This window comes from Silene latifolia, chromosome 1 (assembly GCF_048544455.1).
Source record: "Silene latifolia isolate original U9 population chromosome 1, ASM4854445v1, whole genome shotgun sequence".
Classification (NCBI taxonomy): Eukaryota; Viridiplantae; Streptophyta; class Magnoliopsida; order Caryophyllales; family Caryophyllaceae; genus Silene; species Silene latifolia.
In genome coordinates this window covers 51,123,175-51,195,263 of record NC_133526.1, presented here as the reverse complement: position 1 = coordinate 51,195,263, position 72,089 = coordinate 51,123,175, and the positions used below count along the sequence as shown (strand labels likewise).

The following is a 72,089-nucleotide window of genomic DNA, read 5'->3' as shown; positions in this document are numbered from 1 at the left end:
ATTAGCTTTGGCAGAGGGAGCCTTATTACATGATCCTGTTGGGTTCCTTAGGTTGATGATAACATGCCCATTTGATTTGTGTCATCTTAGTTTACCTTTTCAGGATTAATGATGTAATCAAGCATGGATTAAGAAGTGTTGAAGTTGTTAATCATCCCTTTGTAATGAGTCAAGTGTCATCTAATGTACAAGTGAGAAAGTAGAGTATCTTAGAGTAATAGAAACAGTCCAGACGACTGTTGCTTTCACGAGTAAACAGCTGCTTGGATTATTGCCACAACTCGTAAAACTTGAAGTCCCTTTTTATCTTTCAAAAGCCTTTCACGTGACTCTTATTTTTCAAAGATAAAATTCAGATTTTTATTAAGGAGATGGTCTTCAATAAAGAGTGGTTTGAATTATTATTATTTTCAAAATGTTTCCTCTTTATGCAAATTCAACCCTTTGGTTCTTTAAGAAAACAAAGAATGCTTTTTGCCATTTTGGTGTTAACTTGTCATCATGTGACTTGTCTTTTCTCTCTTTGTTTTCTGAATTTGCATGACCTTTTAAGGATATCTTTCAAACCATCTTTCCCTAATCTTGCCTTTGCAAAAGAGCCCTTTTTGGTGCAAGTTTTGGGTGGTTGCAAATACCCTTCACATGTGTGGTCTTTGACCCTTCAAAACCCTAGCAACCCCTTCACTCACCTCCTCTATATAAGGCGTGCCATCTTCCTCATAAAACCTAAGACTTTTTTCTGAAATTATTTTCAAGTTTGCAAATTTGTTTTTCAAAACTTTAAACCGTGTGTCATTTGCAAAACCTTTAAAGAGTCTTCAAGTTGTTACAGTCGTGGCTACTGTTACTTTATAATACTAAACTCTCTTGCTTAAGAATTGTTGATCTTGTAAAAGTTGTCCATCTCTATTCTTTGCTAAGAATATGTTAGTGGAAACTTAATCCTATAACGTTCTAAGTGTGTTAGTAGAGTTTAGGACGGAGTAGTCTTTAACTCTTGGCAACCGGAGTAGGTTGCGAGTTAGCTTGTCATAAGAACGGAGTAGTTCTTGTACTAGCTTTACAACCGGAGTAGGTTGGTGTCTTTTATTGTAAGGGTCTTTTAGTTGTCGGAGTAGATCACTAAAAGAAAGCAATAAAAAGGTAGATTAGACGTAGGCACTTGAGTATTTGCCGAACCAATTCAAAAATCTCGTGTTCAATTGTTTTACTTTATTTCCGCTGCAATTTACTTTGTTTGTTTGTTTTGCTTTGCTTAACCTTAGAAGTAATAGTTCATCATCTTTGTCACATTTGGTCTGTCGTATTCCACAAACCGAGACAAATAGCTACGATAACGATTGTTACTTTCATACTTCAGCAAACATTCATCGTGATACTTGTTTAATCTTTCAATATTATTCAAAGTATCTTCTCATCTCTTTTGTCCTCGTAACTCACTTTAATTCAATAAAGTTGAAGTTATAATTTTTTAAATAGTACCTAATTCACCCCCTCCCCCTTCTAGGTACTTGAATCCATAAACTCAACAATTGGTATCAGAGCCTCGTGCTCTTGATCAAGGCTAATCGCCTTAGAGTTTGATTCGTGGGTAATGGATTCCGAGAAACACTCCAAGATCCCGGTCTTTACCGGTTCGAATTTTGGATGGTGGAAACTCAAAATGGAACATTACATCAAAAGTATCGATTATCAATGTTGGAACATCATCCAAAATGGACCTCTTGCCATTGAGGAAACCGATATTCTAAACGGTTTCACCAAGACAAAAGAGGAAAGAAATTACAATGAGAACGACTTCAAACTTGCAGAAAAGAATTCCAAAGCAATGTCGATTCTTCAACGTTGTGTTGGTGAGGGGGAAGTTAGTCGTATTTCCGGATGTCCTACGGCAAAATCTATTTGGGATTCCCTTGTACTTGCCTATGAAGGGACGTCCCAAGTAAGAAAACACCGTATTGACCTTCTCATGCAACAATATGAGATGTTTAGAATGTCAAAAGACGAGTCCTTAAATAGTTTCTCTTCACGTTTTTCTTGTATTATTAATGAGCTTAAAAGTCTAGGAAGGAATTTCGAGTCCGAGGACATCATTCGAAAAATCCTTCGTAGTCTAACCCCTAAATGGCAACCTAAAGTCACCGCCATAGAGGAAGCTAAAGACTTGTCAACCCTTACTCTTCATGAACTAATGGGATCACTAATGGCTCACGAGTTTAATCTCGATAAGCATTCTAGTGAGTCATCAAAGGGAAAGAGTCTCGCCCTCACATCCTCTCCAAGTGATGGAGAAGATGAGGAGGAAGACGAGTTTGCTATGTTCACAAGGAATCTAGCCGGGTTGGTCAATGGTCAAGGAAACAAAAGATTCACTAATAATTACTCGAAAAAACGCTATCCTAAGAAACGACCTAACTCCACCGTGGGATGCTTTAAGTGTGGTGATAAAACTCACCAAGTTAAAGAATGTCCCAAGTGGGATGAAATCGAATCAAAGGAAAAACGAGATAAAGTTAAAAGGGACTACAAACATAGAGTCATGACCGTAATTTGGGGAATGTCCGACTCCGAGGAAGATGAGGAACTCATCGAGGAGCAACTAGAGTCTAAAATATGTCTTACAAGTCATCTCAAGGACAAAGTCTCAAAAACTTCCAAAATTGAACATCTTAGATGTCTCATGGCTCACCCCGATGATTCCGACTCGGACTCCGACAATGAGGTAAAACATCTAAAAGCCAAGGTTAGATCTTACTCCAAAGAAAAGGTATGTAAGCTTCTTGACAAACTCTTTGATAAGTGTCGTTCACAAAATGATAAGCTTGATGTCATGCAAGACGAAATTGAAGAAATTGCTCAAGAAAATTTTAACCTTAAAAATGAACTGAAAGCAACAGACAGTGTCACTGTCACCTCTGAGGCTTATGATGAAGTAAAAAGAGTCAACAAATTGAACAAACAATTGACTAAAGAACTTGAGTGTCTTAAAATGATCCCCACGGATGTCTCTGACCTTGAAAATGTCAACACCACTTTGGTGATGCAAGTTTCCTTGCTAACCAAGGAACGTGATGACCTTTTGAAGGACAAAGATGCTCTCAAAGATGAATTAGATGACCTTGTGGTTGAGATTGTAGACCTAAAAGAAACAGTGTCTAAGACTGTTGCTTCTGACAAACATTTAGACAAGTCCAATGAGAAAATTGAATGTTTGGTCAATGAAAACAAGTGTCTAAAAGGTGAGGTAGTTAGTCTAAAGAAAGAAATAGAGGTTCTTCATGAGAGGCTTACCTTTCTTCAAAAGGGTATGCCCGAGTGTAGCACTTCTAGATCTACTCCTCATCATAGATCCGATGAATTCGTTGATCTAAACAAACGTCTTGATGAGATGACATCTAAGTATGAGGATTCTAAAGAAAGAATTGGATATCTTGTGTCGAAACTCAATGCTCACACTCATGACTTCATAGTGGAAAAAAGGTTGTCTATAGAAGTTGAAAAGAATGATGAATTTTTAAAAGGAAAATCTCTTTTCAAAGGCGTCATTAATGACCTAGTTGATGAGGTAGAAGAACCTAAAAAAGTGAGTGTCTCAGACTGTCACCTCTGACAGTAGCAATGAAGTTTCGAATGAACTTGTCACTAACTTATCCAAGGAGAATGAATGTCTTAAGGTTAACATAGATGCCTACACGAGGGAGATTAGAATGCTTCACGAAAAATTTGTCAAATTTCAACATGAATCTCCCGAATGTAGTTCATCTAGATCTAAAATCGTTCACCTAAATAAATGCATCTCGAGTCTTAAGCTTAATGTTCAAAAAAAATCTGAAACTTTCATGGAGCTTAAATCCGAGTATGACATAATGAAAAGGGAGCTTGAAAGCTCTAAAGAAAGAAACAAGTATCTCACCTTCAAAGTCGAGGAACTAAACAAGGAACTTGTTAGTGCTAAAAACATCACTGAAAAATGGGAAGGAAGTCAAACCGTGTTAAACTTCCTCACGAATCAAACCGAGAGATGTAACAAAGCTGGCTGGTTTGGGGTTCAAATGGACAGTCAGACATTGATTACATCCAGAAGCCTAGAACCGACTTTAGAAGGAGAAAGTATGTTGGTCTTCCCGAATACATTATTTGCAATTATTGTGGTAAGAATGTTCATGTCCTCAACACTTGTAAAAAAAGATTTCATGACATTAACAAGAACATCAAAATAATTAAGCAAGTATGGATTAGGAAAGATACCATTAGATATGTTGATCACAAAAGGGGACCCAAGTTTGTTTGGGTTCCTAAACTCAAAATCTAATCTTGTGTAGGGCTTGGTGAGAGGCGGCCGCAATTGGTACTTGGATAGTGGATGCTCTCGTCACATGACGGGTGATAGAAGCCAATTCCTCTCACTTAAAGCATACAATGGTGGCACGGTAAGGTTTGGTGACAACAAGAAAGGTGAAGTAATTGGCATTGGAAAAGTTGGTAAGTCACCATTACTTTGTGTCGACAACGTGCGGCTTGTCAAAGGTTTGAAGCATAATCTCCTTAATATCTCTCAACTTTGTGATAAGGGTAATATTGTAGAATTTAGTGCTAATATGTGTCGAATATTTGATGCCACTACTAATGAACTAATACTCGAAGGAAGACGTGTCAAAGACGTATACTTAACTAATTTGAACACTCTATCCGGTCACACTATGTCTTGCATGAGTGTAATGAACAATGATCCTTGGTTATGGCATAAAAGGTTTGGTCATGTTAGTACAAAAACTCTTAATACCCTTAAAAAACTTGACTTAGTTGAAGGCATTCCTAACATGAAGTTTGATTTTGATAAAGTATGTGATGAATGTGCTAGAGGCAAACATGTTAGAAGTTCCTTTAAATCCAAAAGAATTATGAGTACATCTCAACCTTTGCAACTTTTACATATCGACTTGTGTGGACCAATGAGAACTAGAAGTAGAGGTGGTAGTCGTTATGTGTGTGTCATTGTTGATGATTACTCTAGGTTCTTTTGGGCACTCTTTCTAAGCTCTAAGGATGAGACATTTGATGAGTTTCTAATTTGGTTAAGAAAGATTCAAAATAAACTTGGCTTAAAACTTGTTTCAATGAGAACCGATTACGGAACCAAATTCGAAAACTCATCATTTGGTGCTTATTGTGATGACAATGGTGTAGACCATAACTTCTCGACTCCTAGAACCCCACAACAAAATGGTGTGGTTAAAAGGATGAATAGAACCCTTGAAGGAATGGCTAGAACAATGTTATTATCTAGTAAGTTGCCTAAGAACTTTTGGGCCGAAGCGGTAAATACCGCTTGCTACATTCATAATCATGTCATGATAAGGAGTATATTGAATAAAACTCCCTATGAATCGCTACGTGGAAGAAAACCCAATATTTCATATTTTAGATGTTTTGGAAGCAAATGTTTTGTTCGTAACAATGGTAAAAACAATTTGGGTAAGTTCGATCCACGTAGTGATGAAGGAGTATTTATTGGGTACTCTGATCATAGCAAGGCCAATAAAGTTTACAATAAACGAACCTTATTAATTGAAGAAAGCATCCATGTCATTTTTGATGAATCTAGTGTGCTTGGACAGGTACAAAACATGGATGATGATGATGAGGATGAGGATGATGAGTTTGAGATTGGTCTTGTTCGAAAGGACTTCATGTTCGCGGATGAAGAAGCTCCCAGCACTGAATTGCAATAGACACAGAGACTGTCACCTTCAAAGGAGATCATCAACTCAGGGGGAACACGTAGCACCTCTGCTACTGCTTCTTCTCTGGAAGCAACAGGCCCAACGACTGTTGCCTCCACCTCGAATCAAGTAACCCAAAAAGTGAGGATGAAGATCCTTCCAGGTTAAAAAAAAAAACATCGTGGATCGATGATCTTTGTTGAGGGGGAACAAGAAACCATTGTTCCAAAGAAGTGGAAACATCAAAGCTCTCATCCACTCACTAATCTCACAAGTGATCTCAACTCGGGAATTCGAACAAGATCATCCCTCAACAATCTCGCTCATCTCAATGAGTATTGTGCCCATAATGCCTTCCTTTCTCAAATTGAACCTTCAAATGTAACAGTCGCCTTGACTGATGCAGACTGGTTGCTTTCTATGCAAGAAGAACTCAATCAATTCAAAAGAAACGAGGTATGGCACTTAGTCCCTAGACCGCCTAATCGTACCGTCATTGGTACTAGGTGGGTCTTTCGCAATAAGCTTGATAACTCGGGAGAAATTGTAAGGAACAAGGCTAGACTAGTGGTGCAAGGTTATAACCAACAAGAGGGTATTGATTACGATGAAACCTATGCACCGGTAGCTAGACTTGCCTAACCATGTTTTCAAATTAGACAAAGCTCTTTACGGTTTAAAACAAGCACCAAGGTGTTGGTATGATAGATTGTCTAAATTTCTTATTGAAAATGGTTTTAAAAGAGGCTCCGTTGACAAAACATTGTTCTTGAAGCAACAGTCCAGTGAACTATTGGTTGTACAAGTATATGTTGATGACATTATATTTGGTGCAACAAATGAACTCCTTTACCTATATTTTTCGGAACTAATGAAATCGGAGTTTGAAATAAGCATGATGGGTGAGCTAGGATTTTTCCTTGGGCTCCAAATTAAGCAATCAAAGGATGGAATCATGATCCATCAACAAAAGTATATTAAGGAAATGCTTAAGAAATTTAGGATGACTAATGGTAAGCCTCATGATACACCTATGGTAGCCGGGTCCAAATTGGACAAAGATGAACTCGGTAAGAATGTTAGCGATAAGGTGTATAGAGGTATGATAGGCTCACTTCTCTACTTGACCGCAAGTCGTCCCGACATTCTCTTTAGCGTTTGCTTATGTGCTAGGTTCCAAGCAAATCCGAAAGAATCACATTTTAAAGCCGTTAAACGAATTCTTCGGTATTTGATTGGAACACAAAATCTTTACTTGTGGTATCCCTTACATTGTCCTTTTGATCTCATAGGCTTTTCGGATGCGGACTATGCGGGATGTAAGGTTGATAGAAAGAGCACCTCCGGAATTGCAACATTCTTGGGTCCTTGTTTGATCTCTTGGGGCTCAAAGAAACAAAATACGGTAGCTCTTTCAACGGCCGAAAGTGAGTACGTTAGTGCCGCACATTGTTGTTCTCAATTACTTTGGGTAAGACAACAACTCTTAGATTTTGGTATTATTTTTGACTCCGTTCCCATAATGTGTGATAATACGAGTGCAATAAATATTTCCAAAAATCCTATTCAACACTCTAAAACCAAACATATTGATATTCGTCACCATTTTATTCGTGATCATGTGGAGAAAGGACATGTTAAACTTATCTTTTGCAAAACCGAAAATCAAATTGTCGATATTTTCACTAAGCCACTTGCAAGAGAACATTTTGAGAAATTTAGACTAGAAATTGGGTTAATTAATTGCTTGTGATTTTTAGTGTGAGTTTTACAAATTTCCTTAATTGATTAAATTAAAATTGGATATATGTTATTAAGTATTCTACGTGCATTGACATCATTTTTTAGACCAAAAATTGACACCGTATTCGTGAGTCGGTAATCACTCAACCTCATATCTAAATTTACGTTTATTATATGCTACCTTGCGTTTTTATTTCGAGTGATTAAATATGTTTAGTTGGGCCAACTACCTCACTTACCACATTTAATATTTGGGCCACCCTTCATCCATAACCAACCGTCCAAACTCCCTCAACCCACCGAAATCCCACAACCCAATTATCCCTTCATCTCCCAAATTCCTCCTTTTTCACCTACCCTTTAACTCACCATGGTAAAGACGTCATTCAATACACCTATACCCATCAAACTCACGAAAATGACATCTACACCTATCACATCTGACCCACCAACATCATCTCAAACCATGCCTTCACAAAAAATCTCCCATGCCTTTCCTCCACAAACCTCAACCACGACTCCAACCCCATCACCGAACCCAGAACTACCAAACCCTCATCCAACACCTCTCTCCACAGTTTCCACCAACCTCGGTCCCATCTGACGACATCCCCATCTCCACCATTGATGAAAATGAAGAAACTCCGTGTGATATAAGTGTGGATCTGACTAAGTCTGCCGATTCCGTTCCGATTCTGGCAAAGAAAGCTAACAAAAGAAAGGAGAAAGCTACTTCATCGTCGCAAAGGTCTATGTGAAACAAAGAACCAAACAACTACATGTTCTACATTTGCATCAAGAGATGATCGGGAAGTTGGTTAGAAAAACGGAGATAGATGAAATTGGAAAATTGGAGAACAAAAAAAAAAAAAAAATATGGGAAGGCAATATGCGAAATGTTAAAGTGATTGTAATTATTGGAAAACATATAGAAGCACTGAGGATGACTTTCTTGAAGAAAGTAGTAAGGCGAAAATTGGGGGAAGTAGAAAGGAAAGCAACAGTGTATGCAATTGTTGCTATGCTCAAAGGTCAAAGTAGAAAGGAAAGCAACAGTGTATGCAATTGTTGCTATGCTCAGAGGTCACGATCAAATTTGTCAGAAATTTCTTGATATGAAAGCAAAAAAAAAAAAAAAAAAAAAAAAAAAAAAAAAAAAAAAAAAAACAGGAAGTTGATGTTTCTTCATCACATGTTGAGAAACTTATTTGGTGCATACCATGGTGGTTTCAATATACAAAGTCCAATGCAACAGTAGAGATGACTGTGACTCCGACCTTCATTGTCAAACCTCAACCTTTTTCAATCCTCTTCATTATCCTCAAGAATAATGACCAAACTTCCGCACCCTAACTTTGCCCATAATCAAACTGTCTCTTTTGCCCTACATCTTTTGTCCCACCTTGGTTGTGCCCTTCTAAGACATTATTTTCTTTGCTTGTTATTTTGACATTTGGTGGTGTATGCTAAACTTTATTTAGCCATGGTGAACTTTGATTAACTTATGTTTAATCCTTGTTTATGTTGACTTTGTTACCTTGTCACGATTACATGTGTCTTTTTGTGTTTTCTTGTGACTTATCTGCACTCTAATGCTTTTGACATCCCTATCCGTTTGATGATGTCAAGAGGGGGAAAAGGTAAACTCATGCTCTTAATCTCTTTGCATTTTGATTAACTAATGCCTTGTCTAACCTACTTAGTTTTGAATCTTGTTTTGGGGCAATGTAAAATTGTCATGGTAGTTTGATTCTAGCTCTTGCCTTAGGTAAGGTAATATTGTCCCTTCTCTCATTTGATCTTGCTTGCTTAAAATCTTGAATCAAGGTGTTTACATTGCTTATACATTCGTTTGGGGCTTGTCATCATCAAAGGGGGAATTTGTTGGGTTCCTTAGGTTGATGATAACATGCCCATTTGATTTGTGTCATCTTAGTTTACCTTTTCAGGATTAATGATGTGATCAAGCATGGATTAAGAAGTGTTGAAGTTGTTAATCATCCCTTTGTAATGAGTCAAGTGTCATCTAATGTACAAGTGAGAAAGTAGAGTATCTTAGAGTAATAGAAACTTGATCCAGACATCGTTGTTGCTTTCACGAGTAAAAAATTTGCTTGGATTATTGCCACAACTCGTAAAACTTGAAGTCCCTTTTTATCTTTCAAAAGCCTTTCACGTGACTCTTATTTTTCAAAGATAAAATTCAGATTTTTATTAAGGAGATGGTCTTCAATAAAGAGTGGTTTGAATTATTATTATTTTCAAAATGTTTCCTCTTTATGCAAATTCAACCCTTTGGTTCTTTAAGAAATAAAAGAATGCTTTTTGCCATTTTGGTGTTAACTTGTCATCATGTGACTTGTCTTTTCTCTCTTTGTTTTCTGAATTTGCATGACCTTTTAAGGATATCTTTCAAACCATCTTTCCCTATTCTTGCCTTTGCAAAAGAGCCCTTTTTGGTGCAAGTTTTGGGTGGTTGCAAATACCCTTCACATGTGTGGTCTTTGACCCTTCAAAACCCTAGCAACCCCTTCACTCACCTCCTCTATATAAGGCGTGCCATCTTCCTCATAAAACCTAAGACTTCTTTCTGAAATTATTTTCAAGTTTGCAAATTTGTTTTTCAAAGCTTTAAACCGTGTGTCATTTGCAAAACCTTTAAAGAGTCTTCAAGTTGTTCTGATCGTAGCTCTTTGTTACTTTATAATACTAAACTCTCTTGCTTAAGAATTGTTGATCTTGTAAAAGTTGTCCATCTCTATTCTTTGCTAAGAATATGTTAGTGGAAACTTGATCCTATAACGTTCTAAGTGTGTTAGTAGAGTTTAGGACGGAGTAGTCTTTAACTCTTGGCAACCGGAGTAGGTTGCGAGTTAGCTTGTCATAAGAACGGAGTAGTTCTTGTACTAGCTTTACAACCGGAGTAAGTTGTGTCTTTTATTGTAAGGGTCTTTTAGTCGTCGGAGTAGATCACTAAAAGAAAGCAATAAAAAGGTAGATTGGACGTAGGCACTTGAGTATTTGCCGAACCAATTCAAAAATCTCGTGTTCAATTGTTTTACTTTATTTCCGCTGCAATTTACTTTGTTTGTTTGTTTTGCTTTGCTTAACCTTAGAAGTGATTCATCATCTTGTCACATTTGGTCTGTGATCGTATTCCACAAACTGAGACAAATAGCTACAGTCAGAACGATTGTTACTTTCATACTTCAGCAAACATTCATCGTGATACTTGTTTAATCTTTCAATATTATTCAAAGTATCTTCTCATCTATTTTGTCCTCGTAACTCACTTTAATTCAATAAAGTTGAAGTTATAATTTTTTAAATAGTACCTAATTCACCCCCTCCCCCTTCTAGGTACTTGAATCCATAAACTCAACAATTGGTATCAGAGCCTCGTGCTCTTGATCGAGGCTAATCACCTTAGAGTTTGCTTCGTGGGTAATGGATTCCGAGAAACACTCCAAGATCCCGGTCTTTACCGGTTCGAATTTTGGATGGTGGAAACTCAAAATGGAACATTACATCAAAAGTATCGATTATCAATGTTGGAATATCATCCAAAATGGACCTCTTGCCATTGAGGAAACCGATATTCTAAACGGTTTCACCAAGACAAAAGAGGAAAGAAATTACAATGAGAACGACTTCAAACTTGCAGAAAAGAATTCCAAAGCAATGTCGATTCTTCAACGTTGTGTTGGTGAGGGGGAAGTTAGTCGTATTTCCGGATGTCCTACGGCAAAATCTATTTGGGATTCCCTTGTACTTGCCTATGAAGGGACGTCCCAAGTAAGAAAACACCGTATTGACCTTCTCATGCAACAATATGAGATGTTTAGAATGTCAAAAGACGAGTCCTTAAATAGTTTCTCTTCACGTTTTTCTTGTATTATTAATGAGCTTAAAAGTCTAGGAAGGAATTTCGAGTCCGAGGACATCATTCGAAAAATCCTTCGTAGTCTAACCCCTAAATGGCAACCTAAAGTCACCGCCATAGAGGAAGCTAAAGACTTGTCAACCCTTACTCTTCATGAACTAATGGGATCACTAATGGCTCACGAGTTTAATCTCGATAAGCATTCTAGTGAGTCATCAAAGGGAAAGAGTCTCGCCCTCACATCCTCTCCAAGTGATGGAGAAGATGAGGAGGAAGACGAGTTTGCTATGTTCACAAGGAATCTAGCCGGGTTGGTCAATGGTCAAGGAAACAAAAGATTCACTAATAATTACTCGAAAAAACGCTATCCTAAGAAACGACGACCTAACTCCACCGTGGGATGCTTTAAGTGTGGTGATAAAACTCACCAAGTTAAAGAATGTCCCAAGTGGGATGAAATCGAATCAAAGGAAAAACGAGATAAAGTTAAAAGGGACTACAAACATAGAGTCATGACCGTAATTTGGGGAATGTCCGACTCCGAGGAAGATGAGGAACTCATCGAGGAGCAACTAGAGTCTAAAATATGTCTTACAAGTCATCTCAAGGACAAAGTTTCAAAAACTTCCAAAATTGAACATCTTAGATGTCTCATGGCTCACCCCGATGATTCCGACTCGGACTCCGACAATGAGGTAAAACATCTAAAAGCCAAGGTTAGATCTTACTCCAAAGAAAAGGTATGTAAGCTTCTTGACAAACTCTTTGATAAGTGTCGTTCACAAAATGATAAGCTTGATGTCATGCAAGACGAAATTGAAGAAATTGCTCAAGAAAATTTTAACCTTAAAAATGAACTGAAAGCAACAGACAGTGTCACTGTCACCTCTGAGGCTTATGATGAAGTAAAAAGAGTCAACAAATTGAACAAACAATTGACTAAAGAACTTGAGTGTCTTAAAATGATCCCCACGGATGTCTCTGACCTTGAAAATGTCAACACCACTTTGGTGATGCAAGTTTCCTTGCTAACCAAGGAACGTGATGACCTTTTGAAGGACAAAGATGCTCTCAAAGATGAATTAGATGACCTTGTGGTTGAGATTGTAGACCTAAAAGAAACAGTGTCTGAGACTGTTGCTTCTGACAAACATTTAGACAAGTCCAATGAGAAAATTGAATGTTTGGTCAATGAAAACAAGTGTCTAAAAGGTGAGGTAGTTAGTCTAAAGAAAGAAATAGAGGTTCTTCATGAGAGGCTTACCTTTCTTCAAAAGGGTATGCCCGAGTGTAGCACTTCTAGATCTACTCCTCATCATAGATCCGATGAATTCGTTGATCTAAACAAACGTCTTGATGAGATGACATCTAAGTATGAGGATTCTAAAGAAAGAATTGGATATCTTGTGTCAAAACTCAATGCTCACACTCATGACTTCATAGTGGAAAAAAGGTTGTCTATAGAAGTTGAAAAGAATGATGAATTTTTAAAAGGAAAATCTCTTTTCAAAGGCGTCATTAATGACCTAGTTGATGAGGTAGAAGAACCTAAAGTAACAGTGTCTCAGACTGTCACCTCTGACAGTAGCAATGAAGTTTCGAATGAACTTGTCACTAACTTATCCAAGGAGAATGAATGTCTTAAGGTTAACATAGATGCCTACACGAGGGAGATTAGAATGCTTCACGAAAAATTTGTCAAATTTCAACATGAATCTCCCGAATGTAGTTCATCTAGATCTAAAATCGTTCACCTAGATAAATGCATCTCGAGTCTTAAGCTTAATGTTCAACAAAAATCTGAAACTTTCATGGAGCTTAAATCCGAGTATGACATAATGAAAAGGGAGCTTGAAAGCTCTAAAGAAAGAAACAAGTATCTCACCTTCAAAGTCGAGGAACTAAACAAGGAACTTGTTAGTGCTAAAAACATCACTGAAAAATGGGAAGGAAGTCAAACCGTGTTAAACTTCCTCACGAATCAAACCGAGAGATGTAACAAAACTGCTGGTTTGGGGTTCAAATGGAACAGTCAGACAGACTGTTACATCCAGAAGCCTAGAACCGACTTTAGAAGGAGAAAGTATGTTGGTCTTCCCGAATACATTATTTGCAATTATTGTGGTAAGAATGTTCATGTCCTCAACACTTGTAAAAAAAGATTTCATGACATTAACAAGAACATCAAAATAATTAAGCATGTATGGATTAGGAAAGATACCATTAGATATGTTGATCACAAAAGGGGACCCAAGTTTGTTTGGGTTCCTAAACTCAAAATCTAATCTTGTGTAGGGCTTGGTGAGAGGCGGCCGCAATTGGTACTTGGATAGTGGATGCTCTCGTCACATGACGGGTGATAGAAGCCAATTCCTCTCACTTAAAGCATACAATGGTGGCACGGTAAGGTTTGGTGACAACAAGAAAGGTGAAGTAATTGGCATTGGAAAAGTTGGTAAGTCACCATTACTTTGTGTCGACAACGTGCGGCTTGTCAAAGGTTTGAAGCATAATCTCCTTAGTATCTCTCAACTTTGTGATAAGGGTAATATTGTAGAATTTAGTGCTAATATGTGTCGAATATTTGATGCCACTACTAATGAACTAATACTCGAAGGAAGACGTGTCAAAGACGTATACTTAACTAATTTGAACACTCTATCCGGTCACACTATGTCTTGCATGAGTGTAATGAACAATGATCCTTGGTTATGGCATAAAAGGTTTGGTCATGTTAGTACAAAAACTCTTAATACCCTTAAAAAACTTGACTTAGTTGAAGGCATTCCTAACATGAAGTTTGATTTTGATAAAGTATGTGATGAATGTGCTAGAGGCAAACATGTTAGAAGTTCCTTTAAATCCAAAAGAATTATGAGTACATCTCAACCTTTGCAACTTTTACATATCGACTTGTGTGGACCAATGAGAACTAGAAGTAGAGGTGGTAGTCGTTATGTGTGTGTCATTGTTGATGATTACTCTAGGTTCGTTTGGGCACTCTTCCTAAGCTCTAAGGATGAGACATTTGATGAGTTTCTAATTTGGTTAAGAAAGATTCAAAATAAACTTGGCTTAAAACTTGTTTCAATGAGAACCGATTACGGAACCGAATTCGAAAACTCATCATTTGGTGCTTATTGTGATGACAATGGTGTAGACCATAACTTCTCGGCTCCTAGAACCCCACAACAAAATGGTGTGGTTGAAAGGATGAATAGAACCCTTGAAGGAATGGCTAGAACAATGTTATTATCTAGTAAGTTGCCTAAGAACTTTTGGGCCGAAGCGGTAAATACCGCTTGCTACATTCATAATCGTGTCATGATAAGGAGTATATTAAATAAAACTCCCTATGAATCGCTACGTGAAAGAAAACCCAATATTTCATATTTTAGATGTTTTGGAAGCAAATGTTTTGTTCATAACAATGGTAAAAACAATTTGGGTAAGTTCGATCCACGTAGTGATGAAGGAGTATTTATTGGGTACTCCGATCATAGCAAGGCCAATAAAGTTTACAATAAACGAACCTTATTAATTGAAGAAAGCATCCATGTCATTTTTGATGAATCTAGTGTGCTTGGACAGGTACAAAACATGGATGATGATGATGAGGATGAGGATGATGAGTTTGAGATTGGTCTTGTTCGAAAGGACTTCGTGTTTGCGGATGAAGAAGCTCCCAGCACTGAATTGCAACAGACACAGAGACTGTCACCTTCAAAGGAGATCATCAACTCAGGGGGAACACGTAGCACCTCTGCTACTGCTTCTTCTCTGGAAGCAACAGGCCCAACGACTGTTGCCTCCACCTCCAGAACTGAAGTAACCCAAAACAGTGAGGATGAAGATCCTTCCAGGCCAAAAGAAACAGATCCTTGTGGATCGATCTTTGTTGAGGGGAACAAGAAACCATTGTTCCAAAGAAGTGGAAACATCAAAGCTCTCATCCACTCACTAATCTCACAAGTGATCTCAACTCGGGAATTCGAACAAGATCATCCCTCAACAATCTCGCTCATCTCAATGAGTATTGTGCCCATAATGCCTTCCTTTCTCAAATTGAACCTTCAAATGTGATCGCCTTGGTGATGCAGACTGGTTGCTTGCTATGCAAGAAGAACTCAATCAATTCAAAAGAAACGAGGTATGGCACTTAGTCCCTAGACCGCCTAATCGTACCGTTATTGGTACTAGGTGGGTCTTTCGCAATAAGCTTGATGACTCGGGAGAAATTGTAAGGAACAAGGCTAGACTAGTGGTGCAAGGTTATAACCAACAAGAGGGTATTGATTACGATGAAACCTATGCACCGGTAGCTAGACTTGAGGCCATACGATTACTTATAGCTTTTGCGGCTCACAAAGGCATTAAACTCTTCCAAATGGATGTCAAAACCGCTTTCTTAAATGGATATTTGGAAGAAGATGTCTTTGTAGAGAAACCACCGGGTTTTGAGAACAATGACTTGCCTAACCATGTTTTCAAATTAGACAAAGCTCTTTATGGTTTAAAACAAGCACCAAGGTGTTGGTATGATAGATTGTCTAAATTTCCTATTGAAAATGGTTTTAAAAGAGGCTCCGTTGACAAAACATTGTTCTTGAAGCAACAGTCCAGTGAACTATTGGTTGTACAAGTATATGTTGATGACATTATATTTGGTGCAACAAATGAACTCCTTTACCTATATTTTTCGGAACTAATGAAATCGGAGTTTGAAATGAGCATGATGGGTGAGCTAGGATTTTTCCTTGGGCTCCAAATTAAGCAATCAAAGGATGGAATCATGATCCATCAACAAAAGTATATTAAGGAAATGCTTAAGAAATTTAGGATGACTAATGGTAAGCCTCATGATACACCTATGGTAGCCGGGTCCAAATTAGACAAAGATGAACTCGGTAAGAATGTTAGCGATAAGGTGTATAGAGGTATGATAGGCTCACTTCTCTACTTGACCGCAAGTCGTCCCGACATTCTCTTTAGCGTTTGCTTATGTGCTAGGTTCCAAGCAAATCCGAAAGAATCACATTTTAAAGCCGTTAAACGAATTCTTCGGTATTTGATTGGAACACAAAATCTTTACTTGTGGTATCCCTTACATTGTCCTTTTGATCTCATAGGCTTTTCGGATGCGGACTATGCGGGATGTAAGGTTGATAGAAAGAGCACCTCCGGAATTGCAACATTCTTGGGTCCTTGTTTGATCTCTTGGGGCTCAAATAAACAAAATACGGTAGCTCTTTCAACGGCCGAAAGTGAGTACGTTAGTGCCGCACATTGTTGTTCTCAATTACTTTGGGTAAGACAACAACTCTTAGATTTTGGTATTATTTTTGACTCCGTTCCCATAATGTGTGATAATACGAGTGCAATAAATATTTCCAAAAATCCTATTCAACACTCTAAAACCAAACATATTGATATTCGTCACCATTTTATTCGTGATCATGTGGAGAAAGGACATGTTAAACTTATCTTTTGCAAAACCGAAAATCAAATTGTCGATATTTTCACTAAGCCACTTGCAAGAGAACATTTTGAGAAATTTAGACTAGAAATTGGGTTAATTAATTGCTTGTGATTTTTAGTGTGAGTTTTACAAATTTCCTTAATTGATTAAATTAAAATTGGATATATGTTATTAAGTATTCTACGTGCATTGACATCATTTTTTAGACCAAAAATTGACACCGTATTCGTGTGTCGGTAATCACTCAACCTCATATCTAAATTTACGTTTATTATATGCTACCTTGCGTTTTTATTTCGAGTGATTAAATATGTTTAGTTGGTCCAACTACCTCACTTACCACATTTAATATTTGGGCCACCCTTCATCCATAACCAACCGTCCAAACTCCCTCAACCCACCGAAATCCCACAACCCAATTATCCCTTCATCTCCCAAATCCCTCCTTTTTCACCTACCCTTTAACTCACCATGGTAAAGACGTCATTCAATACACCTATACCCATCAAACTCACGAAAATGACATCTACACCTATCACATCTGACCCACCAACATCATCTCAAACCATGCCTTCACAAAAAATCTCCCATGCCTTTCCTCCACAAACCTCAACCACGACTCCAACCCCATCACCGAACCCAAAACCACCAAACCCTCATCCAACACCTCTCTCCATTGTTTCCACCAACCTCGGTCCCATCTGACGACATCCCCATCTCCACCATTGATGAAAATGAAGAAACTCCGTGTGATATAAGTGTGGATCCGACTAAGTCTGCCGATTCCGTTCCGATTCTGGCAAAGAAAGCTAACAAAAGAAAGGAGAAAGCTACTTCATCGTCGCAAAGGTCTATGTGAAACAAAGAACCAAACAACTACATGTTCTACATTTGCATCAAGAGATGATCGGGAAGTTGGTTAGAAAAACGGAGATAGATGAAATTGGAAAATTGGAGAACAAAAAAAAAAAAATATGGGAAGGCAATATGAGAAATGTTAAAGTGATTGTAATTATTGGAAAACATATAGAAGCACTGAGGATGACTTTCTTGAAGAAAGTAGTAAGGCGAAAATTGGGGGAAGTAGAAAGGAAAGCAACAGTGTATGCAATTGTTGCTATGCTCAAAGGTCAAAGTAGAAAGGAAAGCAACAGTGTATGCAATTATTGCTATGCTCAGAGGTCAAGATCAAATTTGTCAGAAATTTCTTGATATGAAAGCAAAAAAAAAAAAAAAAAAAAAAAAAAAAAAAAAAACAAGAAGTTGATGTTCCTTCATCACATGTTGAGAAACTTATTTGGTGCATACCTTGGTGGTTTCAATATACAAAGTCCAATGCAACAGTAGAGATGACTGTGACTCCGACCTTCATTGTCAAACCTCAACCTTTTTCAATCCTCTTCATTATCCTCAAGAATAATGACCAAACTTCCGCACCCTAACTTTGCCCATAATCAAACCTGTCTTTTGCCCTACATCTTTTGTCCCACCTTGGTTGTGCCCTTCTAAGACATTATTTTCTTTGCTTGTTATTTTGACATTTGGTGGTGTATGCTAAACTTTATTTAGCCATGGTGAACTTTGATTAACTTATGTTTAATCCTTGTTTATGTTGACTTTGTTACCTTGTCACGATTACATGTGTCTTTTTGTGTTTTCTTGTGACTTATCTGCACTCTAATGCTTTTGACATCCCTATCCGTTTGATGATGTCAAGAGGGGGAAAAGGTAAACTCATGCTCTTAATCTCTTTGCATTTTGATTAACTAATGCCTTGTCTAACCTTCTTAGTTTTGAATCTTGTTTTGGGGCAATGTAAAATTGTCATGGTAGTTTGATTCTAGCTCTTGCCTTAGGTAAGGTAATATTGTCCCTTCTCTCATTTGATCTTGCTTGCTTAAAATCTTGAATCAAGGTGTTTACATTGCTTATACATTCGTTTGGGCTTGTCATCATCAAAGGGGGAATTTGTTGGGTTCCTTAGGTTGATGATAACATGCCCATTTGATTTGTGTCATCTTAGTTTACCTTTTCAGGATTAATGATGTAATCAAGCATGGATTAAGAAGTGTTGAAGTTGTTAATCATCCCTTTGTAATGAGTCAAGTGTCATCTAATGTACAAGTGAGAAAGTAGAGTATCTTAGAGTAATAGAAACAGTCCAGACGACTGTTGCTTTCACGAGTAAACAGCTGCTTGGATTATTGCCACAACTCGTAAAACTTGAAGTCCCTTTTTATCTTTCAAAAGCCTTTCACGTGACTCTTATTTTTCAAAGATAAAATTCAGATTTTTATTAAGGAGATGGTCTTCAATAAAGAGTGGTTTGAATTATTATTATTTTCAAAATGTTTCCTCTTTATGCAAATTCAACCCTTTGATTCTTTAAGAAAACAAAGAATGCTTTTTGCCATTTTGGTGTTAACTTGTCATCATGTGACTTGTCTTTTCTCTCTTTGTTTTCTGAATTTGCATGACCTTTTAAGGATATCTTTCAAACCATCTTTCCCTATTCTTGCCTTTGCAAAAGAGCCCTTTTTGGTGCAAGTTTTGGGTGGTTGCAAATACCCTTCACATGTGTGGTCTTTGACCCTTCAAAACCCTAGCAACCCCTTCACTCACCTCCTCTATATAAGGCGTGCCATCTTCCTCATAAAACCTAAGACTTCTTTCTGAAATTTTTTTCAAGTTTGCAAATTTGTTTTTCAAAGCTTTAAACCGTGTGTCATTTGCAAAACCTTTAAAGAGTCTTCAAGTTGTTCTGATCGTGGCTCTTTGTTACTTTATAATACTAAACTCTCTTGCTTAAGAATTGTTGATCTTGTAAAAGTTGTCCATCTCTATTCTTTGCTAAAAATATGTCAGTGGAAACTTGATCCTATAACATTCTAAGTGTGTTAGTAGAGTTTAGGACGGAGTAGTCTTTAACTCTTGGCAACCGGAGTAGGTTGCGAGTTAGCTTGTCATAAGAACGGAGTAGTTCTTGTACTAGCTTTACAACCGGAGTAGGTTGGTGTCTTTTATTGTAAGGGTCTTTTAGTTGTCGGAGTAGATCACTAAAAGAAAGCAATAAAAAGGTAGATTGGACGTAGGCACTTGAGTATTTGCCGAACCAATTCAAAAATCTCGTGTTCAATTGTTTTACTTTATTTCATTTGCAATTTACTTTGTTTGTTTGTTTTGCTTTGCTTAACCTTAGAAGTAATGTGATTCATCATCTTGTCACATTTGGTCTGTGATCGTATTCCACAAACTGAGACAAATAGCTACAGTCAGAACGATTGTTACTTTCATACTTCAACAAACATTCATCGTGATACTTGTTTAATCTTTCAATATTATTCAAAGTATCTTCTCATCTCTTTTGTCCTCGTAACTCACTTTAATTCAATAAAGTTGAAATTATAATTTTTTAAATAGTACCTAATTCACCCCCTCCCCCTCTTAGGTACTTGAATCCATAAACTCAACAGATCCAATGAAATATCGACGCCTTATTGGTGGACTATACGGTATATTAAAGGAAGCCCGGGTAAGGAAATTGTGATCGGACGTAATAATGATTTATTGTTACGTGGTTACTCGGACACAGATTATGCAAGGTGCCCGCTAACAAGGAGGTCATTGACCGGATACTTTGTCACCTTAGGACACTCGCCAATTTCGTGGAAGGCTAGGAAGCAAACGACTGTGGCCAAGTCGAGTGCAGAGGCGGAGTATCGTGCGCTAGGTGCGGTGACTAGTGAAGTAATTTGGCTCAAATCTTTTCTCAAGTCACTTGGACTTAACCATAGCACACCCATTGATCGAAGTGTTTTGTGACAACACAGCCGCCCTAAATATTGCTAAGAATCCGGTATTCCACAATCGCACCAAGCATAGAGGTAGATTGTCATTTTATACGACATCACATTATGAATAAAACTATTTCGACTTCTTATATACGGAGTAAAGATCAAGTGGCATACATCTTTACAAAGGCGTTAGGCGAGGAGAAGCTTTTCGTTTTCTTCAATCCAAGTTGGGAATTAGCTTACCAAGCGCTCCAACTTGGGGGGAGTATTGAAGGATATGACGGAATATTATTAGCATATTGAAATATTATTGTGCAAATATTGAGTCAAATATATCTTAGCTATTTTAGTTAATTGTATATTTATTACCACGATTTATAGGCTCATCTTTAACAAGTGTATATTGTGTTATAGATGTATATAAACAATACTTCCTCCATTCAACTCCACTCTACCACTTTCTTTTTTCACGTTTGCCAACGCGTGTTTTACGCGTTAAATATCGTTAGCTACGTATTTACAAAAAATATAAAAGTTAGATATTTTTAATATACTCGTAAAGACGAATCAAACAAGATCCCACATGAATATATTTCCACTTACGTATCGAGAGAAAATCGAAATTGAACACACAATTGTGAATAGTGTACGAAAGGGAAATAGGTAGAGTGGAGTTGAATGGAGGAAGTATATTTTATATCTCCTCACTATCAATAAAATTACAATCACATCATTCTTCTCGTGTTCCTTGTCATTTAGTTTTTCAATAATCAACTCTCAACAATGTGGAAAAACAAAACACGATACTTTACCTTTACCGATCAAACCCTTAAAAGTAAGAAAAGATGAACAAGACGATAGTAATGTGGCAACACAACGTTGAAGACAACAGTATCACTGAAACCTGTTTCTCATGCAAAGCTCATGGAAACCACGTGTACTATCACGTGGCACACTCCTCTCTTCCTTTAAAACCCACACCTTTCCTTCCATCTCATCCTAACCCACCTCACTTGCACCAACCAAAACGAACCTACATTCTCTTCTATACATATCACAATCTTTGAAAATAATAAAAATAAGAAAAAGAAAAATGGACCGCGATCGCGATACAAGGGACCCACGTATCCAAGTGCACACACCGACCCACATGACGACCACCCATGGGTATACGGGTGGGTCAACCGGCCCAACAGCTTCTCAAATGATCGCCTTAGTCACCCTTGTCCCATTAAGCGGGATACTCTTTGTTTTAGCCGGGATCACCTTGTTGGGATCCCTCATTGGTCTTGCAATTGCGACTCCGGTTTTTATTTTGTTTAGCCCGGTTATTGTCCCGGCTGCGCTTTTAATTGGCTTAGCTGTGACGGGATTCCTTTCGTCTGGGGCATTTGGGTTAACGGGACTTTCGGCGTTGTCAAGGGTTGTGGGGTATATAAGGTTGGTGGGCCAGAGGATGCCTGAGGAATTGGACTATGCTAAGAGGCGCATGGCGGATGCGGTGGCGTTTACAGGGCAGAAGACTAAGGATGTGGGTCAGACTATTGAGAGTAAGGCTCGTGAAAGTGGAACTACTACCGCTAGTGCTAGGACTTAGTACGGTTCGGGCGGTTCGGGGTTCTTGTGTTTGTTAAGTTTGGGAGTTATAGAGCCTTGTAGATGTTGGTCTAATCGTCTTTGCTTTTGTTTTAGGTCCAGCTACTTTATTTTGGTTGTAATAATGTGTACCGTCTTTGTTGTATGCCTTGAAACTGTGTAGCTTCGTCTTAATCATCTTAAATATACTCCGTATCAAATTGCAATTTCAACCTTTTTTCGCGCTTGCTCAAATTTGAGTGAATTTTAATGAAAATAAGTATCCTAATCGTTAAAGAACAATTGATAAAAACGAAGGCTATTTTCCCATGTTAGAATGGGAAGGGAAAGGACTTGAAAGAGAGATTAAGAGCTAAATTGATGGCACTAATGACCAAGTATGAGGAGGAGACAAGAAACCAAACCAAAGACTCGCGCCCGGGGCATGGTGCAGCATTCAAAGAATTGGACACTAATAACATCAACCCAGGCGAGCTATCCCATACCATAACCCGGGCTGGCTGATGACCAACCTGGGTAAACACAATCCTTAACCCGGACGAGTTCCCAATCGTCAACCCGGGCGAGATCTTAGACAGCTCGGGCGGGCACTACTTTTCCACCCGAACTTCAAGTGTATTGACCATTTTGCCCTTAATCTTGAATCAAATATATATACTCTACTAGTAATAATTTTAGGGTTATGCCTCGGAGAGGATTACGCCTCCTTAGATTAGATTAGCAAACTCTCGTAGATTAAATTAGATTGATCTGATCTCTCAGATTAACTTTTAATCTTTCCACGCAAATTACATTAATCTTTCAATAATCAATCCAATATTGTTCTTGCAATTTACACTTTGAATAGTTTACATTTGGATCTTTTGGGTTTTATATTGAAGGCTAGGTAGTATCCTACGCTTCGCGCGGCCTGTTCTTAAATTTAATTATTATAATTGAAGAAAAATAACATAATTTATATATGACCCTTAATATTTTTACTTATAAATAAAAATAAATTAATTTCTTTTAGATTTAACTTCAATGTTTTAAAATAAAATATATACAATTTTAATTAAAACTAATAAGTGATAACTAATTATGCATGATCAACGTTTTATAAATTATTTTGTGACTGATCAAATATCATATTAATTAAAATAAAATTTATTCGAATAATACCACAATTAACATTAAGTTCTTAAATTATATCATTTTAAGATACGTTATGTTCCAAATCAATTAATATTTGTTTAAAATGACGTGAATATAATTTTATGTAATTTTTAATTTTTTTATGTATAACATGTGATATTTATGTATCAAACATATAGAGTTCAAACTCAAGTTATTCAAATGTTTTGATTGTGTCTTGCATGTGTTATGTGTCAAACATATCTATAAGAATTGCACCTTTTGTATTTTTCAACAACTATATATAATTGATGTTTAAGAATAAATAAAATGGTTAAACTTTCTCAAATAATATTTTTTGAGGTTTAAATTCAAAGTATTTAAAAGATAACATACAAAATGTTTAACTAAAAGTAATATTTAGGTAGTCATAATCAATATTTATATTTGAAGTATACATATTTAATTGAAGATATTAAAGAAAAATGTAACGTTTTTTCTACTTTTTCATGCCGTTTATAATACTATTATTTAATAATCATTACTTTTGTTTTGATTATTCAAATGCACTCGCGATCACTGTGTACATATATACTCGTACACATACTCGTTATCACACTATGTAAACTTATCAAAATCTCATATGTATTCAATTTCTCGCAACATAATTTTTTTCATTCGCACATAAAAACTTATCTCTTAGTAGTTTTCTTTAAGTTATGTTTTTATGAAATACAATGATTCTTCCAAATATATTTTTCTTAGGATTTAATGGTCTAAGTTTTATAACTTTCTCAAAATGTCTTTTTACGTAAACATAAAACATTATGAGACACTAACTTTACTCAACAACAACAACAATAACAACAACAACAACATCAGAGCCTTAATCCCAAAATGAGTTGGGATCAGCTGACATGAATCAACCTTTAGAACCGTTCATGGATGAACTCCCACCTCAAAATGCGAAAAAAATAGAAAAGGGAAAAATAAAAAAAAAAAACACAAAAGGGAGAGGGAAACAAAATATAAAGTCAAGGTAAATTTATAGGTTTTAAAATCGAAGTCCGGATTTCTTTTATAAAAACTTAAAATTTAAATCGAGAATAAATATTAAAACGATTTTGAAAAACGAAGAAAAATTTAAGGATCCGGAATACCTTAAAAGTAAATCAAGTAAAATATATAAGAAAGTGGTTGGTAAAAAAGGTGTAATAAAGGAGAGAAGAACAAATAAATTTTGTTTTAAAAATTAAATAAAAACACTAAATATGTCAAATAACATCAAATACTAAAAATCCTCATGTATCATTTCCCTCCATTGTGCCCTCTCCGTCACCATACTCTCCTCAAGCCGCATAAATCTTACATCGTGCTCTATCACTCTCAACCATGTCTATCTCCGCCTCCCTCTACCCCTAGGAACATTTTCTGTTCTCCAAGTCTCGAGTTAGGCCTCCTAACTGGTGACTCCATAGGTCTCCTTCTCACATGGTCAAACCATCTTAGTTGATTTTCAAAATTATACTCAATTTGAAGCAGTTTTCGCAATGAACGTAATTATTTACATTTTAGAATTTTTATCAAAATAATTTTTTAATAAACTTAGAATCAAATCACCGTAATTATTTAATGTAATTTTATAATAAATTTATTAAAATATATTAATATTTTGCTTAGATTTATATAACATTTATTATGTTTATATTTAATGTTTATCTGTAATTAATACGTGTATTAAATACTGGGTTGACACGTGTCGCATCCACAATGCTTCAACCATGTTATATATATATATATATATATATATATATATATATATATATATATATATATATATATATATATATATATAGGGTCGAGGATCCAGGTGAGAACCACCAACATAATGAGAACCGTGAGAACCCTTACTAAATCATCATCAAATCTTGTTCCCAAAGTTTTGATGGATCATTTACTCTTAGTTTAGTTTATTCAAACACATTTTTTAGCATACCTAAACAAAATTTATCGATTTTATTAACAATATTCAAACTTAATGTAAAAAAATACAATTAAGTATACTAAAATAGCTATCGATGCACTAAAACTAATATTAGGTGCATGAAAATTGTTACATGCATGAAAATGAGTACTAGGTGCATGAAAATAACGAGCGCTAGATGCACGAAATCGAGTTCTAGGTGCATGAATATTGTTAGTTAAATGAAAATGAGTAGAGGATGCACGAAAATTAATAAAATGAAAGTCGATTCGATTTAGTCAATAGTTTATACTTTTAGGACCAAGAAATATGTTATCTAGCCATAAACTTCTATCTTTGAATCCAAATATGTCGTTATTTTTTAAAGAAAAGTATCAAGTAAGGTGGAGTTCTCACGGTTCATTATTTTGGTGGTTTCACAGGATCCCAATTATATATATATATATATATATATATATATATATATATATATATATATATATATATATATATATATATATATATATATAGGGCGGGATCTGCATTTAACCGATTTACGGTACGAACTAACCAATTGAAGTCATTCTCAAGAGGGCTTTCTTATTTCTCTACTCAATTAAAACAATTCAACACTCTCCCACCACAAACCCACCACAAACACTCTGCCTCCATCACCTCTCACACTTTCACCGTCGGCGCCACTTCCACCGCCGATCGATACTTCCACCATCGGCCGCCATTTCCACCGCCGCTTCTACCACGCTCCCCAAGAACGGATTTCACTTTATACTGCTTCGACAATGGACAAAAAACAACAATAAAAATCCCAATAGCAAGCATGCTTCACAAAGTAACTTTTACTACTGGTAAGCGTATGATTGGTGTTATGATACCTTGATTTTGCTATAACAACTTGCTTAATAGAGTGTTTCTCATCTCAAAAACAATTTTAATTCTTAACCGGGTTTATCGTAATTGATTGTTAATTTGTTTTCATTTGACACTACAGGGGTGATTTGTTGTTTGAGCTGTATGTGAAAATGAAGGGCTGTAAATTGGGATTTTGATTGTTGTTTCTTGTCCATTTGGATGTGATAAAGGCAGAGGTCTACATAGTGATACTTGAGGGGGAGCTTGTGGTAAGCTACCGAGGTGGGGTTAATGGTTTCGAGGCCACTGCATCCGAGTCTGACGAGAAGATTGATGTTACCAGGTGAGACTGCTTATTTTACTACTGGTAAGTGTATGCCGTAACATTGTGATGATGAGTTAACTTTAACTCTGGTGAATTAGTATAGGTTTGTTATGTTTCGCATAATGCCTGAAAAACTGAACGGGGCTGTCGAAGCTAATGGCGGGAACGAGGCTAGTTAGTTGTGGGGTTAATTCAGAGATGGTGGTGCTAGCGGTAGGTGTGGTGGTGGTGGTCAAGTGGATGGTCGTAGTTGATCTTTAGATCATGGATACACAAAATAGCAGCCCGGAAACATATGGTATTACTACTACATACACAATCGATTTGTGTATCTAGTAATAATAGCATGTGTATCTACTAGTAATATCATGTGTATTTGTTGTATCTGGCCCTTTTTAATACGACTTCAATGATTTATTTATAGCCGTTTGAATCAAGATAAGATGTATACCGATGAAAGGATTACGAAGAAGATAGTATTAATGTATATGGTACTTTATTTACAGGAACTCTTATAAATAGGGTGAATACTCCGTATATACTATCCTAGAGCTTCCTATATAGGTGCTTTCTAAGATAATTCTTAATGATACTGATGAATGGTGTGACTTTTTTGTTGCCACCATCACAATGGAAAGATTGTTTATTGATATTTGAACTGCTCTGATGTCGAAGATTCGGAGTGCTCAAAAGAGGATCCTCCTGAAGAAATCGGTGTCAAATAAGCATCTAGATCTTTTGAGGCAGTTGCGTTTCCGAGTTGGATATCATCTTTGGTCACCAGAGTATTCAAATGGTGGTGGATAGAGATTTATGATTTTGCAGGTGGGTCGAATGTTGGTGCTGTTGCGGTGGTCTGAGACACTGCCTCTGACAATGGGCTACTCGACAGTGGTCGAAGGAGTGTACGGGAGGTGCCGACTAGAGGAGTGCAGAGATGTGAGCTTGGAGATGGAGGCTATGCTGCTGCAGGTTCATTCTTGTTTTATTTGTTAATTATCTAATTTCTGATGTTACTAGCTCGGAAAATTGAAAAGAATGGTCGATATTTTGATGTAACTCAATTGTTGAACATGTACTCGTTGAATGTTTTAATGTCGCCATAGATTTCAGCTAGTATGTAAACCATTTTAGTAAGATACCGAAAATCATTTTCCTTATGATACGTGATAAATGGTTGTGAATTTCTAATCGAGATGCCTGAACTTGTTCATGTTTAACTTGTGGTCTTTGAGAAAAATACTTGGTTATGTTTTTTAAATGGTTGTGAATTCCTATTCTAGATAAATTATACCAGAGTAAATACAAATTTTTGATTCTAGTGCAGAATCTTGGAGAGTATAGTAGAGGAAGTTGAAGATGTTGCAGTGGTACCATGGCTGTTGAGATTGCATCAACTGCAAATCTAACAATCTGTGCATTAAACTGCCATAGACTAGCTGGTTCATGGATGCACAAGAAGAACTCGAAGAAGTTATGTATTATTCTCCGGACATCTCAAATTTCACGGAGTACACTATCTTAGATGTTTCACATCTTACAAAGATTGACCCTACAATTCCGCCAAATAGGGCATGTCTTCTCAGTTGAGGGAGCTACGGGAATTATACAGTTAAAGTTGAAATAAGAAAAACAAGTAGCCCTTACATTTATTTATCGTATATTCTGAAATTGAGGAAGATCACTTAGCGTCTATATTTTTTCATGCAAGCTAAGAATAGTTGATCATCTTTACAATATTAAATTTATAATTCCTAACCATGTCCTTATTTGTATGTTAATAGATCAAGCTACAAAATGTGACAAGGTTATGCCAGACAAAGAGCATCGTTACAGTTAACGGCCAGTTTCCAGGAACTCGTATTGTAGCACGAGAAGGTAACCAACTGTTAATCAAAGTTGTCAATCATGTTCAAAACAATATCAGTATCCATTGGTATTGACTGCCACGTTCAAGTCTACAGCTAAAAAACTTCATATATTTTCTATGGAGTAACATCTATATTGAGTTCGACATTTATATCATTCATAAATTAGCCAAATTAGAATCGAGAAACAGGTTAAATACTGAATTATGTAACAACATGAACATGCATGGTATCAGACAACTTCGAAGTGGGTGGGCAGATGGACCGGTATACATAACACGGTGCCCCATACAAACTGGAACAAGCCGAATCATTGTTCTAGTGACATGTAAAATGTCGTTTAGTATTAGGAGTTTATGTTGCATTTTTCTAAAGAGGATATGTATCTAGCAAGTTACGGGTATGTATCTAGTATCCTAAAGGAATGTATCTAGTATCTTACAAGAGTGTATCTTACAAATAAAAGATATCTATCTAGTAATAATTTAAAGGAGTGTATCTAACAAACAATAGGTATTTATCTGTAAGACTGTAACTTAAAGGTGTGTATCTAGCTAAATAAAGGTATGTATCTTGTATTTTAAAGGAATGTATCTAGCAAGCTAAAAGATTGTATCTAACAACATAAATGAGTGTATCTAGCTAACTAAATGTATTTTTTTAACAATTTAAAGGAGTGTGTCTAACTAAATAAAGATATGTATCTAACAATTTAAAGGAGTATATCTAGCTAGCTAAAGAGTAGTATCTAGATACTTAATGAGATAAAACGAGGGTGACGGCCAACAATTATGTTTAGGATGCTGTAAAACGTTAACCTTATGTTGTTCTTCTCCCATTTTAGAAATAAGAGCATAGCATACTTTATACTGTGGGTAAGAGGGCAAATTCAGGAAAATAAAATGAAAGTGATTAATTTCACTTTGATATCTCTTATTTTAAAAAAATAAAACAGTGACGCACGTATATGTACCACTGTAGATACCCGTATCCGTCGATATTAGAATTTATAGAGAACCCGACAAACACCCGATGATGATAGGACACATGTATTCTTTAGTTGTCATTGTCATTATTTGGAGCTCGTTTTACGAGGTAGAATGGGCGTCGTCGATGAAGTAATTTATTAATTTAAATGATGTTTAAATTAATGTTTTTTTTTAGTGGGTTCGTTTTGTTAATTTAAATGATATTTAAATTATGGCTTTTTAGGTAAATTCAATTTATTTTATTTTATTTTGAATTTATTTTCCCAAGTTTATTTTATTGAAAATAAAATAAATAATTGATTTGAAAAATCATTTTATGAGTATATTTGATTTGAAAAGTCATTTATTTTAATGGATTATTTGATTTGAAAAATCGATTTTAAAAGCGAAGAAAACTCGTTTTACCATGTGTTTTTGAGCTCGATTTTAGCTCGATTTTTGAGCCCGTTTCTTTTACGAATTGGCACGAATCTCGAGTATGCTAACCCACCTAGACCAATACCCATCCACCCTTGTTCGAACCCCCCATACCACAGCCCAAATCCTCGTCCCAAACCCCTCACAAGCAGCCCGTATAAATCGAGCCCCCCCTGTTTTGGCAGCCAATTCGTGAGCCCAAACCCGCTCCAAACACTACCAAGACCCGTACCCATTAACCCTAACCCATACCCTAGTATCCTACCCATATTATCCTAGCTTAATCACCAAGAAAACCCCTCTCAAACCCTCCCAAAACCGGCTGGACAGCAGCCATACGGGATGAAGCCCGATTGCTCCTCCCTCTCTTTTAACCTATTTTAACTCCTTATAAATACCACCCCTTCACCATACATTCATTCCTCTAAGTTCTACATACATCCTACCATCACCCATAAGCTTTAAAACTCAGAAACAAACCCTAAACATCCTCCAAAAACCCTAAACAAAACCGACACACAAACTGAAACTGTTTGTGTGTCCTCTTCGAAAACCAACTCGTTCCTCCATCAAACCTCCATTAAAATTCGAGTTTCTTGTTCCTAATTAACCACACAACATCCATCTACACATTAGACAAAGATTTACGAGCCAAATTGCCCTTGAGAGTACACGAAATCCCTCGAAAAACAGAGTGAAATAACACTCTGTTTTCGCGGTTTCTTCTTGTCTGTCAGATTCTGTTTGTGCTCGTTTTTCGTGCCCAATAACCCAAAACGAGCAGGGATTGCTTTAAGATCCTTGTTCTCCTCTCTTTCTAGTTTCCAAAACATCTTTTAAATCGAATTTTCGTCGTGAAACGAGGGAGATATCACTGTTTGAAAATCGCTGTCCAGAAAGTTTCCAAAACGCGTGTTTGCTTTATTCTTCGTCGACGACGGCCTCTCGAGATAAAATCTACCATCGATTACGACCCAAGACGGTGTCAACGATACATGTAGGTTGAGGGTGCATCAAATCCCCTTCTCTTTCCTCTTTTTATTTCGTTTTCTTATGCTCTTTTTATAGTTTGTTTTTTGTTTGTTTTCGTTTTGTTTATCGATTGTTTTAATTTAACTATGAAACTAGTTAGTCTGAGTATGAGTTAAAATACCACCATGAACACCCGCGTTGACTTGAGATGGGAAAAGAAACCGCTACTTCGCTTTGGTCGTACACCCCCGTCTCATTTACATATCCTCGTGTTCAAGGTAGGGCATAAATAAAACAAGTTTCTAACTTCGATCGTCGCTTTTGACCCCCTTATTGTTTCGGCCAATTTGACATGCCCTAGGACCCGTTGTATGTTAGTCTAACCTATGATTGTTAACCTATGATGTATTTAGATGGCTTTAAATTAATTTAATAATCTAATTAGACACGATAGGTGGCTTCGACGTAAGTTATAAAATCAATCGACGATTCTGTAAACAATTGAATGCATCTCTCTCTTTCACCTAATTTCTCGCTAGTATAAGAGTGCGTGATTAGCACCTTCTTATTGACACTCGATGAGTTAAATTAATTAGCGAATTTGACCTAATTAGACCCTTTAGGCCGTGTAGGATGCACCCTCGTGCGACAATCAATCAACATCGTCTTTACTCGTTTTCTAATCCGTTTTGCAATCATTCGATCTAACTAATGAACCTAACTTAGGAACTAGGTTGGCCTTGTCTTGGCCGTGAGGGTTGCCGTGGCTTTATGCCGTGGGGTTGGCCACGTCTTTCTTTGTCTCGCTTGTTTTATACCTTTCGTTCTTTGTCGTTTGTTAGCTTGTAATTTATCGTTTGTTTATCGAGTTGTAACTTTCGAGTTTATTTTACTTCTTTTTGAGTCAAAACCTCTTCAAAAACCTTGGTCTTGTTTGGTTAGACGGTTGTTCCCAATGCTTGTAGAAGCGTAGTAAACCGCGTGTTGTCTAAAGCAACATGGCCCGGTTTATGCTAATGCATGCTTTGGTACGTAGCCCTATGTCTAATTCGATGAGACTAAGCGCGAGCACGCATTACGAGGAGTGACCCAAGGTCGTGGGTCATGTGAGTCGTGGGCCACCCCTCATGTGCACGGTTTTCTAGGCCAAACAGCCGTGTGTGTTGTCGCGTATTGTTTTGTATGTAACACTTGTATTTAGACCGAGTTGTATCTTTAATTTGTTGTTGTGTCGGCATGAAATGCCTGGTTTGTAATAGGTAGATCCCAACGGCTCCCCCATTCCCCCTTAAGCCTTGTTTGCTTTGTTTTGTATGTTGTTAGATCAATCAACCCACATGCTAAATTACAACTTTGACAAAGTTAGTTTAGTTGCATCTAAAACTACATAGAAATTGTTGTCACATGATAGGGTTAAAACAACGTTTGCATATCATACATCGTAGTAGCTATGACCTTGTTTGAAATTTGACACTTGACTTAGTAGAGGCCGTTATTGACGGGCGGGGTTGGGTGTCCTTATGGGCTTCCCAACACGTACCCTCACCCCTTACTCAAGATCTATGGTTTGTGGATCCGTCTAAATACCATTGGATTACGAGAGTCATTCAAATCGAGTGATATAGGGTACAAGTCTTTATCTTTAATCACTCGTAGTCGATTGGCTTTATGCTTTTCGATGAAAGGTGTAAAGTTGACTTGAACGGTTCCAAGTTCCCAAAAAACTTGGTGGCGACTCTAATTTGTCTTAATTCGATTCGAAAGAACCTCGAGTCGATTATGCCTGGTGTGGATCCCGCGGACGCAGTTCCCGAGGGCCTTGTCCACGATTTTGGCGACTCACTGGGAAAAGAGGACTAGTTACACTTTGTGTTTCTAGGGTCTTTTCCTCCGAGGTGAAACTTGAAAAGAAAGTGTTGGAAAGTAAAACATTACTCATAGTGCTACGATTCATGTATAAACCCTTAAGGACTTACCCGGGCCGTCCCAGCGTTTCTTCGTGATGCGTGGGGGGCGACGTCCCACTATGCCGGAAGCGCACATTGCTCGCTTCCACTTCGCCTCGCGTGGTTCTTGGGAGTGGGGACGATCTTCTAGGTACTTTACCTTAAGACACCTTGCTCTATAAGACCGCAAAAGGATGGAGGGCATAGACCTTCTTGTAGAAGACTTGCCGAGACTTAGAGATGTCTAGGAGCATACATCCTTATAACATGAGAATGACAATGTGCAATGTGTTTTCCCGAGTCTTTATTTTCGAAAATTCCCATGTCCTTTTCAAAACCGAACTTTTGAACAACTTATTTTCAAAATAGCATGGTTTTAAAAACGCGGAACGCTGCCCAAATAGGACTAGAAATTTCGGCCCAAAATAAGCTTTTATAGCTTTAGGTGATGTCGCCCATTTCAAATCTCATTTTCAAATCAATCCTTCTTTTTTTCAAAATCAATCCAAAATGTTTCTCGAACCTCAACCAAGCATGAAATGCGTCGAGTCGTGTCCGGGTCATGGCCGTGTTAGGCCGGGTGTGTTTTGTTCTAAGAGTCTAGAACACGACCTTGTTGGGTCACCCAAGCTCACCTCTTGGGCTTTGAGTCATGTTGGTCGACCTTTTGGTCTAGGATAATCCACAAAAAACGTCCAAGCTAGGCCCTTTAGGACGTTTCACTCAAACCCATGGGCTATGTTAGCCCAATCACGGGTTTAGTCACACCAAGTCCAGTTTAGAATCGAGTTATGACAGTTTGAGTCATGTCGTTTTGTCGAGTCTAAAATGAACCGATGTCTAAATCAAACCGTGAGTCGAACCCTTGTTTAGTCAATCTCAAGTCGAGTCTTTGTTTGAGTCAAGTTGGGGTCGAGTCCTTAAGTGTGCAGGGGCTCTTACTTTAAATATTGACTCAGTACGGGGTTTTCTTGTAGAAAGGCCGCCAAAAACCCGACGTCAAGCAATGGAAGATGTGTTAACAAGCTTACCGAGGCCGTGAACCTCATGATGACCCGAATGGATGCAATCGAATCTAAGCTGGGTGAAGATTCCCCTCCACCACCGACCGATCCGGAAAAACGGTTCAAGTTCATCAAGACCGTTTGAAGCTCTCCTGGGGAAGAACATTCACTATGAGAATGCTAGGGCCTATGCCCGATTCAGATAAGTTGCCCACGAACATGGTACTCACCGACATCCCAAAGTTCAAGGGCACCAAGATCCATCCACCATGTTAAGGCCTATAAAGGGTACTTAGCATCGAAGAGAGTACCGCCGATATGCTCTCTCGAAATTTTCGCCCAATCTCTCGGGTGAACACCCAAAGGCGTGGTTCTATAATCTTGACCTCAAGAACTTCCCCACTTTCGAAGATATTACGGTGGAGTTCGTAAGCACTATCGACAATGTTGAGATTCAAACCAACATAAGGACTTTGGAAGTGATGACACAGAAGGAGAAAGAGGGCTTTACTGAATTCCTCGCAAGATGGCGCGCTGAAAGCGTGAAACTAGCCAAGAAGCCTGATGAAGTTGAAATGGTAGATAAGTTCGTAAAGAATCTACGATTGCATTTACCGTAATGCTCGAAATACAGAATTTTGGTTCTTTCAAAGAATTGATAAGAATTGGGATAAAGGTAGAAGATGACGTCCGAATGGCAGAAGTTGAGAAGCCAAAAGGATACCAAGGGGCCTCTTCGTCTAGGACCAAAGCCCCAGCAACGACCCATTTGGATGAAGCCATCAATCTCTTAGAAGGGCAATCGAAGAAGCCGCAGCGCCAAGCTCCTAGGGCATTCACCGATATCGGATGCACTTATACATACGCTCTCCAAAGGCTCATAGCCCAAGGAAAGCTGAAGCCTATTGGTCCAACTCCGGACCCTCCCGCTGATCAACAAGGTAAATGGTATAAACCAAATGCCTACTGTGCCTTTCACCAAGGGAAAGGCCATGATATTGAAAGGTGCTATCGATCAAGCACGAAATCCAAGACATGATTGAGAATGGAACACTCCCGATCCCAACTGTTAAACCCAATAACATCACCAATCCATTTGGCGATCACACTAACTTTGTTTCTGTCGAAGACAATGTCGATTATTCCCATCTTATCCGCCCATGTCACTGGAAAAGAGTGTTTATCGGGAAAATAGTTGTGGATTGCTCTGAATTCTTGCCAAACCCAAAGAATGAAATTCAAGTCGGGAGTCTTGCTCTAGAATGTACTCCTCTCATTAACGAAGTTAATAAAAGACAATTCGATTCACCGACCTCCATCACTAGCGTAGATCCTCAGAGGACTACCTCGGGATGGAGGCAAACCATCACAGGGATCAAGGACAAGAGACGAGCATCTAAGTTGACAACTGAACAAGAGAAAGCTCATGACCAGATTTGAAATTATGAGTCGGGATCTGTTTTCTTATCTTAGTCGAGTCGAGTCTAGGACTTTCTTTTCTTGAAGTTGAGTCGTTTGTTCCGCGATGACCTAGGGTGTGTCCTAGGAATCGTTCCTTTGAGTCTGTTAAGCATTTCTCATTCCAATAAAAAAAAGTTGCAGTTTCGTTTCCAAATATGTCTTGTTTCCAATCCTCAATCATTCCGAAACATGATAAAACACACAACACACTCCCTGGGGTAGAAATATGTCCTGTTTCAAAATGTAAGGTACACTAGGATGCCGTGTTTGATTCCTTTACCTATTCCATGTCTGGTGGTAGAAAACCTCCATCTGAACCAATGTTTGTGACAAGCTTTTAGATGATTCTATGACAAACCCGGACTAGCTCCTTGTTTCCCCTATCGATGATGGAAGGCAAGCCTTTTCCCCAACAAAATCATCCCATCTCGAAGAGAGAAGATATCAACCCGTTCTAACAAGGAATTGTTAGTTCCTACCCAAATTAGTTGGCGAAGCCCAGTTTTCAAGGTGTATCCATTTATGACTAAGAGAATGAATAGAAGATCATTTTCAAAGAGAGAAAAAATATGAAAAAGAATGAAAAATGAGAAAAAGGGAAAAATTGGAAAAATGAAAAAAAAATGAAAAATGAAAAAAAGATGAAAGAAAAGGAAAAAAGAAAAAAAGATGTTGAAGTCATTGCAGAACGCTTTTGGTTGAATGTCGAAGTTACGGAAGCCAGAAGTCAAGTCAAGTACCCATAGTTGAAGTTCAATGGGCGAAGCCCAAAAGCTTAAGTAGTAACCTCTTTACCCTCTAAGTCCTTCCTGAGACAGTTACAAAGGGATAGTCGGGAATTTTGAGAATTATTCCGCTTGTGTTGTTATACCTAGCCTTTAGGGTCCAGACATGGAATTTGAACCCACATCATTTTTCAACCAATTTGCACTCGTGGTTCATCAAACCCGAGACACCCATTCCAACCACATCAGCAGCCATAGCCCTTGGCCTTAGCACCACAAAACAAACCTTCAGAATGATGGTTAACCATTCCAACTTGTTATTACCAAGCTCCACATCCCAAAAGATCCAAGCCTTTTACACCTAACCCCAAACACGGGATTTAACGGCACTTTACAGGCTAGAATGGGATACGACATGATACCTTAGGTGAAACCTTCGAGTGTGTACACACAATCAAAATGCCATGTTTATGCACCTTGATCGAACTACGTCGGATTTGATTTCGCTCCACGCGAATACGTAGGCAGTCCTTCAAAATAAGGGATTCAATCCACCCATAATCGAAGTTGTCATCTTGTCGGTTTCTTACGGGTCTTAACCAAGTCCAAATGAAGCCACCTTTGTTTGAGTCGGTCTTAGCACTCGATGTAGGCTAGAATGAGGATATAGGTTCAGATGAGTAGTGTCAAGTCTCGAAATGAGCTTTATCTAACGGTTTAGGCAAAGATGCTGAGTCACATAGATGTGGGTTTGTGTTGGGAACATAAAATATGAAAAACCCGCTGAAAAGAAAGAAGGCGTGGAAGAAAATTAGTAAAAGTCCGCTGAAAAGAAAGAAGGCGGTGGCAAGAAATGATGAAACTCGCTGCAAAGAAAGGAGGCGAGGAGAAGAGTGACAGAATGTTCCCAACAAAAGTCATGTGTGATGTCCAACTGTTCTCATAAAATCAGTCTGTGTTTGGTGTCTGGGCGAAGCCAACGTTGTTGCTCCGTGAGTTTAATCCACCTTGTCAATGCCAAGTGATCTTGGTTCCCATGTGCCCTCGGGAGCACGCCCATGCCATACGATATCTCTGTCTCAAGTCCGATGGCCTTGTGATTCCCATTTGCCATCTTTTGGCGCCAGAATGGCCAATTTACATTTTTACCCCCAGCGAGTCCATAATTGAATTAAAACCCGTGCACACTTACGGTTTTATTTTCCTTTTTTGTTTTACGGTAGCGGGCTACGCCCACGTGGTTTACCGGTCATACAAAGTGTCTGAGTCGTATTTCATGCTCACCCATCAAGGTTCGATTTCAAAAAATAATTTCAAAAGTTCAAATTCAAAAGTTCAAAATTCCGAAATTTCAAAAACTTTTTTGCAAATTGTGGATAGATGATCCAATCTTTCAAAATTCAAAAAAAAACTCAAATTCAATTTTTTGGGTCGATGGCCCAACATACCAAGTAATGTCAAATTCAAAATTCGGGTCGATGACCCAATCATTCAAAATTTTCAAATTCAATTTTCGGGTCGATGACCCAATCTTTCAAATGATCCAATTTCAAGATCGATGATCCAAATATGCCTATGTGATGATTATTGCAAGTGCGTTTTTATGTTTCAAATGTAGCAGGATATGCTTCAACTGGGGGCTCTAAAGTCTTCGACTTTAGAGCCATCGCAAACTGGGGGCTCTGAAGCCGTTGGCTTCAGAGACCAATATCAAGATGTGAAGGATGACATCCACCAAGAATTCAATTCAATACAAGAGTATGAAATGGAAAAATTCCGTAGCTGAAAGCAAATAATGAAAGTGGCGGCAACCTCCTTGAAAAGTCCCGTCCCATTCGGACAAGTGCCAGCAGATGATAAATTTTGGGCAAATGTCAGCAGATGATGAGTTTTGGACAAACGCCAGCAGATGATAAACTTTGGGCATGTGTCAACAGTGCCGAACTACGACGCGGGTTTGATTCCGTCAGAAACGGATACGTAGGCGCCTAAGGATAAGGCTCAACCCACCATTTATGCAATTTATGAGTCGACGACCAACGATGATATTTCGACGCAACAGAAGCAAGAGTCAACCCCAACGAAGTTTCAGGTATGATCTCTTCTTATGGCTGGCGAGCTTATATACGCAAGTCTAATGGACTATAAACGACCCGAAGAATCCTCGGTCGAGAGGGACTGGGGTATACTTTGACTTTCGCCTTGTCCAAGCCTCGGTCAAAGTGGGGGCTCAGAGATACCCGTATCCGTCGATATTGGAATTTATAGAGAACCCGACAAACACCCGATGATGATAGGACACATGTATTCTTTAGTTGTCATTGTCATTATTTGGAGCTCGTTTTACGAGGTAGAATGGGCGTCGTCGATGAAGTAATTTATTAATTTAAATGATGTTTAAATTAATGTTTTTTTTTAGTGGGTTCGTTTTGTTAATTTAAATGATATTTAAATTATGGCTTTTTAGGTAAATTCAATTTATTTTATTTTATTTTGAATTTATTTTCCCAAGTTTATTTTATTGAATATAAAATAAATAATTGATTTGAAAAATCATTTTATGAGTATATTTGATTTGAAAAGTCATTTATTTTAATGGATTATTTGATTTGAAAAATCGATTTTAATAGCGAAGAAAACTCGTTTTACCATGTGTTTTTGAGCTCGATTTTAGCTCGATTTTTGAGCCCGTTTCTTTTATTTAATTGGCACGAATCTCGAGTATGCTAACCCACCTAGACCAATACCCATCCACCCTTGTTCGAACCCCCATACCACAGCCCAAATCCTCGTCCCAAACCCCTCACAAGCAGCCCGTATAAATCGAGCCCCCCCTGTTTTGGCAGCCAATTCGTGAGCCCAAACCCGCTCCAAACACTACCAAGACCCGTACCCATTAACCCTAACCCATACCCTAGTATCCTACCCATATTATCCTAGCTTAATCACCAAGAAAACCCCTCTCAAACCCTCCCAAAACCGGCTGGACAGCAGCCATACGGGATGAAGCCCGATTGCTCCTCCCTCTCTTTTAACCTATTTTAACTCCTTATAAATACCACCCCTTCACCATACATTCATTCCTCTAAGTTCTACATACATCCTACCATCACCCATAAGCTTTAAACTCAGAAACAAACCCTAAACATCCTCCAAAAACCCTAAACAAAACCGACACACAAACTGAAACTGTTTGTGTGTCCTCTTCGAAAACCAACTCGTTCCTCCATCAAACCTCCATTAAAATTCGAGTTTCTTGTTCCTAATTAACCACACAACATCCATCTACACATTAGACAAAGATTTACGAGCCAAATTGCCCTTGAGAGTACACGAAATCCCTCGAAAAACAGAGTGAAATAACACTCTGTTTTCGCGGTTTCTTCTTGTCTGTCCAGTTCTGTTTGTGCTCGTTTTTCGTGCCCAATAACCCAAAACGAGCAGGGATTGCTTTAAGATCCTTGTTCTCCTCTCTTTCTAGTTTTCAAAACATCTTTTAAATCGAATTTTCGTCGTGAAACGAGGGAGATATCACTGTTTGAAAATCGCTGTCCAGAAAGTTTCCAAAACGCGTGTTTGCTTTATTCTTCGTCGACGACGGCCTCTCGAGATAAAATCTACCATCGATTACGACCCAAGACGGTGTCAACGATACATGTAGGTTGAGGGTGCATCAAATCCCCTTCTCTTTCCTCTTTTTATTTCGTTTTCTTATGCTCTTTTTATAGTTTGTTTTTTGTTTGTTTTCGTTTTGTTTATCGATTGTTTTAATTTAACTATGAAACTAGTTAGTCTGAGTATGAGTTAAAATACCACCATGAACACCCGCGTTGACTTGAGATGGGAAAAGAAACCGCTACTTCTGTCGGTCGTACACCCCCCGTCTCATTTACATATCCTCGTGTTCAAGGTAGGGCATAAATAAAACAAGTTTCTAACTTCGATCGTCGCTTTTGACCCCCTTATTGTTTCAGCCAATTTGACATGCCCTAGGACCCGTTGTATGTTAGTCTAACCTCTGATTGTTAACCTATGATGTATTTAGATGGCTTTAAATTAATTTAATAATCTAATTAGACACGATAGGTGGCTTCGACGTAAGTTATAAAATCAATCGACGATTCTGTAAACAATTGAATGCATCTCTCTCTTTCACCTAATTTCTCGCTAGTATAAGAGTGCGTGATTAGCACCTTCTTATTGACACTCGATGAGTTAAATTAATTAGCGAATTTGACCTAATTAGACCCTTTAGGCCGTGTAGGATGCACCCTCGTGCGACAATCAATCAACATCGTCTTTACTCGTTTTCTAATCCGTTTTGCAATCATTCGATCTAACTAATGAACCTAACTTAGGAACTAGGTTGGCCTTGTCTTGGCCGTGAGGGTTGCCGTGGCTTTATGCCGTGGGGTTGGCCACGTCTTTCTTTGTCTCGCTTGTTTTATACCTTTCGTTCTTTGTCGTTTGTTAGCTTGTAATTTATCGTTTGTTTATCGAGTTGTAACTTTCGAGTTTATTTTACTTCTTTTTGAGTCAAAACCTCTTCAAAAACCTTGGTCTTGTTTGGTTAGACGGTTGTTCCCAATGCTTGTAGAAGCGTAGTAAACCGCGTGTTGTCTAAAGCAACATGGCCCGGTTTATGCTAATGCATGCTTTGGTGCGTAGCCCTATGTCTAATTCGATGAGACTAAGCGCGAGCACGCATTACGAGGAGTGACCCAAGGCCGTGGGTCATGTGAGCCGTGGGCCACCCCTCATGTGCACGGTTTTCTAGGCCAAACGGCCGCGTGTGTTGTCGCGTATTGTTTTGTATGTAACACTTGTATTTAGACCGAGTTGTATCTTTAATTTGTTGTTGTGTCGGCATGAAATGCCTGGTTTGTAATAGGTAGATCCCAACGGCTCCCCCATTCCCCCTTAAGCCTTGTTTGCTTTGTTTTGTATGTTGTTAGATCAATCAACCCACATGCTAAATTACAACTTTGACAAAGTTAGTTTAGTTGCATCTAAAACTACATAGAAATTGTTGTCACATGATAGGGTTAAAACAACGTTTGCATATCATACATCGTAGTAGCTATGACCTTGTTTGAAATTCGACACTTGACTTAGTAGAGGCCGTTATTGACGGGCGGGGTTGGGTGTCCTTATGGGCTTCCCAACACGTACCCTCACCCCTTACTCAAGATCTATGGTTTGTGGATCCGTCTAAATACCATTGGATTACGAGAGTCATTCAAATCGAGTGATATAGGGTACAAGTCTTTATCTTTAATCACTCGTAGTCGATTGGCTTTATGCTTTTCGATGAAAGGTGTAAAGTTGACTTGAACGGTTCCAAGTTCCCAAAAAACTTGGTGGCGACTCTAATTTGTCTTAATTCGATTCGAAAGAACCTCGAGTCGATTATGCCTGGTGTGGATCCCGCGGACGCAGTTCCCGAGGGCCTTGTCCACAACCACACAATACACTATAGCTCTATATTATTATATCCATGATTAAACATATTGCATAGAACTAAAAATCGTACTACGACAAATTACTGGTATAGTCGTCTATCGATACTACATCCACAAAATTGAGAGTAGATACACAAAATCGAGTGCTAGATACACAACTTCACCGTAGCAGATACACGAGTTGTGTATCCGGGGTACTCGACTACTCACTGCTCGTATATGTCCCTGGGCTCCTTATTTGTGTAACCAGCAATCAAAAGATCAACTACCATCACCCACCACTATCACCAATTCACCATCTCCATTACCCCTGAACTAACCCCACAACCAAGCCCCATTCTGCAATCAGCCCCGATAGCCACTTGAACCTACATCGGAGACATCATCGGTAATATAACCAGTCACTTCACACCGCGACAAACATTTTCACGGCTACGACCAGGCTACCCGACACACCGCAAAACCACTCCGGCTTCCACCTCGGACTACCGCTACCATTGGTAACTCAAATCTCCGTGCATGGGTGATATTCATTGCTTTTGCTGTAGCAATTTGGTGACCTTGAACCCAATCTTGTTTTCACTTCGCCCTGCATATTTTATTTAGAGTTCATTTAGTTTAATTATCTCAGATGCACACATTAATACCCCAGGTACACATGGTTTTACTACCGGATACACATGTATCCTGTAGTAATAACGAAAATGAAAATCTGGAGATAGAGTCAATCACTTCCTCCTCCGTTGAGGTTTGGAGCACATGTACTTCAAAAGAATTAACCTGCACAAACTTTCTTTTTGTTCCAAACATAAGTTGCAGAGTCCTTCCTATCGCCAACAAGGATCACAGCTAAACCAAGAACGACACCAATGGCATCTTTCATTTTTGTAATCTCCAAGGCTATCTCCTCCCTAATCTGTTTTGGCACTGATTTACCGTGTATTCCTTTGGCGATACTATTTGCTGCCAATTTAGCTGCAACAAAAACTTGTTACTTTAATGAAGTTTTTCAGTAGTAACCAATGCCACGAGATTAGTACACAAACAAGCATTCTTCAGAATAATTAATTATCAAATATATGAAACGTAAACAAACAACCCAAATTTTGTAATATCAAAATCTCATACATTCAGAGATTTGAGACTTTTAGTCGAAATTCTCGATTTTTATTTTTATTTTTATTCCACTAGTAAATTATTCCCCTAAAAAAGTAAACATATCTGCACCCTAACAACAAATCCTGGTTCCGGCACTACACACATTAGAAGTCGAATTACAAGTACCATCTCATTCACCATTTTGGCAAAACCTAGAACAACTTATATCAGATTAGGATACATATATGCAATATATTGAAGAGCTTCATATGAGTCATATACAATCAAATTAGGATTCAACTAAAAATTCATACTAAATCATGTCATTATACAATTCAAGTTTAAAATTTTATAACAAAAACGTTCAAATACCTGATACATGCACAGTTACCACAGGCATCATCTATACATGTTGATAGTTAACCGAGTGTATCTAGTAAGGTAAAAGAGCCTACTTGTCTGTGGCATTAGTAATAATTTCGGGGCATTTTTAGGCAAAACTTTTTATATAAAACCGTTTACACAAGTATAAGACGAGTTATCAAAAAAACTCACCTCTATAGTAAGCTACCTCTCTGAGGATCCAAGTGTAAGACAAGTTATCAAATTTTTATTCCACAGGCATCAAAGCTCCTGATGGCAAAACTATAGAGGTGAGTTTTTTTTGTGTGTAAGCTCCTAGTTATGGTGCTAAGACTGCTAACTGGGTTTTAATCTCTATGGCTAATAGAGTCTCGAGAAAACACAAATAGTTCGACAAATGAAGCCTATGTTGCTAAATGTTGGTTCATCCGAAATTGTTTTGGTTAAAAGACACCATATAAAACCAAGACGGGTGACAATGAGTCTAACAGTATACTTTCATTTATAGGTCCACCAATGTGCCAAATAAAGCTGACATGAAATTCAAATGGGTATATAATCCACTGTGAATCAGGATATTAACCATTTTTAATGTGTGTTTCGCTCTTCGTTTTTCTAATTGTGCGTGTATAGGTGATGCATGTGGTAATGGCTATAGGGTTTTGTTATGTGGTAAAGGGGTGTATCTAGTAAGGTAAAGGAGTGTATCTAGCAAGGTAAAGGTTTGTACCTAGCAAGGTAAAGGAGTGTATCTAGCAAGGTAACGGAGTGTATCTAGCAAGGTAAAGGTTTGTACCTAGAAGATTCCTACTCAGAAGAGGAGAGGAAGGCCGCTAAAGCCCTTGAAGGACGAGATCATTGAGGATAAAGTAAGCAAAATGGAAGAAGACGATAATGATAACAAGGATCCAAGTATCACAGACGTCTTAGAGAATAGTAAGAAGCAAAGACGGAACTCTCCAGCAAAGAAAAAACCGAGTCCAGTGAAGGACGAAAATGAACATTAGTTCCTGATGTGTCCAGCAAGCCCCGGTTGAAAAAGTTCCACAGCCAATTTGTGAAAAAGTTCAGTGTTGGCCTATAGTATTGTTGGAATCTCATGTCATTTCATATCGAAAGTGTAAAACTAACAACTCCATTCAAATCCAAGGATCTTCAAACAAGTAAATCCAACACATAAACATATCCTGCAAAACTCAAACAATTCAAAGAAATCGATCAATAAACAGCAAAAATTCAATCATACTCCAATGATTCAAAATTAACGCATAAATATAACTAAATAAATCAAACAACAACAAAACAGGAAAAAAAGAGTAATTAATAAAAACTATGAGAATAATTAGGGTTAAACTTCATCAAATTAAGGCAAATTTGGGGAAAATTTAAAATTTATGGAAATAAATAATGAAAACTATGAGAATAATTACGAAATTAAACACTCTTACATGAAATTGATCAAAATTGGAGGATTGACGCGTTGAATTTGAGCGAAACTCGATAAAAGTTGGGGTTTTGTCCGAAAGAGTTCGATAGTGAGCGCGCCGCCGGCAGCTAATCGTGGTCGGAGGTTGAAGGTGGTCGGAGGACAGCGGCTGAAGGAGGAGGTGGATGTGATGGGCGGGAGAGAGTAAGAGTGTCGGGTGAGAGTGAGAGTTGGGGTTTGTAAGAGTTAAACGAGTGTTTAATTTTGGCCATTCAATATTTGATCTGACGGGTTAGGGTCTAGTTCGTAAGTTCGCACCGTAATTTAGTTCGTACAGGATCCTGATTCTATATATATATATATATATATATATATATATATATATATATATATATATATAGAGAGAGAGAGAGAGAGAGAGAGAGAGAGAGTCAGGATCCGGTGAGAACCTATGATATAATGAGAACCTGTAAAGCATCAAGGACCATTGGATCTGACACGGTTCAATGACTGGGATTATTGTTTCTATAATCAGGGTAATCGAAAATTTAGATCCTCCATTATCACAAACTACAACCACACACTTCTCTTTTCTCTCAATCCTCATTCGATCACCGCGCTTATCAAGCTTCTCCGTTGCCGATCACCGCGTTTCTCCTTCTTCACTATGATATTCTCCTTCTTTACCACCACTGATACTGGTAAATTTCAAATCTATTTAACTTTGTGCACAAGAAGATTTACTTCCGTTTTATTGCAGTAGCACGATGATTTTTACCTAATTTCTCTGATTGTTTCGATATTAACCTATGTTGATGCGAAGTCGAATTAGGGGTTTGAGTCATATGCAGTAAATTAGGGTTCATAAACAATACCATTTGAATATTAGACCTTAATTTAAATTGTTTTTAATCATTAGTCGTCATTCTTTTCTTAATGTGATAGCCTCTAATTGTGGTGGTGTTTCGGCAAGCAAGCCGGCAACGGAAGGCCGAAGGAACAACATATTAGTTTTTTTTTTTTTTTTGCAATTCTTCTTCGTTTTTCAGAAATCTCTTATTCAAATCATAATTTAATAATTCATTATTCTTCTAAGAAAATCAAATTACTCAAAGATTGATATAGAATCTTCTATTGTGCAGTACTTTATCATCTACTCTATTCTCAATTGACTTTGATAATTGATGATATGGATAATGGTATAATGGTTGCCGCAGTTATCTTAACATTGCAGTACCTAATGATCCTTATATGTTTTGCTTTCAAACAGGAGTACGTTATGCACTTGCTACATAGTTTCTAAAAGTAGGAGATAATGTCCCTTATTTGTTTAAGATCAGTATTAATTTATTTCTTGTTGTATCCCTAGATGCACACTTTATTTCACACTTTCTAAAGCCCCACTTTCCCTTGTTAATGTTAAATTTTTTGTGTATATAGTGGTCATTTGGTGTATCTAATGAATAATTCTATGCATATAGGCGTCTTTCTAGTGCATAATACTTCCATAGTGAAAAAACTAAGGCTTGGTGAAAAAACTAAGTCGGATGCGTATTAATGTTTTGTGCATGTAGTGGTTATTTTGGTGTATATACTGAATATTTCTATGCATGTAGGCTTCTTTTTAGTGCATAATACTTAGTGAGAAAACTAAGCCTACAGGCGTTCAAATCATACGAGACTGATGCATATTAATTTTTTGTGCATGTAGTGGTTATTTTGGTGTATATACTAAATATTTCTATGCATCTAGGCTTCTTTCTAGTGCATAATATTGTCTTAGTGAAAAAACTAAGCCTGCAGAGTTCAAATCATATGAGACTGATGCGTATAATTGTTTTGTGCATCTAGTGGTTATTTTGGTGTATATACTAAATATTTCTATACATCTAGGCTTCTTTCTAGTGCCTAATATTGTCTTAGTGAAAAAACTAAGCCTGCAGAGTTCAAACCCTATGAGACTGATGCGTATTATTTTTTTGTGCATTTAGTGGTTATTTTGGTGTATCTACAGAATATTTCAATGCATCTAGGCTTCTTTCTAGTTCATTATACTCCCTTAGTAAAAACAAAACTAAGCCTGCAGAGTTCAACTCATATGAGCATGATGTGTGTTAATTTTTTGTGCATGTAGTGGATAGTTTGATGTATCTACTGAATATTTTTATGCATCTAGGCTTCTTTCTAGTTTATAATACTCTCTTAGTAAAAAAAACTAAGCCTTCAGAGTTAAACTCATATGAGAATGATGCGTGTTAATTTTTTGTGCATGTAGTGGATATTTTGATGTATCTACTGAATATTTCTATGCATTTAGGCTTCTTTCTAGTTTATAATACTCCCTTAGTAAAAGGAAACTAAGCCTGCAGAGTTCAACTCATATGAGACTGATGTGGTACATCGGTTGTCAGCCCCGATGACATCCCTTAGTTTCTTAGAAGAGTGAAGATCATTTGGTAACTTATATATGTTGTTACTTAGTGCATATCAATGATGTATAGTTGTCATTTCTTTTTATACCCAACTTATTCTATGCTTACCTACTTATCTGATATGAGTGGCATGCACTTTCCAACAACTTTTTCTTGTTAGTTGATCGCATTCTTCGTTGTTAGGTTCTCGCAGATGTTCATTAAGAATGATTTACTGAAACATTAACATAAGAGTTTATAATATCTTCGTCATTTCTACATTACGAAAACTTACTGAAACAAGATATGGGGAGGTAATCATTTGTTTGTCAAGCTCCTATTCAATGACCAAGGCATCCAAGTTTCCAAGCAAGCTAATTAACCAAGTTCAGGAAATCTGAACTGCTCCTGAAATCTCAGCAGAATTGGGCCAACTTCAAATGCTCATATCTGGAGTTTTAAATGGTTAAAATTTGTGTTCTTTATATGTATAAAATCTTGAGAATGTCTTATTTCTCCTGGACTTGGAATGGTCCAGTTTCACCGAGTAGATTTTGCCCAGCAAGCCTTCAAAGACTGAGACGATTTCATGTCTCGGTCGCGACAAAACAGACCTGTCAGCACTAAAATGCTCATATCTCTTAAACCAGGCAACATCCTGGGGTGATTGTTTTTAGAGGTGATACCTAACTCAATTAGCTTTCATTTGACGTATGGCTTACACAGTGGTTCAACCTGAGCAGAGAGATATGAAGCCTCAAAGTTCCTGCTGGAACACGACATAAATGCTGAAAGTTCAGAACTGACGGGTCAGTACTCAAACGTAAGTTACTAAAGATTTACACAAGTTTTCTTGTTGATACTTGATGTAGGTGAAAGATAACATTATTAGCTTTCTAATGATGTATCATTGACATGAAAAGCCCAAGGTATTAGGGAGTTATGAACGCTGCAATTCAGCTGATTCCATAATGCTTGTGTCTATGATCTGTTTTAGCACTTGGGTATAGCAAGGGATCTGATGCATGTTCTCATGCCTTGAATGACTTATACCATGATGTAAATTGGTGCTTGGCATACACAAAGGAGATAAGAATCATAAAACAACTAAAAAGAGGTCTTGACAGATGACAATTTGCAGCTTACATGTGGGAAAGACACCAGGAAAGCAAAATCTTGCTCTTACCTTTCTTTTGTCATGGACAGCTTTGGGCCTTATAAGAAGACAACGCAACAACTCCTCCTTGTCCTTGCTAGTAAAAATTCAATACCTTTTGTATTTGTCCTCTTACTTTATTTAACATCAACCCATAAATTAGAGTAGTTAGAAATCAATGGTTAGAACTTCTTTAAGGGTTTTAATTTGCTGAACTTGTAATGCCTATATAAAGGCTGGTTTTCCTATGTAGAAACACAGACTTTTGATTAATGAAAATCACTTTGCTTTATGAAAATATTCATTCCCTCGTGGATTGCTTCCTTATTTCGTGGAGTCCCTTAATCTCGACCTTTGTGGCGTGATTAAGGATACGAGTCAAGCTTGCCTTTGTGGATGCTTATACTTGTTATTATCTTTACATTTGCTTCCTTTTAATAGTCTTTCTCTTGGGTTATTGCTTAATTTCCGTTCTGTCAATTACTGTCAAAACACAACATTTATATGCACTAACCTAGATATAGATTCAAACTTTATTCACTTTCTCTGAATTTACAAACTGTTACGGCCTGTTTTCTGCATAATTACTCCATTAGTATGCTCCACTTACATTTTACTTATTTCGAAAGCCAACTAGCTCAAATGGCAGAGCATTGTGCAATGCACAAGATGTGGGTTCAACTCCCACATTGGCTATGAATACTAGTGTGTGTTTTACATTGAGATCGCCAAAGACTGGAATTTATGGTCATAGTTATACGCATAAGCTAGTCTTTGAGCTTCTGATTACTACAACTAGTTTTGTGACCCGTGAAATTCACGGGATGTTCTGTTTTTAGTGTAATACTTTAGTGCTTTAATACAATAACATACTACGATCAACTCAATTTACGGTTTTTAGGTTTTAAGGGTTGTATAAAGTAAATTAGTCTTTTATACAACAGTTTATCAGAAATTAAAATGCCATACAGTAGTATACTAAGATATTCCTACCAAAACTAAAGTAACTCAATGCAAGCTAAAATGAATTAATAATATAAGTATTCATATAATCAAATTACACAAAACTATATTATCAATCAAAGATCCCCAAAGATAGAGCACCCTCACAAATTTGATCAAAATTTCATCAATTATTCTGAAAATAACATAAAACACACAATTAAAAATGTTATGACAAAACTAACATTTCATACCCCCATAAAATTGAAGTTAATACAATAATAAATTGCAGAACTAAGAATTTTAAAGCAGCAACAACTTGAACAACAATTGGATCATTATTGCGAATACTTCATCTGTTAAACAATATTATACAAAAAAAATGCTATGTCATCTCCTCAAATTGTCCACCTTTTAGCCATATATTTCAAAATATATAATAAGTGCCAAAAAGTTATTAATCATCCACGATTCCTCGTTGATATCGCCAATCTTTAGTTATTAGGATGGAAAATATAGTTGTTAAGCAATCTTAATATTTCATTTCTCCATATAATCTTCTATCTTCAATAAATCATACCTATTAGAAAAAGTAACACAATAATAGTGTAATGGGTTTTATGCAATAAATTCGCTATTAACTTAAGCTTCACCTTAAGTTATGAAAAAAAAGAGGGAATGATAATCAAAGCGTAGAGATGTCAGTATATTTACCTTTGAAGAGCTTAACCCCACAAATAATCTTGATATAGAGCAACTCCAATGGACAACTACAATATGATGTAGTTTTATTTGTTAAATCGATTTTTCAAGCTACGCTGCTTTCCAGCTACGTACCGCTCCAATGACGGACTAAGACATCTTGTAGCTTGCATGGGTCCACATTCTTATTTTCATCCAATAAGATAATTTAGCTTTTTTCTTTAAAAACCAAGCCATGTAGCTTGACAAAGCTACATGCTTGCAAACTACTCTTGAATTTTCCCACTCCAATGGTAAGTTACATGCTTATAATTTTGTAAATATTGCAAGCAAGTCCTTAAACATGAACCATTGGAGATGCTAAATGAGAAAAAAACAAACACGTACACGAAGTTGAAAATGTGATGAACACTTCATAACCCAATGAAACTTCCATAAAAAAATGGTTAATAATTTAAAACCTTAATACACTTAGCTTGATATGAATAAAATGATAGGAAAGATCGGTGACACGTACTATTCTACTAACGATAGAGATACGAATTTTTTTTTCTTACAAATTTTGTCTTCCATCAAAAGTAGACCTGGCAAACAGATCGGGTCGTGTCGGGTTCGTGTTCGTGTCACGTGTAAACGGGTCACAATCCCTCCAACCCAAACCCGACCCAATTAAATCTCCTGTCGTGTTCGTGTCGACCCACTTACATAAATGGGTCATAAGGCCTCAACCCTAACCCGTTAATTTCGTGTCGGGTTCGTGTCGTGTTTTCGTGTCACGTCCATATTTTGAAAGTTTAAGTATATTTATGTGATGGAGGATCAAGAAAAATTAGGATTAATTTAGTAAACAGGTCATTCGTGTCGGGTATGCGTTTAGAGAAGTCAACCCTAACCCAACCCAATTAAATATCGTGTCGTGTTCGTGTCGACCCACTTACATAAATGAGTCATTAAGTCTCAACCCAAACCCGTTAATTTCGTGTCGGATTCGTGTCGTGTTTTCGTGTCGTGTCATTGTTTGCCACCTCTAATCAAAAGTATATAAACAATCGAGGATACATTTTATGGCTATTAAATATTCTTTTTTCATTATTATCAAATTTAATATATGCATAAATAAAGATCAAGTTCATGACTTTTGAGCATCCATTTTTCATTATTATGAAGTTTAATATAAACATAAATATGAGGAAATGAGAAATGGTATGTAAAAAATTTGCATTATTATTATTATTATTATTATTATTATTATTATTATTTTATTTTGTTTTTCCTTACAAACTCCACTTTGCATGAAAGTCATTTAAAAAGTTATCTTATATATGTAATTAAAATATGACATACGAGTATCTATAGGTTGGGTTACTCATGAATTTGTTGAATGGGTTTCCACATGGGTGTCATGAATTACTGGATTCATTGATGATATTAGTCAGGTTCTCTTTAGTAGTTATCGTAAGTAGTTAGTTATAAGGTTTTTGTTAAATGGAGAGGTCATTACCTATCAACGGTTCAAATTATATCTGGTCAACATCGAACGGTTTACGATTTATGCATAAAAATAAAGGATTAATAGATTATATAAGAGATAATTAAATGAGTTTGTGAGAGAAAATGAAGAGAAAATAAATGAGTTTGTTGATCTTCTTTTGTAAAGCGCATTACTCTCTTGTCTTTTTTTTTTTTTGTTCTTTTTGAGATTCTGTCAATTACAGTTTAGCTATAACATGAAGAAGCAATGTGCATGTCATTAAAACAACTTTCACCTTTAACAAATTAAAAAGAAAAAAAGAGTTATCATCACTATTTTTCAAACTATTGAAAATAAGAAACGTTCTGAAATTACTGCCATATTACACTTGAATATTTGGAGTTCAGAAGTAAATAAATGAGTAATGATAAATACAGTCCTTAGAGTTGTATTTAATCATTAAATACGAAAAGTGATACGGCGCTACCGGGCGACGCTCAATCTCGGCGCCACCTTCTCTCATGCACCCTTCATTATTGAGGTCTCCACTTAATATTAATGGGTACATCGATTATTATAGGGGTCCCCACTTATTACATATGAGAGGGTGACGCCGAGATTGGGTGCCACCGGATAACGCTAACTCATTTTCCATCTCTAATAATTAATATACCAATTAAAGCATTAACCTCTAAAACACGATTTTCTTTAAATCATAAAAACAAATAAATATGAATGAGTTTCTTCTTCCTTTTGTGTGAAATGGTTGTAATGCTTTTTGAGTCGACACTTTCACAACAAATATTATAACCGCCGTTTTCGTGAAAGTGCTGATTAAACCTCTTAACTTTGTTCAATTGTGAAATTATGCCCCATAAGTTTCATTTGGAATAATCAAGCTCCTTAAGTCTCACCAAAAGTGAAATTCTAACCCATCTTTAAAATTTTCACAAGAATTTGAATTAAAAATATTTTATATTAGTATTAAACAATTTATTAAATATTAAAAATTACGAATTGCAACTTTGCGAATTTGTACATATAATTTATTAATCATTGACGAACACTTTTACATACATATTTAGTAAATTGTTTATAATTTATATAGTATTCATACATATTATAAATTGTTTATATATATACTATAAAATTTAAATAAAAAAAAAACAATTCAAAATATTTAATATAAATATAAAAGTTCTGAAATTATAAAACAAAATATTTTATATTTGATAAATTGTATTAAAAGTGATTTTAATATAAGAATTTGGTGAAAATTAAGAAAATGGGGTTGAATTTCACCTTTGGTGAAATTTAAAGGGCTTGATTGCTCCAAATGAAACTTATGGGGGCTAATTTTACAATTGAACAAAGTTAGGCCTTCGAATATTTTGAGATGAGATTTCGGGGTTTATCTACAAATCAGTTGTTACCACCATATTAACCACGTATAACACTCAAGATGGATTTTATGCCTTTATACAAATCTTTACCGAACCAAAAATGTTTTAGCATAATTTAGAAAATGGTTTAAATAGGAAGTCTAACCTGGTTGTTATGGCAAAGTATGGCCAAAAATCTACGTAGATATACAAAACATTAAAGATATAAGTCGTGGGATGCAGTGTTTAGGCTACTGAGTCTTGACTCAGCAGACCATGATTTCGGAGTTTGAAACTACTTCCACATACAGTTCATATAGGGAGGTAATATATTGAATCCGTCAAAAAGTATTAACCACACACGTCAACTTGTCAATGAACTTAACCAAAAGTATTTCAACTATGAAAGATTGGCCTAATATTTTTTGATCATTTAGTTTACTAATACTCCACATTTCCTATATTAACTTAGCTATTAATGATATAAGCAGTATAACAAATAAATGCGAATATACTAACTTTTTGTTTGGATAAAAAAAAATGCAGGGGGAGGGAAAGGTAATGTAAGGTGGGAAATTTTCTTCCCAATCTTTCATTTGTTGCAGGAAAATTAATCTGCCTTGAGTATGCCTTTTAAGCAGGAAATATATGGACTAATTTGGTTATCCAAACAATTAAAAATTTCGTCCTTCAAATCTCTTCCATCTCCTTCCCTTATCTAAACAAAGGACGAAACAATTAAATGCAGGCCAATCTTACAATATTCTTATGGCCATTTAAACAAACAACTAAAGTTTTAAAACAAAATGAAATGTAGTCAATTACTCATCCAGTTAAAGAGCTTGCTTCTGTTTTCAAAAGATATGCATTGAGGTGGATAACAAAAACAAACATGCATAGAATATTGAAAAAATTGCTAGCAACAAAAGATATGGAAACATTGGTAAAATCGCCATTACTCAACGATGGGAGTCTTTGGATAAAGCACAATTTCAACAACAATATCAAAGATGAATTAAGACGCTAGCGAATTTGTAAGTAATTAATAATTTGGTAATCTACTACACTAAAACAACAAAAATGGAAAACTTACCAAATAACCATGCATACTGAGATGAAACCTTTAATCTGTGGATGTAGAAAACAAATGTCATTTGTAAGTTGCAACTGTGGGATCCAATCAATAAGAAGTAGACAACATCAATATCAATAAAAAAAACTACGAAAACACAAATGGAGAGAAGTTGGGGTTGATTCATGATTCGTGAATATTAACTATAGATTAAAGGGACAAATGCTTAAGATTCATTTGGGACTCTCCCAAAAGATTGTGCCCAATAATTTGTGATTCACAGGTAATGTCTGTGTTTTTGTACAATAACGCTTGAACTCAAGAGGCAAAACCGTCGAGCACAATTATGATTCAATAAAGACATGAAAATTTATTTTAAGAAATGATGAGTAATAATTCCATAATAAGCAAAATTATGAAGAGCAGCGTTTTTCTAAGTGGAATTGGAGGAGGTATAGCAAGGAAGTGGAAGTGGTAAGACCGTAAGAGTAACCAAGTAATAACAGACTTACAGTATTAGGATTGATAAGTCTTTAATTCTTTAATTTTGACTCTTCAGTTGTCCATACGGTTCAACTAAATTTTCAAATAGTACTGTAGATACAAGTTTATTTTCTTTAGGCTCCGCACAAAAGTAGCAGCTGGTGGTCGAAGACGGAGATCATGGGCTGAATAGAATCCTAAGCTAGCGGCATCGAGGGAGCTCTCCGAATTGGCCATGTCGGCAACAGTGTGAAGAACAAATTGGGGGAATGATATTTTGGAGGTTGGCTAGATATGTGATTTGTGTGGGTTGACTAAAATAAGTGGGGATTAAGAAGCTAATTGTTGAGTTTATGGATTCAAGTACCTAAGAGGGGGAGGGGGTGAATTAGGTACTATTTTTAAAAATTATAACTTCAACTTTATTGAATTAAAGTGAGTTACGAGAACAAAAGAGATGAGAGGATACTTTGAATAATATTGAAAGATTGAACAAGTATCACTATGAATGTTTGCTGAAATATGAAAGCAACAATCGTTCGGACTGTATCTATTTGTCTCAGTTTGTGGAGTATTACTGCAGACCAAATGCGACAGTATGATGAACTGTTACTTTTAAGGTTAAGCAAAGCAAAAACAAACAAACAAAGTAAATTGCAGCGGAAATAAAGTAAAGAACAATGAACACGAGATTTTTGAATTGGTTCGGCAAATACTCAAGTGCCTACGTCCAATCTACCTTTTTATTACTTTCCTTTAGTGATCTACTCCGAAAACTAAAAGACCCTTGTAATAAAAGACACCAACCTACTCCGGTTGTAAAGCTAGTACAAGAACTACTCCGTTCTTATGACAAGCTAACTCGCAACCTACTCCGGTTGCCAACTCACAACCTACTCCGGTTGTCAAGAGTAAAAGACTACTCCGTCCTAAACTCTACTAACACACTTAGAATGTTATAGGATCAAGTTTCCACTAACACATTCTTAACAAAGAATAGAGGTGGACAACTTTTACAAGATCAACAATTCATAAGCAAGAGAGTTTAGTATAGAAAAGCAACGATAGCCACATTTGTAGAAACTTGAAGACACTTGAAGACTTTTAAAGGATTTTGCAAATAAAACACGATTTTAAGCTCTTAAAATTAATTTGCAAAGATGGAAGAATTATTTCAGAAAAGTCTTGAGGATTTAATGAAGAGGGACACGGTTTATATAGAGGAGGTGAGTGAAGGGGTTGCTAGGGTTTTGAAGAGTCAAAGACCTCACATGTGAAGGGCAATAGCAACCACCCAAAGCTTGCACCAAAAAGGGGTCTTTTGCAAAGGTAAGAATAGAGAAAGAAGGTTTGAAAGATAACCTTAAATGCTCATGCAAAATCAGAAAACAAAGGATGTGAGACAAGTCACATGATGACAAGTAAACACAAATATGGCAAAAAGCATTTCTTGTTTTCTTAAAGACCAAAGGATTGAATTTGCATAAAGAGGAAACATTTTGAAAATAATAAATCAAACCACTCTTTAATGAAGACCACCTCTTTAATAAAAATCTGATTTTTTATCTTTGAAAGATATGGGTCACGTGAGAAGCTTTTGAAAGATAAAAAGGGAGCTTCAAGTTTTTACGAGTTGTGGCATAATCCAAACAGCTGTTTGCGTGTGAAAGCAACAGTCGTCTGGACTGTTTCTATTACTCTAGTATACTCTGCTTTCTTGCTTGTACATTAGATGACACTCGACTAAATACAATGGGATTAATAACAACTTCAACACTTCTTAATCCAAGCTTGATTACATCATTAATCCTGAAAAGGTAAACTAAGATAACACAAATCAAATGGGCATGTTATCATCAACATAAGGAACCCAACAAATTCCCCCTTTGATGATGACAAGCCCCAAACGAATGTATAAGCAATGTAAACACCTTGATTCAAGATTTTTAAGCAAGCAAGATCAAATGATAGAGAAGGGACAATATTACCTTACCAAGGGCAAAAGCTAGAATCAAACTATCGTGACAATTTTACATTGCCCCAAACAAGAATCAAGCTAAGAAGGTTAAACAAGCCATTAGTTTAATCAATAAGCAAAGAGATTTAAAGCATGAGTTTACCTTTTCCCCCTCTTGACATCATCAAACGGATAGGGATGTCACAAGCATTAGAGTGCAGATATTTCATAAGAAAACACAAGAAGACACATGGAATTGTGACAAGGTAACAAAGTCAACATAAACAAGGATTAAGCATAAGCTAACCAAAGTTCAACATAGCTAAACAAAGTTTAAAATACACCACCAATTGTCAAAATAAAAAGCAAAGAAAATATTGTTTTAGAGGGGCACAACCAAGGTGGAACAAAATGAAGGGGTACGGGTAAAGGTTAATAGGCCGAGAGGAAGGGGAAAGGCTAAGGAGAGGAGGCTTGTTCACCATCCGAGCCACTACCCAACGTGTCATCATCCACATGATCATCACCAACTTCTTTTGTTGACACAAGGGTGGAAATGATATCCACCTCACCACGGATGAGGTCCATAGTAGAAGCAAGGGCCGAGATTGCCAAGTCCCTTTGACGAGCATCCTCCTTAAGCCACGCACCCAACTCAGCCACGGCATTGAGCACTTCCCGCATACCACCCGTATTCACTTGACTTGATGACCCAACTTCCGGGTCCTTCTTAATTTTTACCGAAATTAATTCATCATTTTCAATCTTGATAAGCATCTTTCCCATTTGCCCATCACTCATAACATCAACCATATCCAACGAACCCAAGCTAGTATTCACTAACACCCCTTGTGCCTTGAGCACAACCGATAACCACATGCCATAGGGTAAGTGAATCATGCTAGAAGAAGGTCAACGAAGCTTGGTCGAAATGAGGTGAAAGCGTTTAAACATTAACCCGACTAGGTTCACCTTCTTATGGGTAGCAATATGATAGATTAAGTATTGTTGGGCTATGGTGAGTTTTCCCCTATCACCCGAGGGGTAAATAGAGCGACAAAGCATATTAAAATGATACGGAGAGGAGGTGGGATTTGGGTATTGCTAATTGGACCAGGGGAAACAGCTTTGGGACACACGGTTTGAGCAACACTAAGAGGTGAGGCATACGGTAAAGCAACCCAAGTTTCGGAGGGGAGTTTGTCATAACCTCCGACTGGAATATCAAGGGCGGTAGCGAAATCAGATTGAGATAGTTTAAGGGGCTTACCGTTCACCTTAGCCGTAAGAGTTTCACCAGATTTATCAACCCGAACAGTTGCAAAGAACTGAATCACCTCGCTCACGAACACCGGCTCACGCATTTCTAACAGCTTCTCCCAACCTTGAGCTAATACCATATCACGGACTGAGTGAAATGCAGGCGGTTCAAACCAAGTTTGATTGTAAACCCGAGGGGAGTGAATTGCTTTGATGTTCATTAACCGCTCACAATTTTTATAAATGGAAGTAGGGAGGTCAATACTCTCAAGGTGATCCCAAACGATGGCCAAATCCCATTTCGAGGTTAGGGAGACCGGATCGGAGGGAGAAAGGTATACAAGCTTTTTCTTCAATGGTTTTGATTTTTTCTGGGGAGGTTCATTAGGATTTTCAATTGGAGCATTAACAATGGGGTTATCAACATTACTCTGCTCGATAGTTTCTGAAATTGGGGGTAATTGGGATGAGGAGGCTTTTTCCTTTCTTTTGTTGTTCTTTTTCGCCGGAGTCGGGTCAGACTCGCCGGACTTCGACGGATTTTCATTTAAATCAAATTCGGTTTCATCTTCAACATCTTCAACCACTACTGTAACCGGTTCAGAGGAGGAGCTCGGAATAGTGGAGCTTTTCTTCCGACCACCACGTGTGCGCCGTCCTACCATTGTGGAGATGGGAATGTCGTCGGATGATGGTGGATCAGTGGGGTTCGGTGATGGTTGAGGGTTTGGTGTATCTGGGTTTGATGAAGGGGTCGAGTTTGAGGTTTGAGGTGGGAATGCATAGGATGTTTTAACTGGAGTCATGGTTGGAGTTGTTGAGGTCGGTGGATATGATGTGACAGGTGGTGAGGTAATTTTTGTGGGTTTAATGGCTATAATTGTGTTAAGGGATGTTTTTACCATGGTGGGTTAGGGTAGGTGATATGGTAAGTTTAGGGAGATGAAGAGATGGACTTTGGGTAGTGAGTTTGGACGGGTATGAGTGGAAGGGTGTTGGGGTAGTTAATGGCCCATTTAATGAGGTAAGTGAGGTGGTTGGCCCAACTAGACAAATTTAATCACTCGAAATAAAAGAACGCAAGGTAGCATATAATAAACGTAAATTTAGATATGAGGTTGAGTGATTACCGACTCACAAATACGGTGTCAATTTTTGGTCTAAACATGATGTCAATGCACTTAGAACACTTAATAACATATATCCAATTTTAATTTAGTCAATTAAGGGATTTTGTAAAACTCACACTAAAAATCACAAGCTATTAATTAACCCAATTTCTAGTCTAAATTTCTCAAAATGTTCTCTTGCAAGTGGCTTAGTAAAAATATCGGCAATTTGATTTTCGGTCTTGCAAAAGATAAGTTTAATATGCCCTTTTTCCACATGATCACGAATAAAATTGTGACGAATATCAATATGTTTGGTTTTAGAGTGTTGAATAGGATTTTTGGAAATATTTATTGCACTCGTATTATCACACATTAAAGGAATGGAGTCAAAAATAATACCAAAATCCAAGAGTTGTTGTTTTACCCAAAGGAGTTGAGAACAACAATGTGCCGCACTAACGTACTCACTTTCGGCCGTAGAAAGAGCTACCGTATTTTGTTTCTTTGAGGCCAAAGAAGTCAAGCAAGGACCCAAGAACGTTGCAATTCCGGAGGTACTCTTTCTATCTACCGTGCACCCCGCATAGTCCGCGTCCGAAAAGCCTATAAGATCAAAAGGACAATGTAAAGGGTACCATAAGTAAAGATTTTGTGTTCCAATCAAATATCGAAGAATTCGTTTAACGGCTTTGAAATGTGATTCTTTCGGATTTGCTTGGAACCTAGCACATAAACAAACGCTAAAGAGAATGTCGGGACGACTTGCGGTCAAGTAAAGAAGTGAGCCTATCATACCTCTATACACCTTATCACTATCATTTTTACCGAGTTCATCCTTGTCCAATTTGGACCCGGCTACCATAGGTGTATCATGAGGCTTACCATTAGTCATTCCAAATTTCTTAAGCATTTCCTTAATATACTTTTGTTGATGGATCATGATTCCATCCTTTGATTGCTTAATTTGGAGCCCAAGGAAGAATCCTAGCTCACCCATCATGCTCATTTCAAACTCCGATTTCATTAGTTCCGAAAAATATAAGTAAAGGAGTTCATTTATTGCACCAAATATAATGTCATCAACATATACTTGTACAACCAACAGTTCACTGGACTGTTGCTTCAAGAACAATGTTTTGTCAACGGAGCCTCTTTTAAAACCATTTTCAATAAGAAATTTAGACAATCTATCATACCAACATCTTGGTGCTTGTTTTAAACCATAAAGAGCTTTGTCTAACTTGAAAACATGGTTAGGCAAATCATTGTTCTCAAAACCTGGTGGTTGCTCTACAAAGACATCTTCTTCCAAATATCCATTTAAGAAAGCGGTTTTGACATCCATTTGGAAGAGTTTAATGCCTTTGTGAGCCGCAAAACCTATAAGCAATCGTATGGCCTCAAGTCTAGCTACCGGTGCATAGGTTTCATCGTAATCAATACCCTCTTGTTGGTTATAACCTTGCACCACTAGTCTAGCCTTGTTCCTTACAATTTCTCCCGAGTCATCAAGCTTGTTGCGAAAGACCCACCTAGTACCAATGACGGTACGATTAGGCGGTCTAGGGACTAAGTGCCATACCTCATTTCTTTTGAATTGATTGAGCTCATCTTGCATGGCGAGCACCCAATCTGCATCGTCAAGGCGATGTTACATTTGAAGGCTCAATTTGAGATAGGAAGGCATTATGGGCACAATACTCATTGAGGTGAGCGAGATTGTTGACGGATGATCTTGTTCGAATTCCCGAGTTGAGATCACTTGTGAGATTAGTGAGTGGATGAGAGCTTTGATGTTTCCACTTCTTTGGAACAATGGTTTCTTGTTCCCCCTCAACAAAGACATCGATCACGATGGATGTTTCTATTGGCCTGGAAGGTTCTTCATCCTCACGTTTTGGGTTACTTGATTCGGTGGTGGATGCAACGATCGTTGGGTCTGTTGCTTCGAGAGAGGAATCAGAAGTACTACGTGTTCCCCCTGAGTTCTTTGCTCTCCTTTGAAGGTGACAGTCTCTGTGTCTGTTGCAATTCAGTGTTGGGAGCTTCTTCATCCGTGAACACGAAGTCTTTTCGAACAAGGCCAATCTCAAACTCACCATCCTCGTCCTCATCATCATCATCCATGTTTTGTACCTGTCCAAGCACACTAGATTCATCAAAAATGACATGGATGCTTTCTTCAATTAACAAGGTTCGTTTATTGTAAACTTTATAGGCCTTGCTATGATCGGAGTACCCAATAAATACTCCTTCATCACTACGTGGATCGAACTTACCCAAGTTGTTTTTACCATTGTTGTGAACAAAACATTTGCTTCCAAAACATCTAAAATATGAAATGTTGGGTTTTCTTCCACGTAATGATTCATAGGGAGTTTTATTTAAAATACTCCTTATCATGACACGATTATGAATGTAGCAAGCGGTATTTACCGCTTCGGCCCAAAAGTTCTTAGGCAACTTACTAGATAATAACATTGTTCTAGCCATTCCTTCAAGGGTTCTATTCATCCTTTCTACCACACCATTTTGTTGTGGGGTTCTAGGAGCCGAGAAGTTATGGTCTACACCATTGTCATCACAATAAGCACCAAATGATGAGTTTTCGAATTCGGTTCCATGATCGGTTCTCATTGAAACAAGTTTTAAACCAAGTTTATTTTGAATCTTTCTTAACCAAATTAGAAACTCATCAAATGTCTCATCCTTAGAGCTTAGGAAGAGTGCCCAAACGAACCTAGAGTAATCATCAACAATGACACACACATAACGACTACCACCTCTACTTCTAGTTCTCATTGGTCCACATAAGTCGATATGTAAAAGTTGCAAAGGTTGAGATGTACTCATAATTCTTTTGGATTTAAAGGAACTTTTAACATGTTTACCTCTAGCACATTCATCACATACTTTATCAAAATCAAATTTTATATTAGGAATGCCTTCAACTAAGTCAAGTCTTTTAAGGGTATTAAGAGTTTTTGTACTAACATGACCAAACCTTTTATGCCATAACCAAGGATCATTGTTCATTACACTCATGCAAGACATGGTTTGACCGGATAGAGAGTTCAAATTAGTTAATTAAACATCTTTGACACGTCTTCCTTCGAGTATTAGTTCATTAGTAGAGGCATCAAAAATTCGACACATATTGGCACGAAATTCAACAACATTACCCTTATCACAAAGTTGAGAAATGCTAAGGAGATTATGTTTCAAACCTTTGACAAGCCGCACATTGTCGACACAAAGTAAGGATGACTTACCAACTTTTCCAATACCAATTACTTCACCTTTCTTGTTGTCACCAAACCTTACCGTGCCACCATCATACGCTTTAAGTGAGAGGAATTGGCTTCTATCACCCCTCATGTGACGAGAGTATCCACTATCCAAGTACCAATTGCGGCCGCCTCTCACCAAGCCCTACACAAGATTAGTTTTTGAGTTTAGGAACCCAAATGAATTTGGGTCCCTTTTTGTGATCAACATAACTTGTGGTGTGTTTCTTAATGTTCATTTCTTTTAATGTTTTGGTGTTCTTATCAATGTCATCAAATCGTTTTGTACATCCATTAAAAACATGACCATTGTCACCACAATAATTGCAAATGATGTATTCTGGAAGACCTACATACTTCCTTCCTCTAAAATCATTTTTAGGCTTCTGGATGCAACAGTCAGTCTGACTGTTCCATTTGAACCCCAAACCAGTAGATTTCTCACATTTCTCGGTTTGATTCGTGAGGAAGTTTAACACGGTTTGACTTCCTTCCCATTTTTCAGTGATGTTCTTAGCATTAACAAGTTCATTGGTCAAGTCGTTGACACGTGAGAGAAGATGCAAATTCTTTTCCTTTTCTCTTTTAAGTTCATCATTGTTAGCACTTTCTATGGACAATCTTTTCTCAACAATGAAGTCATGGGTGTGATTGTTGAGTTTAGACACGAGATAAATGATTCTTTCTTTGGACTCTTCATATTTAGATGTCATCTCGTCAAGTCTCTTGCTTAGATCAACGACTTCATCGGATCTATGGTGAGGAGAAGACCTAGAAGTGCTACATTCGGGCATACCTTTTTGAACGAAAGTAAGCCTATCATGGAGATCTTCTATTTCATTCTTGAGACAAACAACCTCACTTTTAAGACACTCATTTTCATTTTCCAACCATTCACTTTTTCTTTTAAACTTGTCTAAATCGTGGTCGGAAGCAAGCAACAGTCTTAGAAACTGTTTCTCTTAAGTCTACAACTTCAACTACAAGGTCATAGATCTCATTTTCAAGAGCATCTTTGTCCTTCAAAATGTCATCACGTTCCTTGGTTAGTTGGGAAACTTGCATCACCAAAGTTGTGTTGACATTTTCAAGGTCAGAGACGTCCGTGGGGGTCAACCTAAGACGCTCTAGTTCTTTAGTCAAATATTTGTTTAATTTGTTGACTCTTTTGACTTCATTATATGCCTCGAAGTGACGAGTAATGATCTGTTGCTTTTAGTTCATTTTTCAGATTAAAGTTCTCTTGAGCAATTTCTTCAATCTCATTTTGCATTATATCAAGCTTATTAGTTTGAGACCGACATTTATCAAAAAGTTGGTCAAGAAGCTTACATACTTTCTCTTTGGAGTAAGTTCTAGCCTTGGCCTTTAGATGATTTACCTCGTTGTCGGAATCGGAGTCGGAATCGTCGGGGTTAGCCATGAGGCATCTTAAGTGTTCAAGTTTTGGGTTTTTTGAGACTTTTTCTTTACCATGATTTGCAAGACACATTTTAGCCTCAAGTTCCTCCTCGATGAGTTCCTCATCTTCCTCGGAGTCGGACATTCCCCATATAGCACTCATGACTCTATGTTTATAGTCCTTTTTAACCTTTTCTCTTCTTTCCTTAGATTTGATTTCTTCCCACTTGGGACATTCTTTAATTTGATGAGTTTTATCACCACATTTAAAGCATCCCACGGTGGAGGTAGGTCGTTTCTTAGGAAAGCGTTTTTTCGAGTAATTATTAGTGAACCTTTTGTTACCTTGTCCATTGACCAACCCGGCTAAGTTCCTTGTGAACATAGCAAACTCGTCTTCCTCCTCATCTTCTTCATCACTTGGAGAAGATGTGAGGGCGAGACTCTTTCCGTTTGATGACTCACTAGAATGCTTATCGAGGTTAAACTCGTGAGCCATTAGTGATCCCATTAGTTCATGAAGAGATAGGGTTGATAAGTCTTTAGCTTCCTCTATGGCGGTGACTTTCGGTTGCCATTTAGGGGTTAGACTACGAAGGATTTTTCGAATGATGTCCTCGGACTCGAAATTCCTTCCTAGACTTTGAAGCTCATTAATAATACAAGAAAAACGTGAAGAGAAACTATTTAAAGACTCGTCCTTTGACATTCTAAACATTTCATATTGTTGCATGAGAAGGTCAATACGGTGTTTTCTTACTTGGGACGTCCCTTCATATGCAAGTACAAGGGAATCCCAAATAGATTTTTCTTAGTAGGACACCCGGAGATTCGACTAACTTCCCCCTCACCAACACAACGTTGAAGAATCGACATTGCTTTGGAATTCTTTTCGGCAAGCTTGAAGTCGTTCTCATTGTAATTTCTTTCCTCTTTTGTCTTGGTGAAACCGTTAAGAATATCGGTTTCCTCAATGGCAAGAGGTCCATTTTGGATGATGTTCCAACATTGATAATCGATACTTTTGATGTAATGTTCCATTTTGAGTTTCCACCATCCAAAATTCGAACCGGTAAAGACCGGGATCTTGGAGTGTTTCTCGGAATCCATTACTGACGAATCAAACTCTAAGGCGGTTAGCCTCGATCAAGAGCACGAGGCTCTGATACCAATTGTTGAGTTTATGGATTCAAGTACCTAAGAGGGGGAGGGAGTGAATTAGGTACTATTTTAAAAAATTATAACTTCAACTTTATTGAATTAAAGTGAGTTACGAGAACAAAAGAGATGAGAGGATACTTTGAATAATATTGAAAGATTGAACAAGTATCACTATGAATGTTTGCTGAAGTATGAAAGCAACAATCGTTCGGACTGTATCTATTTGTCTCAGTTTGTGGAGTATTACTGCAGACCAAATGCGACAGTATGATGAACTGTTACTTTTAAGGTTAAGCAAAGCAAAAACAAACAAACAAAGTAAATTGCAGCGGAAATAAAGTAAAGAACAATGAACACGAGATTTTTGAATTGGTTCGGCAAATACTCAAGTGCCTACGTCCAATCTACCTTTTTATTACTTTCCTTTAGTGATCTACTCCGAAAACTAAAAGACCCTTGTAATAAAAGACACCAACCTACTCCGGTTGTAAAGCTAGTACAAGAACTACTCCGTTCTTATGACAAGCTAACTCGCAACCTACTCCGGTTGCCAACTCACAACCTACTCCGGTTGTCAAGAGTAAAAGACTACTCCGTCCTAAACTCTACTAACACACTTAGAATGTTATAGGATCAAGTTTCCACTAACACATTCTTAACAAAGAATAGAGGTGGACAACTTTTACAAGATCAACAATTCATAAGCAAGAGAGTTTAGTATAGAAAAGCAACAGTAGCCACGACTGTAGAAACTTGAAGACACTTGAAGACTTTTAAAGGATTTTGCAAATAAAACACGATTTTAAGCTCTTAAAATTAATTTGCAAAGATGGAAGAATTATTTCAGAAAAGTCTTGAGGATTTAATGAAGAGGGACACGGTTTATATAGAGGAGGTGAGTGAAGGGGTTGCTAGGGTTTTGAAGAGTCAAAGACCTCACATGTGAAGGGCAATAGCAACCACCCAAAGCTTGCACCAAAAAGGGGTCTTTTGCAAAGGTAAGAATAGAGAAAGAAGGTTTGAAAGATAACCTTAAATGCTCATGCAAAATCAGAAAACAAAGGATGTGAGACAAGTCACATGATGACAAGTAAACACAAATATGGCAAAAAGCATTTCTTGTTTTCTTAAAGACCAAAGGATTGAATTTGCATAAAGAGGAAACATTTTGAAAATAATAAATCAAACCACTCTTTAATGAAGACCACCTCTTTAATAAAAATCTGATTTTTTATCTTTGAAAGATATGGGTCACGTGAGAAGCTTTTGAAAGATAAAAAGGGAGCTTCAAGTTTTTACGAGTTGTGGCATAATCCAAACAGCTGTTTGCGTGTGAAAGCAACAGTCGTCTGGACTGTTTCTATTACTCTAGTATACTCTGCTTTCTTGCTTGTACATTAGATGACACTCGACTAAATACAATGGGATTAATAACAACTTCAACACTTCTTAATCCAAGCTTGATTACATCATTAATCCTGAAAAGGTAAACTAAGATAACACAAATCAAATGGGCATGTAATCATCAACATAAGGAACCCAACACTAATGAGGTGATAAATAATGACGGTGTCGGTAGACGCCTAGACGGTAGAGGTGACGAGGGAGGTAACAGTGTCTAAATTTGGTGGTGTGGTTCCTTTTTTTTTTGTTTGCAAGGTGGCATTTAAGGACGGTGTCAATGATATAATTGATTGCAAATTCAATTGGGATGTTTGATTGAGGCTTAACTGATTTGTAGAGAAAATTTCAAACGTGGCAGTCCGTAAACAAACGTGGCATTTCTAAATCCCTTGTGACATTTCTAAATCCTATGTGGATTTGTCTACATGGAGTTTATGGGTCATTTTAGCCTAGGCTTTTAATAGTATTTTATAGATGTTATTACATTGCCTCCTTGGCGTTCTTGGTGCCCACGCGAGTCTAATTATGGCATGCTCGTCTTTGCCCAAGTATGATTATGGCATGTTTAATCTTATTGTACTGTATTGTTGCATCTCGACCAGTTGCAATCATGGGATTTGTTATTTAATAGGCTATATGGGATTCGAACCCATACCTTTGTGCAAAATTGGCACATCGCTCTACCATTGAGCTAATAGCCTCTAAAATGCGTAGTGAAATAATATGCAACGAATAATAATAAATCTGCCGAATGCAACAGTACAAGGAATAAGAGGCGATTCACAACGCATCAACTTTTCACTAAGAAAAGATCTCGTACTCATGGCAAAGACTCAATATCGTCTGCACAATATCCCAATTTTATAATTGACCAAGTTGCTCTCACTTGTTAAAGAACACTAGGATAAAAAAAAGGATAAGAACTTTCCAAGCCTATGTACTAAAATTGCATTAACTCCAACAAAATATAATTGTTCATAAATAAAATTTGATGACTACGAAAATACACTCATAAAATGCAACCTACTTACTGAGTTGCAAAGTACCTATATAATCAACGAGAATTAGAAGAATAGGATCACAGATGATGAAATTAGAGGTAATATGATGGAAACGAACAAGAAACTTTGACAATAACTAATCAGCTTATGAAATTAAAAAAACTTACATGATTGAAGCATGAACAAGTCGAAATATTCTTTAATTAAAGCAGAAACGGCAAGATCTTCGATAAATTAATGAGCTATTGATTGTGATCGAGAGTTGCGTGATTGGGAAAAAGAGAAGGGAATAGAGAGAGGTAAAAGGGAGGAAGTGTCAGGGGGTAAAGTGACGTAAAACAGGAAAACAATATAGATTTATCTCAAAACTAAGTCTTTAATCCTAACCCTTCGATTAGATTTAATCTAATGGCTCCTAATAAGTTCTCATGGTTCTCATTATACTAGTGGTTCTCATAGGATCCCAAATCTCTCTCTCTCTCTCTCTCTCTCTCTCTCTATATATATATATATATATATATATATATATATATATAGATAGATAGATAGATAGATAGATATATTTCAAAAAAAGAACAAAAAAAAAGAACAGAAATAATAAAGCAATTTACAAGTTGAATGAAATTCATGAATGTAATTAATATTTTTCAAACCATAACCAGATGCTGACAATATTAATACAACATTAAGCTAATACTGTAGAAAATAGACAAATTTTGAAAATGTATGCCATTTAATGGCACCAAAAGAAATACTGTCGTAAATGAGATCGAAATGTTTTAGGATCACAAATTTCCATCCATTTTCCTTGTAAGTATAATAACGATGCAAGGGGTGTCGATGATTGGATCGTTGTTAGAATCCAAGTAATTCATAATGACTTGAGAGAGTTGAATGTGCAACACATCCCATATTGGGGGTCCAAAATGGTGGGAAAAAAGAGCTTCCGTGGTTGATCTCATGAACTTAGAAAGGACTTCAGCTCTTAAATGAGTGTCCCTTATTTCACTTGCTGCGTTATCAATTGTGAATTCTAGATTTTCAATTTCAAAGGATCCTTCTTCGGAAATTAATCCTTCAATTTCTTCTTTACATGGAAAGTAAAGTGGCATATTAAATGAGTTAAGCTTTTCTTCTGCAATCACTCCCTGCAACGACAAAATCAAAATTTGAAATTAGCGGAGGTGAAAATTTTAGTATAGTACTACAAGATAACATATAAAAATAGATAAAAAATTTAACTAAATGTTTCTTCGCAGCTCATCAGAAATGAACCCTTTTTCATAGACTATAATACGGGTCTTGTATTCTAAGCCCGTGTCCATGTTGTCTTGTATTGGGTTGTGAGCCTAACCCTAATTTGTATTGCCTATATAGTTTTGGAATGAGAATGAGAAAGGCAGATTACCGATTCATTTGTTTAGCATGGTATCAGTGACTATTATCTCGAAATTAAAATCATAAAAATACAAACCCTAGCCGTCACCATGACAAACGGTGAGGGCGGCTCCGGAACGAAAATCGACCCTTCTTCCCCGTATTACCTGGGTCCTCAAGACAAACCCGGTGACACTATCACCCACATCCGTCTTACCCTCGACAATTTCGATGAATGGGTACACGATGTTCGTGTTGCGCTAAAATCGCGCCGAAAGTATGTTTTCGTTAATGGTACCATTAACGAACCAAAACCCCCATGTTCGGATGATGATTGGGAAACTATCCACTTTATGCTTGTCTCGTGGTTGTCTCGAACAATTTCCGATGAGGTACGTGCTCTACTACCAAAATTTGAAAATGCTAAACGGTTGTGAGATGCTCTTCACGAGCGGTTTGCAGTTGTTGATGGGTCTCGGATTCACCAAATTCAGGCGGGTCTCCGGGATTGCCATCAGTCGGAGGGGATGTCTGTCACGGTCTACTATGGAAAACTGTGTCAACTGTGGGATGATCTTGACAAACATCAACCCATTATTGAGTGTAAGTGCTACTCGAATTGTACTAGTGTCAAGCAACATCTTGACCGTCGCGAATCAGACCGTTTACACCAGTTTCTGTTAGGTCTTATTTCTGCACACTATGCATCTCTTCGCTCTGTAATTTTGGCGCAAAACCCGCTGCCGACTGTGGCTCGGGCTTATCACATGGTTTGTCAAGAAGAGAGAGTTCGTGGTTTTGATAAACCACCCGAGACTTCGACTGAAATTGCCAGCTTTAATGTTCGCTCACAAGGTTTAATTCCCAATAAACCCCCTTCTCAGATGTCGCGAACAGAGCGTCAACAATTATACTATAACCACTGTAAACGTAGTGGTCACGATCGCAGCATGTGTTTCGATCTCACCGGCGAAGTACCCGACTGGTATTATGAATTACAAAAACAAAGGCGGAGTTCCGGCCGTGGGTCCTCTGCTCGAGGCCGTGGCAGTGGAAGTGGCTCGCGCTCAAATCAGGAGTGCAGTAGTCGAGGTGATGGTCTCCAGCCCGAAGCCACCAACTCGGTTCAAACTAATCCCCCGAAATCCACTGCTGACGCGGCTACATCCGCGGCATCTTTAGTAACGGTATATGGCACACCCACTCATGATCATTCTGGTAAGTGGTTAATTGATACGGGATGTTCTCATCACGTAACTGGTAATTATGCGCTGCTCTGTGATGTCTGAAATACCTCACGTCGAGTTGTGGGCTTACCTGATGGCTCGAAAATTATCGCTTCCGTTGTTGGTCGAGTCGATGTCACTCCGACCATTTGTCTTGATCCGGTTTTATATGTACCACAATTAACGTGTAACTTAATTTCTGCATCTCAGTTGAGTGATGCGCTTCACTGTGAATTCATTACTAATGCCACTTCATGTACTATACAGGACCGGGCTACGAGGGAGGCGATTGGCACGGGTGAAAGACTAGATGGACTCTACTATCTCTGTCAAAAACCGGAGGAGGTGAACGTTGTGACAGCTGGGTCGTCTGATTTTAAGCTATGGCATAATAGGCTGGGTCATCCATCCGAGCAAATTGTTAAATTGCTCCCTTTCTTACGTAATAGCAAACATTCTTTGTCAAAACCATGTGAGGTTTGTCATCGAGCTAAACATATTCGTAGCAGTTTTCCTTTGAGCAGTAATAAAAGTCTGAATGCATTTGAATTAATACATTGTGATTTGTGGGGACCTTATGACATTCCCGCGACGACTGGAGCACGCTACTTTTTGACATTGGTGGATGATTTCTCGCGGGGTGTGTGGATTTATTTATTAAATGCCAAAACCGATGTCACTAGTAAATTTTTATTGTTTATTGCCATGATTAAAAGACAGTTTTCCGCTGACATAAAAATCGTAAGAAGTGACAACGGCACCGAATTTCATACATTAAAACCATTTTTTTCCGCACAAGGAATTTTGTTTCAGTCATCATATGTGGGGACCCCTCAACAGAATGGCAGAGTAGAACGGAAACACCAACATATTTTGAATATAGCTCGGGCCTTGCGATTTCAGGGTGGTCTTCCGATTCGGTTTTGGGGGGAATGTGCTCTTGCAGCTGCTTTTGTCATTAATCGTACTCCTTCTCGTTTACTTAACGGTGCCACCCCATATGAGTTAATATTTAAATCTCCACCCAATTTCGACATGTTAAGAGTCTTTGGGTCTTTGTGCTTCGCTCATAATCAAAGGTCAAAGGGAGATAAGTTTGCTAGTCGAAGCAGAAAATGCGTGTTCATGGGGTACCCATCCGGGCAAAAAGGCTGGTATCTTTATGATCTCGACCGTCAAGATTTTTTTGTCTCACGTGATGTCAAATTCTACGAAGATCAGTTCCCTTTTCTCGATAAAGCTTCCGCCACTGTCCCCTCGCCTGCTATTTCGAGTGACACTCCTGCAACTAATTTAATCATTGAATGGGACGATGAGACAGCTGATCAGGACCCCACATCACCCGTTAATAACCCAGAGGACACCCCACCAGCTACCCCGTCTTCAACCGCGGGCTCTCCTCTGACTGGTCCGAGTGGGCCCATGCCTGATAGCTCGTCACCGTCACCTCCTACGGGCCGTGGTCACCGAGCCCGTATTCCATCGACAAATCTTCGTGATTATGTGCTAGATTTCGACAGTGATGACAATGATAGTAGTCCATCTAGTGCTGCTCCACTTCACGTGTCAACGCTCACCTCAGGTACTCCGTATCCTCTTGCTAATTATTTATCCTGTAACAAATTCTCGTCTCCACATCGTTCTTACTTGGCAGCTTTAATGACTCATACCGAGCCACAAAATTTCAAAGAAGCGGCTCAAAGTAAAGAATGGCGCGCGGCCATGGAATCTGAAATGAAGGCTTTGATTGACAATAAGACTTAGGTACTCGAGTCCCTTCCTCCCGGTAAGAAAGCACTCGGAAGCAAATGGCTCTACAAAATTAAATACAAGTCTGATTCTACCGTGGAACGATATAAAGCTCGTTTGGTTGTATTCGGGAATCATCAAACCGAAGGTGTGGATTATGACGAGACCTTTGCCCCGGTTGCTAAAATGACGACTGTTCGTGCTTTCCTAACCGTGGCCGCTGCAAACAATTGGCACCTCCATCAAATGGATGTCCACAATGCTTTCCTTCATGGTGATTTGGAGGAAGAAGTATATATGCGGTTGCCTCCGGGCTTTCAATCCCCGGTCCCCGACCTTGTTTGTCGCCTGAAGAAGTCTTTGTACGGTCTTAAGCAGGCTCCCCGGTGTTGGTTTTCTAAGCTTGGGTCCGCTCTGAAGAGGTATGGGTTTTCTCAAAGTTATTATGACTATTCCCTCTTCACATTTGTGAAAGGTGCGGTTCGCATTCATGTCCTCGTCTATGTAGACGATTTTATTGTCTCTGGCAATGATCTTTCTGCCCTTGTCTCTTTCAAAGAATATTTGCATAAATGCTTCCATATGAAGGATTTGGGTGATTTAAAATACTTTCTGGGGCTTGAAGTGGCCCGTAACCCCGATGGTATATTCTTATGCCAACGCAAGTATATCCTCGACATTCTTCAAGAGGTGGGTCTTCTCGGTTGCAAACCCGCGCCTACACCTATTGAACAACAGCATCAGCTTGCTTCCAGTGGTAGTAAATTTCTCACCAATCCCGAGCCATATAGAAGACTAGTGGGCCGGTTAGTATATCTCATTGTTACTCGACCCGACCTATCTTACTCGGTCCATCTTTTATCTCAATTCATGAGTGCTCCTCGGGAGGATCACTGGAATGCGGCTCTTCGTGTTGTGCGTTACTTGAAGGGCACTCCCGGCCAAGGCATTCTTTTATCTGCTCGCTCTCCTTTGACGTTGTCCGGATGGTGTGATTCGGATTGGGCTAAGTGCCCCGAGTCTCGTCGGTCTTTAACGGGTTGGCTTATGTTCTTGGGCTCTTCTCCTGTCTCGTGGAAGACCAAAAAGCAGCCCACCGTGTCTTTGTCCTCTGCTGAAGCAGAATATCGAGCTCTTCGGGCCATTACTTGTGAAGTTAAGTGGCTCAAGGGGTTACTAGAGGATTTGGGGGTCTCTCATCCTCTGCCAGTCGAGATTTTCAGTGATAGTAAGTCCGCCTTGCACATTGCTCAGAATCCTGTCTTTCACGAGCGTACGAAACATATTGAGATCGACTGTCACTTTGTCCGTGACG

At 37.7% G+C, this 72,089-nt stretch overlaps 2 protein-coding genes and 2 long non-coding RNA genes across 8 annotated transcripts; 3 read left to right on the top strand and 1 right to left on the bottom strand.

Moving 5' to 3' along the window:
- Window positions 1-21,542: 21,542 nt before the first annotated feature.
- LOC141588665 (oleosin Cor a 12-like) lies at window positions 21,543-22,430 on the top strand. Its single transcript, XM_074410116.1, has one exon. It carries the CDS (start codon window positions 21,716-21,718, stop codon window positions 22,217-22,219), a length of 504 nt encoding a protein of 167 aa, XP_074266217.1. The 5' UTR covers window positions 21,543-21,715; the 3' UTR covers window positions 22,220-22,430.
- A 3,441-nt stretch (window positions 22,431-25,871) lies between these two features.
- Window positions 25,872-28,646, top strand: LOC141605395 (uncharacterized). Of its 4 annotated transcripts, none has more exons than XR_012526349.1 (5): window positions 25,872-26,160; window positions 26,304-26,507; window positions 27,165-27,461; window positions 27,817-28,367; window positions 28,594-28,646. It is a non-coding gene; the product is annotated as an uncharacterized LOC141605395 (long non-coding RNA). The 4 variants fall into 4 exon arrangements; XR_012526350.1 differs by having other exon boundaries at window positions 27,812-28,367; XR_012526351.1 differs by having other exon boundaries at window positions 25,879-26,160; window positions 28,274-28,646.
- Window positions 28,647-29,261: 615 nt separating this feature from the next.
- LOC141605388 (uncharacterized) lies at window positions 29,262-44,541 on the bottom strand. 2 transcript variants are annotated; one of them, XR_012526346.1, is made up of 3 exons: window positions 44,243-44,514; window positions 41,337-42,308; window positions 29,262-29,332 (listed from the first exon to the last, which is right to left on the bottom strand). It is a non-coding gene; the product is annotated as an uncharacterized LOC141605388 (long non-coding RNA). The 2 variants fall into 2 exon arrangements; XR_012526345.1 differs by lacking the exon at window positions 29,262-29,332 and having other exon boundaries at window positions 41,332-42,308; window positions 44,243-44,541.
- A 23,368-nt stretch (window positions 44,542-67,909) lies between these two features.
- Window positions 67,910-70,789, top strand: LOC141646649 (uncharacterized). Its single transcript, XM_074454542.1, has 4 exons — window positions 67,910-68,191; window positions 68,294-68,986; window positions 69,236-69,502; window positions 69,929-70,789. The coding sequence occupies exons 1-4, from the start codon at window positions 67,910-67,912 to the stop codon at window positions 70,787-70,789; spliced, it is 2,103 nt and encodes a 700-aa protein (XP_074310643.1).
- The last annotated feature ends 1,300 nt before the right edge of the window (window positions 70,790-72,089 follow it).

Coding starts and splice junctions, on each gene's coding strand:
- LOC141588665 (XM_074410116.1), top strand. CDS start 21,716: ATGGACCGCGATCGCGATACAAGGGACCCACGTATCCAAGTGCACACA.
- LOC141646649 (XM_074454542.1), top strand. CDS start 67,910: ATGACAAACGGTGAGGGCGGCTCCGGAACGAAAATCGACCCTTCTTCC. Junction 68,192..68,293: donor CTCGAACAATTTCCGATGAG/GTACGTGCTCTA, acceptor CACCAAATTCAG/GCGGGTCTCCGGGATTGCCA. Junction 69,503..69,928: donor CTTTGTCAAAACCATGTGAG/GTTTGTCATCGA, acceptor TTGCGATTTCAG/GGTGGTCTTCCGATTCGGTT.